The sequence below is a fragment of the Hippopotamus amphibius genome, chromosome 5, assembly GCF_030028045.1.
Source record: "Hippopotamus amphibius kiboko isolate mHipAmp2 chromosome 5, mHipAmp2.hap2, whole genome shotgun sequence".
NCBI classification, from domain to species: Eukaryota; Metazoa; Chordata; class Mammalia; order Artiodactyla; family Hippopotamidae; genus Hippopotamus; species Hippopotamus amphibius.
Genome location: NC_080190.1, coordinates 128,006,861 through 128,078,949, shown reverse-complemented (window position 1 = coordinate 128,078,949; position 72,089 = coordinate 128,006,861). Strand labels below are relative to the sequence as shown.

Below are 72,089 nucleotides of genomic sequence, written 5' to 3'. Positions count from 1 at the left end.
AAACGGATGATTGAACCTGGTGTACCCCCCCAAAAAATAAATAAATAAATAAATAAATAAATAAATAAATAAATAAATAAATAAAAAAGAAGATATGGTACACATATACAATGGAATATTACTCCGCTGTAAAAAGCAATGAAACTGGGACATTTTTAGAGACATGGATGGACCTAGAGACTGTTATACAGAGTGAAGTGAGTCAGAAAGAGAAAAACAAATATTGTACATTAACACATATATGTGGACTATAGAAAAATGGTAGAAATCAACCGGTTTGCAAGGCAGAAATAGAGACACAGATGTAGAGAACAAACACATGGACACCAAGAGGGGAAAGCGGGGAGGGTTGGGGGGGGAACGAATTAGGAGACTGGGATACCAAATTGTACACTCTAAATATATGCAGTTTATTGCAAAAAATAAAAAAATAAAAAGTTTAAAAAAATTTTACTTGAACATAAATATATTCTCTGGTTTACGCCAAAACCTGTTTCAGAGGCTTTCAGAGAATGGAGGAAGCAGCCTTTACCATCGTCAAGCAGCTTCTGACCTGACCTTCCCCTAATCCATCCTTCAGGGTTTTACTGACTTACTGATCACCATTATTTATAAGACCCTGAGATTCTCCCCAATCTTGCACTTTCCTGATTCAGAGAAAGAGTGAAAGGGTTCAGTAAGCATAACCCACCTCCATTTAAAAATAATAATGTGCATGTTATTTCCCACTGTTCTCCTCTCGCTCGCTGCCTCCCAGATACTAGGTCCAAAGAGTAGTCATTGTAGACACTGACACAGAAGTTCTCTTCCTCCAAGTGCCAAGTGCAAAACCGATGAACTATTAATATAATGAGGAACCTTAAATCAAAACTGAAACCAAGGCATATCTCCCAAGATGAGGACAGGACGTAGACCCTACAGACACCCACCACTTTCCAAAGCTATGAAGCTATTCTTGGGGCACACTCTTTATGCCCCCCTCGTCTCTTTAGGATAAAAGCCTTGTGTGGGTTCCTGCTGGCGTTTGTGGGAGGGCTGGGGGACACAGAGTCACCTTGTTTACCTTGGTTCCCTGTGAGTAGCCGGCCCGAGGCTGCTCTGCGGCCGTTGGTCTCAAAAGGACCCAAGGGAAATGTATGGACTGTGAGTCATTTTGAAGACAATTTTCCAGGCAAATGAATATGAGGTGCATATATTAACTGCATCGAAATATCAGACAGAAAAAGGCATTCAAGATCACAATTTTAAATATGTCTACATCTTACATCTTGGCTGAATATCTTTACTTGAATAATTGATAGGCATTTTTTAACTGAAAAAGCCCAATGCCCACTCTTGATCCACACACCCGCCCCCACGATTTGCTCCCCCAGTTTTCCCTGTTCCAGGAAATGCAATTCCATTATTCCCAACCTTCCCTGTCATCCTTGTTTTGTCTCCCTTAAACCTCAATCCAAGGCATCAGCAAACCCTGTCGGCTCAGCCTCCAAAGTCCATCCCGCCTCCTGCCTCCACCCCACCCACTGCTCCCCCAGAAGCAGCCACTGTCTCTCCCAACACTGGGAACGCAGTCGACAGGAGGACCTCCTGCCACCTCCCAAGTCTGGTGTCACAGCCCCACCAGTCTCCTGCAGGGACTTCATCTCCCCAGCCACCCCTGTTCCCTCCCTCCCCTCCTTAGCGGGAGAGAGCTGGGGGCCCCTGGGGTAAAGGGCTTGTTCCAGGCTCAGGGACCTCCTGAAATGGGAGTTTGCTGAGATGTTTGAGAAATTAAAAATAGAACTACCAGGTGATCAGCAAGTCCACTGCTGGGTATTTATCCAAAGGAAACAAAATCACTATGTTGAAGAGATGTCTGCGCCCCATGTTCATTGCAGCATTGGTTACAGTAGCCAAGACATGGAAACAACCTAAGTGTCCACAGATGGATGGATGAATAAAGGAAACATGGTGCCTATATACAATGGAATATTATTCAGCCATTTAAATAAAAGGAATTCCTGCTATTTGTAACAGCATGAATGGACCTTGAGGGAATCATGCTAAGTGAAATAAGTCAGACAGAAAAACACAGATACCGTATTATCTCATTCATATGTGGAATCTACCCGCAAACCAAGGGGTATGTTGCATTTTATAAGTAGATGCAGAGGCACTCATTTTAGGAAACGCTCTCCACTCCCTCCATGATTGTGAGCAGGTTAAGTTTCCTAGTATCTCCCTACATGGACCAGCAGAGCAGGCAGCACCTCTGAAATCACTGCTTCTCAATTCTGCTGAAAGCCACCACTTCCTTCCCTTCCAGGGGCTGGTTCACGTCGTCTGGTTCTAGTTCTACCAGTGGTCGCTGTTTGAATGTGCAACAAGCTATATTTAAGCTCCATTTCTGGACTTCCCCACTTTAGATTGACTGTGAAAAATCAATAATTTTGCGTATTACAATTCCTCCCCCTCCTCTCCCATCCCTCCCTAATTTTGACTTACTTAAAACCATTATTTATGTTCATATTTCTTTTAAATAGTTGTATGCTTAACTCTGTTGTTTGATTAATGAGCTTTAAAGATTGACGTTTGTCTCACCTTTTTTGTGGACCCTTATTGGTTCATATACATTTTAGACTTAGTTTTCCCAGCATCCTTAAATGTGTGCTGGGATTTTATTTGAAACTGAATTGAATGTATAACTTGGAAAAATTAACATTTTTATCATTACTAGTTATGCTATCCATGAGTATACTATAAATCTTTCTTGAGTCTTTCTAAAATGTTTTTAAATAGTTTTTAATTTTCCCCCTAAAGATATAATTCACTCTTTGCTAGTTAATTTTCTATAAAGTCTACAGTCTCATTGCTATTTTAATCAAAAACATCTCAGTTACTCTTCTAGGTGAGCAATAATGGTATCTATAATCATGATTGATTTTTGTATGTTCACTTTTGTCTAGAAATCTGGCTGAATTTTTTTCTTGATTTTTCTAAGTAGATCAAGTTAGCTGCAAATAAGGACCACTTTCTTACTTCCTTCCAATCTTCTTATAGCTTATTTCTTTTCTTGGCCCAAACTTCTGGAAACTTGTTAAACAGTAACAATAATTAAAAAAAGGATAAGAAAGAAAAAAAAAAGAAGAGCAAGCAGAGAAGGAGAAGAAGAAGAAGAGTTCAGGTTATTTTCCAGACACTAATCTCAGCACTGTATTTAAATTAAGGAGCTTGGTCTTCCAAACCTTGCACTGAAGTCACTACTGATTCCCATTTTGAAACTTGCGATGTAGGTATTACCGTTCTTCCCATTTTAAAGGAGAAGAACATGAGATACAGAGAATTAGGGAATTTGCCCCAGGTCTGGAGCTAGCAAGTGCCCTCTCTGGGACAGAAGACATTGCTATTTTGCCGGCAACATTGAGGAGCCCTTGGACTTTTTAAACTAAGAGTGAGCTCTTGTGTATTTCAACATTCTTTGTGCAGATTTTTTAAATATCTTTACTTCAGGAATAGCTTCAGAATTCTCTTTTGCTCCCCATCTTTCAATTTATGTCCAAATATTTTTTAATTGTTATTATTTTTCATGCCTTTGTGCTCATCTGTCCTCCATGACTGCAACTACATGGTCACAAGTATCAAATTCTCATGATTTACATCAGTGATGCTCATTTCTAACATTTTCTTTTTAAGTTCCAGTTCTTTTCTGAACTCTGCCAGCTCACTTCACATTTGCTTCACATCTGTTTTATCACTTCATCTTGTTAAATAAGGACAAACAATATAATTTTTCTATATCCTGGAGAAATACCAAGCATTTACACTTTAGCGGTTTTCTTTCATATGTATTCTTGAAATGGTTTTTGCTTTGTAAATTTCTACTTTTTTCTTTCTTTCAGTGTCTAGGTCCCAGGCTTGGTTTTTGTCCAATTTTTCTTCATAGTTTATGGGATCCATTACTCCTAGCCAAGGTGTTTGCTTTGAGAGGGAAAATAAGGGAGTGATCTCAGGGGACAGGAAGGTCTGTCCCGACCTCCCTGTCTTCCCGCCAATGGTGACAGCGGGCTGCTCACCCCAGCGAAGCCCTGGGTGCCCTGAGGGTGCTGACTTGAACTTGACGCGTGTAAGCGCATGATGTGTGCACTGTGAACAGCGGCCGCAGGACTGATTGGCACCTTGGAGCCTGTTTCTGATAAAGACACGTTTGCGGTTTCTGCCTCCCCCAGCGCCCTCCACTCTGGGCTGTGCAGGGGGGTCAGGGCCCCGTAGAAGGGATCAAGGATCATCCCCGTCCAATCTATGCCACCTCCTGCCAGAAGATGTAGCCTAACACAAACTTTCAGAAATATGTTTCCATTCTGTGTCTCCCTTCATTCGGTGCAAATGTTACTGCATTTGGCAGGTATTTTCATGACTTGGGACTTAAGGTTATGAAAAATGAGATTTTCTTCTTTGTTTACAATCGCTTTCTTGCTTTTATTTATTTGGGGGCCATAAACAGCTTTGCTCTGCTATTTCCAACCATAATGTCTAGAAATATCTACCTCTCTGTCCAGTTTTCTCTGTGTCTCCTGCTGTCACTGGAGTTCCAGCCACCAACCCAGCAAATGGGCCACCACATCCCCTCCAGCCCCACAACCCACTGTCCCCCCATAACAGAGTGGTCTTTTCTTAAAATGCTGGGTGGATCCCATTGCATCCCAGCTTAAAACCTCCCTCATGGTCTTGCTCCTATATAAATGCCACCTCCTCCCCCAGCCAAGGGCTCTGCGCCTCCTCCCCTCTGCGGCTCCTCCCCTCTGCGCCCTGTGCCACATCCACTTCCCATTGCATGGGACCACCCTTGCTTCCTCAAACCTCACACCCTTCTAGTGCCCTCTCTTCGGGCTGAGACAGCCTCCTTGCCCCCTTTCACCTGACTGACTCCTGCACACAAACTTCAGATTTCACCACAAATGGCACCTCCTCCAGAAAGCCTTCCCTGTCTGTTCCCTGGTAGGCAGGCGGCTGAGCGCTACTGTCCTGTGACCATCTTGGTAACCATCTACCCCAGGGCCTACAGGGGGGACTGGCAAGTTGTGGGTAATTAGCAAACATTTATGAGGATGGGATGAGCAGGCAATATACCAAGCCCTGAAGACACAGACATAGATGAAGATTATTTTCCTCAAGGGGCTCACATTCTGGTGACACAAAACATAGATTCTATAACATCTGCTACAGAAAACTGTGGCAGAGATCAAGAAGCATTTCCTTTTTATAGCAGTTGCATTTGACATATATTAATGTAATAAAAGAGAACATTTAAAAAAATACTTCTGTTGGGAAAGTGAAATAAATGCACTCAGTAAATCTACATAAGAACTTAATGTCTCAGACGGATGGAGACTCTCCAGAAGCCAGATATAAAAGGTCATATATCATATGATTCCATTTTCACAAAATGTTTAGGATAAGGAAATCTATAGGGGCAGAGACTAAATTACAAGTCGTCAGAGGCTGGTGGGAGGGGAATGCAGAGTGACTACAGATAGGTGTGGGATTTCTCTAGGGGCTGTTGGAAATGTTCTGGAGTTAAGTAGTATTAGATTAAAAAAAAGAAACTTGATATTCAGAAAAGTACTGTTATTGATCCAAAGTCACACAGCTGGTTGGTGGCAGAGCCAAAATTATGAAATAAATGTTTATTCCTACCATGGCTAAAAATGGCTAAAAACATTGCTTATTCTGTAAGTTTCATTATACATCATTTGATATTAAATCTAAATAGTACTTTTAATAAATAAATAAATAAACAAACACTATTAGATAATACTGATGGTTGCACAACTTTGTGAATACACTAAAAACCACTGATTTGCACACTTTAACAGAATAAATCTTGTGGTATGTGAATTATATCTCAATTTTTAAAAAAGAAAAGGCTTAGAAGTATATTCCTGATGTGTTCTTGAGAAAAAAATTGGAAATATATTCCAACCAATTAAGATACAAATAAAATACAAGAATTGAGATTTCCTAGTATTAGAAAATTATTAGAAATCTGGTTTCAAGGAAAGGAAATTATTCCCAAGTGCCTATTTACCTCTAGTGGGATGGGAAGGCAGGAACACTCAGCAGAGATGAAAAATACAAAGAGAATCAGATGGAAATTCTAGAGCTGTGTTTAGTTCTGAAATTAAAAAAAAAAAAATTGAATGAGCTTAACAGTAGAATGGAGGTGACAGAGTAAAATGTCAGTTAACTTGAAAAACATATCAATAGAAATTATCCAATCAAAAAAAGAGAGAAAATGATAACAGAGCCTCAGAGACCAGTGGAATAATATCCAAAAGTCTAATATACTATAATTGCATATTATACAATTTCAGAAAGACGACAGAGAATGGGGCAGAGCAATATTTGAAGAAATAACAGCCAGAAAGTTTCTCAACTTGGTGAAAGACATGAATGTACAGATTCAAGAAGCTCAGTGTACCAGAAACAGGATAAAGCAAGCCGTGCTTGTTGTCTATCGCCAATTTGCAAAAACCAAAGACAAAGAGAAAGTCTTGAGAGTAGCCAGAGAAAAACAACACATTTTATAATGATGGAAGAGTTGATTAGTCGGGAAGATAGAACAACCATAGATGTGTATGTGCCAAGTACAAAATTGTGAAATGCATGAATCAAAAATTGACAGAAGTAAAAGGATGGACAACTCTGTCTATAATTATACTTAAAGTTTTTAACACCCTTCTCTTGCATATTGATAAAAAACAATTAGACAAAATGTAAGTACAATCTTCACGTGATCTGAAGATTATCAACCATGTGTCATGACTGATATTTATAGCACAATTATGGGATACACATTCTTTTCAAGTGCACATAGTACAACATGGGAAAAAAAACAGGCCGTATGTAAGGCCATAAGATAAATCTAAACAGATTTAAAAGGTTTCAAGTCCCAAAGAGAATGCTGCCTGACCACAATAGAATATAATTGGAAATCAATAAGATAATTAGGAAATCCTTACATAATTAAAAATTAAACAGCACACTTCTAAATGATCCATTGATCAAAGAAGAAATCACAAGGGACATTAGAAAATATTTCTAACTAAATCAGAATAAAAAATATAATATAAAATTGCTGAGAGGCCACTAAAGTGTTTCAAGAGCAATTTGTAGCTTTACATGCCCATATTAAAAAGAAGAAAGTTCTAAAATCAGTGACTGTTTCCACTTTATGAAAAGTAAAAGTAAGCCCAGTGTAAATAGGAAAAAGGAAACAGTGAAGAGCAGAAATCAATAGTTTTGTTTTTTTTTTTTAGGAGAGAAAAATTAGAGAAATTAACAAAGTCAAAAAGTGGTTCTTTGGAAAGACTAACAAAATTGGAACATTAGATTGAACGAGGAAGAAAAAGAGAAAATACAATTAGCATCAGCAATGAAACAGAGGTTGTTGGTACAATTTCTACAAACATTAAAAGATAATGATAACATTATGCACGACTTAATGCCGCTAAATACAAAAACATAGATGAAACAGAAAATTTTTTTGAAAAATAAATTCTCCAAAAATTGACACAAAAATGAAACAGAAAATCTGAATAGCCCTAGAGTTAAGAAAATGAATTTCTCTTTTTAAGAAAATTGAGGCTCGGATGATCTCACTGGTAAATTACAACACAATCTGATATAAATTCTTTCAGAAAACAGAGAAGAGATATTTTGCAATTCATTGTATAACCCTAATCCTCAAATCTGCCAGAGATATTACAAAAGAAAAAGGAAAATTGCAGACCAATATCTTTTATGAAAATACACGCAAATATACTTCACAAAATTGGTAAACTGAACCCAGCACTTGTGGCCAAGTAGAGTTTACCCCAGTAATGCAAGATCGATTTAACATTTGAGAATCAATGTAATCATCACATTAACAGAATACAATTGAAAACCATCTAATCATTTTAATAGTCACACAAAAAGCATTAGACCAAAAAAATCCACTTTTGATCTTTAAAAAATACCCAGCAAGCCAGGATAAAAGGAAATTCCTCAATCTAATAAAGGGGTTCTTAAAGGAACCTACGGCTAATACCAAACATGATGGTGAAACACTGCATACTGTCTTCCTAAGATCAGGAACAAAGCAAGAAAACCCATTCTTTCTACTTTTATCCAGCATTGTACTAGAGATGCTAGCCATTGCAGAGGCAAAAAGGAATAAAAGGCATGAAAATCAAAAAGAAAGAAAAACAGTCTTTACTTGTACAAAACATGATTGTTATTCAGAAAATCCAACAATTACTGAATGAATAAGTGATATTTACAAGGTTGCAGGATACAAAGTCAATATGTAAAAGTCAAATGCATTTTATATACTAACAGAAAACAAAAACTAAGTTTTTAAAAATCCAATTACAATACCACCAAAAATATGAAATAATTGGGGATAATTTAACAGAAAGTGGACAAACCTCTACACTTAAAACTTTAGAACCAAGAAAAATTAAAGAAATGAAGAAATGCATCATGTTCAAGAATCACAAAACTCAATACTATACGATGTCAATTCCCCAAACTGATCTGTCTAGTCAAAAGAGTCACAACATAATCCTAGCAGGCTTTTTGTATGTGTGGGTATAAATTATGATAAACTAACTATAAAATTTTTATAGAAATGATAAAGGACTTAAAATGTCTAAAGCAATCTTGTAAAAGAATAACCAAGATGGAGGATTTACAACTATCTGACTCCAAGAATTACCTTAAAGTTGCAATAATCAGGACAGCATAACATTTAAATATGAATTCACAAATAGATCAAAGGAAAAGAATAGAAAGCCTAGCAATAGAAACACACACACACATACATACTTAAATAATAACCTGATTTTTGAAAAAGTCACCGGAGTAATCCATTGGAGAAAGAAACTATTCTTCTGAAAAGTGGTATTAGAATAACTGAAGGTCTTTATGGGAAAACAAGAAACTCAATCCATTCCTCACACCATCCACAAAAGTTAACTCAAGATGGACCATAGACCCAAATGCAAAAGCTAAGACCATAAAGCCTTTAGAGAGAGGAAAACAGAGAGTAGCTTCCATATTTGAGGGTAGGCCAAGGGTTCTTAGTTTATAGAAAGTAATAATCATGAAAGGAAAAATAATAAATTAGACTTCATCAAAATTAAAACTTCATGCTCACAAAAAGATACCATTAAGAAAATGAATAAGATTTTCACACTGGAGGAAAATATTCAAAAACATTTGTCTAACAAAAAAAAAAAAAAGGAAAGAAACGTAGCATCAAGGATACATAAAGAATTCCTACTACCTAAGACTATGACAACTCAATTTTTTAAATGGACAAGTTTTGAACAGATACTTCAGAAAAGATGTGGAGGTGACCTACGCATACGTGAAAAAGCACCCAACATCCTTAGCCATCAGGGAAATACAATTAAAATCACAATGTCTAAAATTTAAAAGATCAATAACACTAAATGCTGGTAAAGATAAGGATCGAGCAGGACTCCTACATCATGGGTGGGAGAGTTAAACGGTACAACTACTTTGCACCACAGACTGTCAGTTACTGATAAAACTGAACACACACCTGCCCTACGACCCAACAATTTCACACTCAGGTATTTATCCAGAATAAACTCAAACAAGTATGTGAAAAGCAGTTTTGCTCAGAATAGCCCAAATCTGGAAACAGCCTAGGTGACCTGCCCTCAGTAAGAGAATGAATAAACCAACGGTGATATGTTCATAGGATGGAATAATACTCAGCAGCTAAAAAAAGAAAAGATGATACACACAGCAATTTGGATGAACCTCAAGACATAATGCTAAGTGGAAAAAGTAAACACAAAAGAATACAATTTGTACGATTCCATTTATATGCATTTCTAGAACATGCAAACGTAACCTACGGTGGGAAAGCATCTCCACAGGGATTGCCTTTTCAGGTGTAGGGGTAGAGATTCATGGGGAAGGTGTATGAGGCACTCTCTGGGGTAAGGACAGTGTTCTTTTGGGGTACACAAATATATACAAACTTTAAAAGTCAACTAATACACACTAAAGATTTGTATATTTTATTACATGTAAATTTTACATAAAACAAAAAACATTATTATATGATAAATAATGCATATTATAATATATATTAGATATCCTACATTATCTAATATATATCTGATATAATATATAAAATGTCATACTTGTTCATAACAAAGATAAGAAGCAAATATTGAACTCTAATGATTTGAAGTATTTAGTGAAAAGTGTACAGACATCTGTGATTTACTTTGATGGATGGAGGGACAGATAGATGGACAGACATGATAAAACAAGCATAATGAAGAGTTAATCTCTGAATCTCAGTTCTGGGTAAACAGGTTTTTACTGTAAAGTTCTTTCAACTTTGTGATATGCTTGCAGTTTTTCCAAATAAAAGATATTTCTATGAAGTGTATGTTTGTGGAGGTTCATGTATCTACACATGTGTGTTTGTACACACACATCCACGCATGTACACGTGCTCAACACAATTCAAGCAGCTCAATCGCAGAAGCGAGATACACATCTGTGACCTCGTCTATGTGACAAAAGCCTCGGAGCCTTGTGTTGCCCAGAATTGTTTTCTAAAGAGACTCTGGACCCCACTCAGATGACCTCCGTGAAGCCTCCTACAGAGCAAGGACGTGGAATCAGATTTGAACCAGCAGTTGGCGCCTCACTGTGCAGAGAGGATTCTCGCCTCACAAACAAAAACTGGAGCTTTTTTCCCTGCTGCTACTAGGAAAAAAAAAATTCATTCCCTGAAAGATACATAGATCCTTGGATCAAACCGGAGTCTCACACACCTAAAAACATCCTTATCAAAATAGCAGACACAATATCCTAAGGTCTCTCCCTAGAATCGGCATTGTGCTCTGAATGACTGAAGGATGTTACAAGAAACGTGTAAGAGATTAGCACTGTTAATACTGTAAGGATGTCACTGATCCCACAGTCCAGTGTCATTCAGTGCTCAACTTATGAGAGCCCAAGGTAGCCGTCTCACTGACTTCATTTCAGGAAAAGCTTTACTGATCCTGAGAGCCTGGTTTATTTTTACATGGATAGTGTGAATACTGTAACTATTTGCCAACAGGAAGCTTAGAGCCAAATTTGCCATGCACCTCCAAAAGTGACCCCGGGACTTCCCTGGTGGTCCAGTGGTTAGGACTCGGCACTTTCACTGCCGAGCGCTTGGGTTCAATTCCTGGTCAGGAAAATGAGATCCCACAAGCCACTCAGTGCAGCCAAAAAGAAGAAAAAAGAAGTGACCCCATAATTAATACTCTTAGATAAGCACCCTGGATCATAAAACCTCTTTTCCCCTCCCCATATTTTCTACCTGCATTTTTAAACTGGAGTATGTTATGTGTCTCATTGTAATGGATCCTAACTTTTTTTTTATGAGACATTTGTTTCCTTATAACTCAAATTAGCTCCTATAATAGTTTCTGTCTTTAAGATAATCATTAGTGGTCACCATCTAATTTGTTTACCACTAGTATCTCTTTGTTCAACTAGTTCTGTAACTTTGATACTATATTTTATGTTTTGTAACCATAAAAATAATTCCAGGCACCTCTTTGAAGTAACTAAAATAAATCAAGCACAGGCTCATTTTAAGGAAGTCAGGAAATATTTCAGCTGGTGATACTCTAGAACCCCCGCCCAAGCAAGAAAGATGTGAAATGTTAACAGAATGTCACCCTCTGCTAACTCCCTGGAATCCAATCAAATATAAATGTATTTAATCACCTGCATTGAGCAACCCATGAATCTACTATCTCCACAACAAATGAAGAAAAGAGTGGATTTAAGGTTCACTAGTAATGAGTAATGTGGTGATCGTACACCACAAAGGTCTTTACCAACTAGTTTTGTGAATTATTGTTTTAGGGAAAAAGCAGTCACCTCACACCTTTTCTTCCATAAAAGAGAGAAGATATTTTTATCACAAACTTTACATAGATTATGGGACAGATATTTCACCATCAGAGTCAAAAAATTAATAAACAGAACTCATAAGAAAATGTTTATGATATCAAAAAATAACAATAATTGTCTACAAATAGACATTTAACTTCATCCCTTTAGCAATAATGCTGTGACAGTCTATTTTTCATGCAGTGTGGTATCACTTCAGGATAGCTAGTGATGGAAAAACACTTTCAAAGAAGGCAACACAGTATTTGTCCCCTGAGGTTCTTAAATTTAGGTGAGCAGCCAAAACACAAATCCATGAGACGCCCAAGGCCACATGTGAAGAGACGCACAACCAGGAGGTCGTGAGGGGCTCTGTGTTTCAGGTACAAGTTCTGGGGGATGTGGGGGGACGGGGACCAGCCCCTCCTGGGGGCTGTGCCTCAGGCAGTGTCCTTGTGGCCGATGTGCTGGTGAGTAACACGACGCAGTGCCACCACGAGAAGGGAGTGACTCACTGGGGTTTGGAAAAAATATATACTTCCTAACTTAGTAAGAGTAGTGAAGTTTTGGATATCCTCTCCCACCCCCGGTCTCCAGCATGGATCAGGTAACACAGCAAGAATACATGCTTTTATGGACACATCTAGCAATTTTCTTCGAGTTTTAGTTACCAAGTGTAAACAATACAAGGTAGTGACTATTAAGTTCCTTTTAAAGTCAGCACAAACTAGTAAAACTAACACAGAAAAAAAAAAAGCGTCCCAAACCAAACGTCAATAATCTTACCCTACAAAGAAAGACCATTTTTTATCCAGGCAGTAAAACTTTAAAATGTCCCAATAAACTTGTGTCAGAAAGAAAATGAAAGGCAGAAAAAGGAGAATTCTTAGCAAGGAAACCACAACTGCACTTCCATTTAAATTTTGAAGAAAAAAGCCAGAGTATCATTTCTTTAAAATTGTTTAAAAATCTTACTTGTGAAAACAGTTGGAAAATCAGCTCCAAGCCAGCTGAAGAGAAACGTAGTTGACAACTTCGAAGGACTCACCTCTGAATCTTGACACACACACAGGACATGAAAAAAGGAAAAAAAACTTTCCACAAACTTTGAAACCACGTGACTCCAACTTCAGTCCTGAAGTAACTTCTCCTTTTTCCCTGTTTGTTCATATTCAAAACTTCCATGCTAATGTACACAGATTTATTTATCGTGGGCAGGAGGTTTGCATTTAGTTCTTCACTGTAAGACAATCAGAAACTAAGTAACATGTTTTGGTGAAAAACTGGACATCTTTTCTCTGACTGTTAATTATTGTAAAAGCTCTGATCTACTGTCATTTTATAGAACAAAGACTATTTTTAATTTCTCTGTATCGCTTCACCATTAGAGTCACTTAGTTCATCAGAGGGTAGTATTGGTCACCGGTATAAACAGTAAATGAAAACCCAAGAGGGGGAATTGAGTCAGAACCCCTGGTCCCCCTCCCCAGCTTCAGAGTAGAGTCTTCTGGGGAGAGGGGCGTGGAGCAGAGCCCATCAGGAAAAAACCACAGGGAACACGGAAAGGTTTATTTATGAAGCACTATTTGGTGGAGTACTGGGCACAGCATTCGCTTTTACACTACCTTTAGTTATGTAACCTGTTATTAAAGAAGCAAAATTCACACATATATTACTGACTTTAAATATTTGGGACCCAAACTAGGATAACTTTTATCTTAGAAATTAGTATTCATGGCAAGGCAGAAATAGAGACACAGATGTAGAGAACAAACGTATGGACACCAAGAGGAGAAAGCACTGGGGGGGAGGGGGATGAATTGGGAAATTGGTATTGACATATATACACCAATATGTTAAAATACATAATTAATAAGAAAAAATAGATAATTAATAAGGACCTACGTATACCACAGGGAACTCTACTCAATACTCTGTAATGACCTATATGGGAAATGAATCTAAAAAAGAGTGGATAGATATATATGTATAACTGATTTACTTTGCTGTACACCTGAAACTAACACAACATTGTAAATCGACTGTACTTCAATTTTAAAAATTAAAATAAAAAAATAGAAATAAATTTTTAAAAGAAATTAGGGAAAGAAAAAAAAGGATCAATATAGTTGTAGTATAGTTAAATGAATAATCAAGTGAAAAATTAAAATCTTAAAAAATTCCTTTTACTGTGTAAGAGATTCAGGGTTGTGTCTGCTGATAAATTTGACTTTGTAAATAGCCACAATCCAAGTTCATCAAAATATGCAAGGAGTTTCTTGGAAGGAAAAACAAGTTAAAGATGAGTCTTCCCTTAGCTTTTTGTTTTTTAAAGCACATTATTTTTTAAACCCAGCCCCAGTTGTAAATACACAATGGAGTGACGTAGCAGATATCTACTGACGTCACTAATGAAATTTACTGAGCATTTTTTTTTTAAATCTAGGACCACTTTTGCAGAAAGATTATGAAAACCATGTTCAATTTACTTTTCAAAAATGATAGAGACTCTGACTTAAATACAACAACAATAACAAGCAAATGAACTGGAAGGTCCTTAAAAGCCAAACCAAAGAATTTGGTCTGGGGTCTTCTAATTGGATTCCATGGTATTAAAAATAGCTGTCAATGTTGAATAAACTTAAAATATGTAATCCCTAGGAAAATGGCAATAGAAAAATATCCACCACCCTTCTCAACCCAGGGATGATGCAGCTTCCATTCAAAAGCAAGATTTGTTTACAAAAATACAGCAACTCATTTTTCCCTCTATTCAATGGCAATTTCTTATTGTCCTGCTTATGCAGTGTGGAAACTAACAATGTAAAGTTATTACCGTTAAAGTTTAGGACAGGTGTTTCTGGTTAGTTTTAGGATTAAACAGTTTGTACCAGCTCTGGGGCGTATTAATACCTGTAACCAAATATATTTGAAAAGCAAATACCCTGGCACACTAGTTGCTATAGAAATAACGTAAACAAGAATAAAAGATAGGGATCTCTTTCAAAACGCCTTGGTTAAACTCTCTTGAAAATGCTTTACTTCTGCTTCAAGAAACAATCAGAAAAAGCAGAAAAGTAACTGAACATTTGTAAAATTTTAAAGGTCAACTTTTATAGAACTTTTTGCCAAAGATTCAGATCAGTTCACAGACAATAAATTCTGAAATGCGGCTTGAAATTCTGAAGGCTGCTTGAAATGCCTTTGAAACATCGATTAGAATAGAATTTTTAAGTGGATAATGTGTTATTTTAGAATCAAGGAAAACTACTTTGCGGTGTGTTAAACCTGAAATGTATTTGACTTTTGGAAATTGGAACACGAGGGCATCAATAAAACAGAACAGGAAAAGAAATCCAAAACAGCAGTCAAATCAGCCAGAGTAATACTCTAGCCATTTCCACAGCATTTGCATGACCGACTTTGCATTGTTTTACATGCACAGAGTTATCCTTTCAGCTACATGGTTAGGGACAAGAATTTCATCCACAGCAGGGAAATAAATACTAAAACCGATAGTCAAAATGAGCCTTCATCATTTTTTTTAAATTCGGCTCAGGAGAATTCTAGACAATGACTACTTTGATAGTGACATTCTGAAATGGTCCAATCTTCAAGGAAGTATGGAAATTAATATAATGACACCTGAATAAATTTAAACAAGTTAAACATGAAACAATGTACCTATCTTTTCACAAACTGAAGAAAATATTTTAGCATTTGGTAAAATTGCAGCTAATTTTCACAGATAACAAAATACAACCTATGTTTTGCTCTCCCCGAATCATGAAAATGCTATAGATATTCAATAAATATTGCGAACGTCCCCCCAGTGCAGAGAAGTCCTATAGGAGGTGCTTGAAATGAGCGATTGTGTCGGAGGACAGCACAGACGGTTTGGTTTCCAAAGCCTCCATCTACTAAACCCAGAAACAACGTTTAGAATCTTGGCATGACCCAAATGGCACAAATACTTAAAGGCAGGGATTCCAACCCAGTCTTCCCCATCACATGCGTTTTGTCAGTGAAACCCGCTCTTTAGGTTCATTACTCTTGCAGGACCTAAATCTCTATCCAGGAGGTAGATAGATTCTCGCGATTTTCAAATTGCTCATCAAGATAAAGAAGTGGAATGCAGTGGAGGAAGTGGTTCGGTGATGACTACACTTTGGGTAGGGCTATTCAACCCCATAGCCCGTGGCTCGTAGCAGTTAAAACTCCTCCACAACGTAGGATAGTCCTGGCACTTTGGGGGTAGTTTTCACACTAATATGTCATCCTTATCCCAGTTCCCCCATATCAGCCCACATCAACTCCCACTGGAGCTAATGATAGCATCGTGTACCCACGATAAGCTTCCCAAAGGTTTCGATCTCTCGTTCTCCTTTTTACTCAACATTGAATTTGCCATAAAATTCCACAAATTCATCAATGAAATAAATTTCTCTGTCAGTTCTCATTTCAGCTGCCTTGATTCGAGCCCTCGTAATCTCTTGCCAGGTTTTGCAAGAACCTGCTCATTGACCTGTGACCCCTTCACCTTTCACCCTCCCACTACCAGAGCTAACAACGATGTGGACACGTCGCCCACCTGGAGAGTAAGATCCACACCTTTATAAGCTGTGATAAATCCATTCCATTACCCAACCCAGTTTACCTTCCTAGACTCATTTTTGCTACACATCACCTGCCCAGATGAAGGCACGAGGTGCTCACAGCCCACTGACCCAGCAGTTTCCACCTGCTTGTGTGTCAAAACTACTCATAGCTGGAAAAGCCTCACAAGAGAGAGGAAATTACTTAATACCTGTACAAGACATTTGTTTCTGCTTTAAAATAATGCAGCAAATAAAGTGAAAGTTACTAAAGCATTAAGCTTAACGCAGACTATTTCTAAGTAGTTTATAGAATGTAGACTGGAGAGAAAGGGATAGACCGGACAGATGGTCTCTAAGAATCTTTCGGTTATTTTGGTCCATAAAGTCCACTCTTTCTCTCCTACGTGGATATTTTCAGAGCAAAGAACAAGGGAAAAAATGGGTTTAACTTGCACCCAAGTTTCAGTTGGTCAAACGGAAGAATGTTCAATAATCAACATTCAATAATGAGCCCTCCAATAGAGAAGAATCTTGTGGTTGCCAAGGGTGGTGGGGAGGGATGGACTGGGAGTTTGATTGGCAGATGCCAACTATTATATAAAGAATGGGTAAACAACAAGGTCCTACCGTATAGCACAGGGAACTATATTCAGTATCCTGTGATAAACCATAATGGAAATGAATACGGAAAAGAATGCATGTATACATGTATAACTGAATCACTTTGCTGTACGGCAGAAGTTAACCAACAACATTGTATATCAACTATACTCCAATCAAATAAATTTTTTAAAAAATAGTGAGTCCTCCAATTGGAGCCCTCCTACACTTCCGGTGGAAATGTAAAATGGTGTAGCCACTTTGTAAAACAGTCTGGCAGTTCCTCAAAAGTTTAAAAACAGAATTAAATACTATCCAGCAATTCCATTTCTAGATGTATATCCACGATAAATGAAAACATATATCCATACAAAAACTTGTACAAAAATGTTCTTAATGGCATTATTCATAATAGTCAAAAAGTGGAAATAACTCAAATGTCCATCAACAGATGAGTGGATAAGTAAACTGTGGTATATTCATACAATGAAATATTATGATTAATAAAAAAGTTCATCAATTAAAAAATAGTTTTGATACATGCTATGCTACAGCATAGATGGACTTGGAAAATGGAAAACATTATGCTAAGTGAAAGAATCCAGTCAAAAAAGACGGAATATATCATTTTTATAGAATGCCCAGAATAAGCAGATCTATAGAGACAGAAAGAAGGTTGTCTAGGGCTGAGGGAGCTGGGTTGTAATGAAATGGCGAGTAACTGCTAACGGATACAAGGTTTCTTTTGGGTGATAAAAATATTCCAAAATTGATTGTTGTGATGGTGCAACTTTGTGAATACACTAAAAACCATTGAATTGTGTATTTTAAGTGAACAGTATGGTATGTGAATTATACCTTAATAAAACTTTTATAAAACAAAAAAATAGTCCGCCAATACGCAATAGTGAAATCGACAACTTCACATGCTGAAAAGATCCACAGAGAGACTCAGCACACAGAGAGGAAAACTGAGGCAACTAAAGACTGAGTCTAAATCAGTGGTTCTCACCCACGAATCCAGACATGCTGATATTTCACAGTCCATTGTAACGTACAAATCCAAGTAGTACCAAATAATTTGCTACTAATAGAGTGTCCATATTGTAAATGATCTGCTTTAAAAAATCATGATGGATGGATTCCAGATCATCTTTCTCATGCTTCACTTTTCTATTTGGCTCTGTTGTGCCCTTTCTGAACAACACTCAAAGCTACAATGCTACAATGTCTCCTACTAGTTTTTCTTTGCCATTGGCTGAGCATATGCTGGCCAAGGTTATGTGGGTTTCCTCAGGCATGAAGCCAATTTATCCATCTCAGTATGACGTTTCCTTCTTCCAGCCTTCCCATTGCTTCTTAAAGCACTGGACTCAAGAAAGATGCAATGCATAATTTACAAAAGCTCACAAATGATATACATCAATAAAAGAGACAGCATTCTGTCTGAACAACTATGTATCAAATCCAGCATATAAAATTATCAACAATCTTTAGAATGAAGATGACTAGGTGGATTTAAAGACTCATCAAAAGGACTTCCTAGGTGGCGCAGTGGTAAAGAATCTGCCTGCCAATGCAGGGGACAAGGGTTCGAGCCCTGCCCTAGGAAGAGTCCACATGCCATGGAGCAACTAAGTCCGTGCGCCACAACAATTGAGCCTGTGCTTGAGAGCCCATGAGCCACAACTACTGAGCCCATGTGCTGCAACTATTGAAGCCCACGTGCCTAGGGCCTATGCTCCACAACAAGAGAAGCCACTACAATGAGCAGCCTGCGCACCACAATGAAGAGTAGCCCCCGTTCTCAGCAACTAGAGAAAGCCTGTGTGCAGCAACGAAGACCCAATGCAGCAAATAAATAAATAAAATAAATAAATAAATTTATAAAAAAAAGACTCATCAAAAATTACTTTCCTCACTAGGTTTTCTTTTTAATTGCATATTCTTTCTCTTTGGAAGCTGACAAAATTTAAATAATTTAGGTAAGTTGCCAATTGTCTGTTTGTCACTTTTATTTGATCAAGAAGTTAGATACCTAAAATCTTAATCCAGCTAACTGAATCTGGATCTGTTCAAAAGTGATTTGTTAATAATATTTTTTACCATTTTATTTCTAGTCTTATACTATCAGGATAAGCTAATTTCCAAAGAAATTAAGTTTTCATAACAACTTTGAAGCTTGAGTTTTCCTGAGTTTAAAAAAACAGTTCTTTTTGATTTTGAATCAAAATTTAGCATAAGCTAATTTCAATTTGAAAAGGAAAACTGTCTTGGTTTTCATTTGAGCAGCTTACCACAGCTTCCTGTATTTGATTTGTGGCCTCAATCTAGGATGACGTGTACCCTCAATGCAGATGACTAAGTAATTATAAAATTAAAAAGTGTGAGAACCACCTCTCAGCCACTTCACACAATGACTTAAAGAATTTTAAAAATGCATTAGTCCAGGAGAGAAATTTTTAATTTGCAATGCAGAGTATAGCAAATTAATGTTTAATGTTTAATTGCAGTTATATCAGTTTGTGAAGTTTATAGAGAGGTAAATTTTATGTAACGTGGTTTCTATAAATATGTGATTAAAAATAGTTTTCCTTCATTCCATGCTTGCACCACACTTTAAAAACTTGACAATTTTTTAAAAATCTTCAAACCACCCTAGCATTTTTCTTTAAAATAAAGGTACACTCTGATGACTTGAATCCTATAGATTTTTCTTTACTCTTCCATTTTAAAGGGGTTATTTTCCTTAAAGATAAAAAAGAAAAAAGGAAAAGCTAGCTGGTATTTCTTGTTTCTCCTGAAACAGCTGAATACTTAGCCATTTTCCTAAGAAGACACTTCAGTACAAAACAAAAGAAAACTTTGGACCAGACAGATGGCTTTATTGACTTAGGTAAAGCCCACATCTGAAGAGTGTGCCAGGCTTGTAAACTGCATTGTCCACTAAGACTGCCAGCCGTGCAGAGCCTGCCAGGTTTGCAGCGTCAATGGTCACCATGGGGTGAGTGCCCCCCCCCAAGGTGCCTGATCCACCCACTCCTGGGCCCCTCCCAGGAAGAACTCCCCAAGGGCATCTCACCCCGAGACAGAGGTCACCAAACCACAGTGCATCCCACCTTGATTCAAGAAAACCTACCTCACCAGGGTCCTTTATTTTCTCTCTTCCTCTCTTAGCATTTCTCCTCGAAGAGCTTGGCATTGTTTTTCAAGGAGGGGGTTTCTCCAGCAGGAGTGAGGCGTATTTAATTACTTCAGACTGAGGGCACCTGGCCACCCAGCTTCCACAGGACACGGGGAGAGGATTGTAAAGCGCTGACTCCTGCACTGCATTCAGCTGACCGAACAAAAGCTGAATTCTGCCCACCTGGGGCTGCTCAGAGCTCCAGCGAGTTCTCTGGATGTCCAGGCAGGCGCCTCCCCACCCCCACCCCCACCGTGTCCTCTCTGTTCCTTGGGGGTCCAGGTTCCCAAGTTCACATATCAAAATAAATGTCTATTAAAGATCAAACTTTCCCCCTTTCCCAATATTCACTTCTTTAATTATATGTATTTAATTGATAAACATGCCTTTGACCGTGGGCGATAATGTAAGGAGCCCCGTTTCCATGTCTAAACACGCCTGCTGGAGATGATGGAAACCATGGCCGTGGACCTGGGTCACAGGCCCTGGCCCTGCCCTGTGCCGTCTCCCCCCGGGCAGTGGCACTCCCAGGAGAAGCCACAAACACACAGCTGCCTAGTGGTAGAACCTGAGCCACCCGCAGCTATCCTGGGACTCCAGCGAGGACGTGCCATCTGTTTGCACATGGAGCCTTCTGCAGGCTTAATATCATGATCCCGACTGGATTCCATGCCTCACGCATCAGCCAACCTGAGAAGTAGCTACAGATCTCAGCGCCTCTTCACTGTGGCCGCTGCCACCAGCCTGGGCCCAGCCTGTGGCCTCTTGCCTGGATCAGGGCGGAAGCCTTGAACCCTGCCCTGCTTCGCCCCCACCTCTGCTGTCTCCCTGCACTGCCCGCCCCTACCCTCCACACATGTGCCATGGGACTCCTGCAAAGACGCCACTTGCCACCCTGCTCAGGACCCCCCAACCCGTGGATCCATGGCCCCTACAGTCCAGTCCCCGGCCTTCACCGTGGTCTCTCTGACCACTGCCCTCCTTCCTGCAGTGGGGTCACCGCCCTCCCCCATTCCTAGGGCAGGTGAGGCCAGAGCTGCCCTCACACCCTCACACACTCTCTACCCGGAAGCCTCTTCCCAGGCATCCCAGGGGGCTCCCTCCTCTTCTGCTCACCCATCACCTGTCCAGAGGTCTCCCTCCAGCCCCGGTTAGGAAGGGCACCCATCTTTCTCTGCCTGCAGTCAGACACCTGCTCCCTCACCTTCTGCTTCCTCAACTCAGCAGACACTTTGAGGGTGTTTGAGGGCCTGAAATAGTCCTTGGGTGGGATGGACCCTTAGTACAAACTGATGGATGGACAAATGAATGCAGAGTTCTGACAGCCAGACAACTCCAGCAAGTTGATAGAAGCTGCCTAGGCTGCAGGATGTCCAATAGATGAGGGACCCTGACCTCCCCTGTAGAGTTGTGATCCTCAGATCTGTGGGGCCTGATTAACTGGCCTGTGGTCAAACACGTCTGGGAAACACGGCTTAAGTAAAGTTAAGCAAGTGTATTTACTGCAGGACTTATCAGTGCTTTTAATGCTCTAATATGTATGATAGGAGAATAGTACCTGCAGCAAGCTCTGAGCTGGCAGCACCATTAGAAATTAGCATCCCACATCACTGACCTGATCTGAGAATGTGGCATAGGTTGCTGTGCTGCGAGGCTGCCCCAGGGCAGGCAGGGCACCGGACAACATTCCACCTGGGCTGCTCCCCCATCTTGGATAAATGGGTAAAGACATGGTGTGTATATTTGGTGGAGTATTACTGACCCATGAAAAAGATGGAAATCCCACCGTTTGCAACAACATGGATGAACCTAGAGGATACTATGCTGAGTGAAATGTCAGACAGAGAAAAACAGATACGATACAATTTCACTTATGTGAGGAATCTTAAAAAACTGAACTCATAGATACAAAGAACAGATTGATGGTTGCCAGAGGCGGGGATGGAAGGTGGTCAAAAGGTACAGCCTTCCAGTTATAAGATAAATAAATCCTAGGGATGGAAGTTAGAGGACGGGGACTATGGTTAACAATACTTTACTGCGTATCTGCAACTTGCTAAGATCTTAAAAGTTGCCACAAGAAAAAAATTTATAAGGCAATGGATGTTAACTAAATTCACTGTGGTAATCATTTCAAGATATATACATATATCAAATCATTATGTGGTACATCTCAGACTAATATAGTGTTTTATGTCAACTATGTCTCAATAAAACGGGTGAAAAACTAAATGGGAACATTTAATGAAGGCAATAGAAGCTCTTCATTAAATCACGACTGCTCACATAATTACCCTCCTGTCTTCTTACATACTTCTTATCTATTTTCCTCTTGCCTTGGGTGCGTAAGAATTTCTCTCACCATTCCTGTTTCCTGCTCTTTTGTATCCATGATATTTTCAGCTATCGGAATTTTTTTAAAGAGTGTCAAGTTCCAGCTTAGGAAATAAAACCCATTGAAAGGAATGCGTAGAGGAATGATCTACTCAGACGTCTGGTTTTTAATAATTGAAATAAATGGATGATCTAGGGATTCTGCTCTGAACTTTCATGGTCCAATTGCTACGCATGGGACACCCGAGCTAGAACTGCATTTGCCGAGAGGCCCTGGGCTCAAGCCTCGCATTCTGAGCCTTACGAGCCTTGTTACTGTGACAACTCAGAAAAGGGGGTGTAGGTGATGGCACAGAAGAGACAGGAGGACCACACCTCGGGGTGCGATGCAGTTCTCTGCCTGCCCTCTGCCTGCCCTCTGCCTGCTGGTGGTTTGCTGCTGGGTAGCATATCTTTTCTGGAAAATTTTTTTCTAAAATTCTGTTCAAAAATGAACAAGTTGATTCCACATATAAGGATATCATATGGTATTTGTCATTCTCTTTCTGACTTCACTTAGTATGATCATCTCTAGGTCCATCCATGTTGCTGCAAATGGTATTATTTCATTCTTTTTTATGGTTGAGTAATATTGCATTGTAATACGTGTACCACACCCTCTTTATCACTTATGTGTGGAATCTAAAATAGAACACAAATGAACATATCTACAAAACAGAAACAAACTCACAGACATAGAGAACAGACTTGTGGTTTCCAAGGGGGCAGAGGGTGGGGGAGAGAAATATTGGCAGTTTGGAGTTAGCAGATGCAAACTATGATATACAGGATGAATAAACCACAAGGTCCTACTGTACAGCACAGGGAAATGTATTCAATATCCTTTGATAAACCATAATGGAAAAGAATATAAAAAAGAATATATATGTGTATAACTGAGTCACTTTGCTGTACAGCAGAAATTAACAAAACACTGTAAATCAACTACACTTCAATAAAATTAAACCAAAAAAAAGTCAAACCACAAAAGAAAATTAAATTCCACTGTCAGGAACCACTTAGGAACCAATGTTGAGACACTGCCTGGCTACTGCTGCTCATCCTTTTGAAAATCACCTGCTCCCCTCTGTCCAGATACAAATCCCCTCTGGAGCCCAGACTGGATGGAACTCCTGCCTGTGGATGGGCTGTAAAGACCCGCCTGTTCCACCCAAACAGATGCCTGGGGATTTGGGGTGAGACTGAAACCGCACTCCTCCCCAGCATTATCAGACACCACCCATGTCCTTAAACTTCACCGTCTGTCTCAGCAAAGCAGCAGAGGGGTGTTTTCTAGACAATATACTGCAACATAAGCTTGTCTTGAGAGTTTCCACTGATGCTTCCAAAAAGACCCTCTTCATGGAGCCCAATTTTATATACAAAACAGTGTAAGAAAAGGTACAGGATCAAGATACTACATACCTAAAGGGCATGGAAAGTAAAGAAGCAACTCCTAGGGCAGAGTCAATGTCATCTACAGCTCACTGACAGGTCAAGTCAAAGGATAGGCAGCTCCATGTAGCCGATGGCCAAAGGCCAATGTCCAGTGTGGATCCACCAGCTCTAAGGGCCGGGCTGCCCCCTCCCCCAGCTCTGCTCCATGATCTCTGGTCATCCCTTGCCCTTCTAGGCCTGCCACTGCCCAGGGAGCTCTAGCCTTAGAAATAAATGAGCCCCCAATAAATAGTATTAAGCCCTCTCTGAATGTTTCTTGTCATCGAGTAAAGAATATTAGTATAAGACCCTAATTTGACTTTGTGTTAAAACCGGTTGTGGATCAGGATTTAAAATATATAAAACTATTTGAGGAATTCAAGCCCTTCACAAGCATTACCCAAACTTCCCTGCACGGGAAGGATGATGCTTACAGGAGGTGAAACTGGTCTGAACACACGCACTGCATCATTGCTGTAGCCAGAGAGGCTGAAAAACTGCCTGGCACATACAAAGTGTTCAATAAATTTTTGCCCAATGAATGTTCTCCTGAGCACAATATATGCAAAACATCTAAAACTGTTATGACAGGGGATTAGCAAGTCTGAGGGCCTCCCTTTTGTTCTAACATTGACAAGATTATAGCACATGGTAAGCTGCTCCACGCAGCCCATTAAAGGTATCTGCTGCCCTCTAGGACGGGACAAGTTATCTGAAGCAAGACTTTACACTGGCCTCAGCATCACCTCAGAGGATTTAGAGACGGAAGGTCTCTATTGCTTTGTTGTTTCCATGGTGTTTTCAGCTACGCGGAGATTTGTGTCGAACTACAGGAGGTGTGCTGACATCTTTCTTTACGTTTTCAACAGCATCCCTGAGGTTGCTGTACTCTCCTCTCTTTGTAAATTAGGAAATGCAGGCTCAGAGACACCCAGTTATTTGCCAAATGTGACAGTGCTGTAAGTGGACAGGCGGCCCCAGCCCAGCCCAGCCGGGGGTGGGGGAGGCTGGAGGAGGGTCTTCATTGGCTCCTGAAATGCGAATTCCAGAGACTGGGTGCGCTCTGGAACTCAACCCCGTGACTCAGTGCCCTGGTGAGGACACAGCTCTCCCTGACTCTCTGCTCAGCTGCCCCTGCACCGCCTCGCCTGCGACCCCAGCATCGTACGCAGGCCGCTCTGCACGGTCCCACGCTTCCCCGCTGCATCCGCAGCGTTTGTGAGAAGGGATGTGATCCTCCTGGGAAGGCCCATCTCAGGTCCAGTGGCCCTGACTGCACTGTAACCCCATAACCCGGTAGAAAAAGTAAGAAAACGAGATCCATGTGGACGACGTGGGTTTTGTCTGGCCCCGATGAAGGTGAGATTCAGACAGAGCACATGTTCCTCAGAAGGCCTCGACCCAGCACCACCTGCATCTCCTGGGAACCTGTTAGATATGTGCCTTACCAGGTGGGCGCAGCACCCTCTGCTTTGACAAAGCCTCCCAGCCCGAGGTGGAGAGCATCCGGGTCTGGGCGCACTCAGGACATCTACCCAGGGATCAGACCACATGAGATGCCTCTCGGGGACTGCGGGTCACATACAGAAAGTAAAATGTGTCATCAACCAACCGAAACCGCAGTCACCATGCCGCGCTGGTCCCTCACATCTGCAGGGCAGGTACCTGTAAAGCCCTATTCCTGTGTGACCACCGGCCCCCGATGTACCCACGGTCCTCCTGCCCCAGTGAAAACCTAGCCTGGATGGAACAGTTGTTTCTTCTTTAAAACAGAGCCATCTGAATAAATCACAACTGGGATCTAAAGACCACCCTAAGACGGTGTTATGTTTTACCGAGTTTGTTTAGTTTACGTTTAGCACTCCATCTGCACCAATTAAACCATAAATGTGTTCAGATACTGGGTAAAAGGGTGCGCTCTTTGAAACTGGTAATAAGCCAACAGGTTTCAGCGCAGTAATGCTTAATATGTGCCTCCAATATGTTCCACATACAGAATGTGTCTCATGATTGAAGAGGAGTTGTAGTTAGTAATAAAAAATATGAAAATGAGTTCATTGAATTGCAGGATTGAGGTGCATTAATCACAAAAAGCTTCATTTTAGAAAACCATTTGAACGACCAATAAGAAATCATTGAGTCAGAGGCGTGGCTTACAGCTTCTGGTACCAGAACATTTGGGGTCGTGTAAGAGACTGTAATTGATGTGTAAGAAAAAGGAAGTACCATGCCCCAGAGAAAGGTCTTTTTCATTTTAGTGAGCTGGAGGGACCCAGCTATTTTTAATATCTTGTTTTATTATTTATTAAGTAAACTCTTTGATAAGAGGTTATGGTTATTCACCTCGTAATAATGTTTAAGGCTAAGTGTCTCCCTACTCAGAATCATTTTGCAGATAGTAAAAGAAAGAACTTACAAGCCAAGGGGGAGGGGTTGGAGAGGGATGGAGTGGGAGGTTGGGGTTAGCAGATGTAAACTATTATATATGGAATGGATAAACAACAAGGTCCTACTGTAGAGCACAGGGAACTGTATTCAATATCCTGCAATAAACCATAATGGAAAAGAATATAAAAAAAGAATGTATATATGTGTATAACTGAATCACTTCGCTGTACAGCAGAAATTAACACAACATTGTAAATCAACTATACTTCAATTAAAAAGAAAGAGGGACTTCCTAGGTGGCACAGTGGTTAAGAATCGCCTGCCAATGCAGGGGACACAGGTTTGACCCCTGATCCGGGAAGATCTCACATGCTGTGGAGCAGCTAAGCCCAGGCGCCGCAACTATTGAGCCCGTGTGGAGCAACTACTGAAGCCCATGCGCCAAGAACCTGTGCTCCAAAACCAGAAGCCACCACAATGAGGAGCCCGAGCACCACAGTGAAGAGTAGCCCCCACTCACCACAACTGGAGAAAGCCCGTGTGCAGCAACAAAGACCCAATGCAGCCAATAAACAAATTAAATAAAGAAATAAATTTATTAGGAAGAAAGAAAGAAAGTTAATGCAGCAGTGTTGTAGTAAATACAGTAAAAGTAAATCGTAAAGACAAGGACCCACAATCCTGTTGGGATTTTACTTTGTGTGTATATTTAGTAAATAGGATTCTGGAGAAATATCCAGCAGAGTTCTGGGCAGAAGCTAAACAGGATCTCACCAGTAGAGTTAAAAAGTGTCTTGTGTCTACAGTTGTGTAACTACAATTACGTTATCTTCTGCTAAATTATTTTCTTGCTTTCAGAGTAAACATACTGGAAGTTATCCCATATTTAATATCTTTTTAATCATAAACTTTAGTTTATTGCTCGTGTATTAAGATGCTATAATTTGACACAAATTAATTTGGAAAAGTTTTTCCTTTCTGTTGCCTAGCAGTGAGGCGTGTTCAGAGTGTATATTTTTGATTAAGTAAAAATTAGCAGTCACCATGGACGTGCTCTTCTTTAAAAATCAGGCATTTAACATTTAGCTTGTTCTATAGTTATTAAAAACACCTTTGCAAGCAATTTCAAAAGTAATCAGAGTTCATCTAGTAAATGCAAACATACTCGTCTATGCATCTGAATAATTCTGTAATTAGAATTATGTTTGTTTCCCAAATAAATAGCATGGCGTAAGGTAGAAAATAGCCAGATATTGAATCCAGGTAGGTTTTTTTACCAATACTTTTTTTATGTACTTTGTAAGTTCGTTCAATTTATTCCATAAAGACAGAAAAATTTTTCTGCACTCCTGGTGAAAGATATCAGCTGTTATGATTTATTGACTTCATGCTGTCTCTTTTCTTCATGTCTTTTTCTGAAAATGCAGTAAATAATTCTGAGAAAGTCCACTAGGAGGAGTTCTTGCTACAACTACTCTTGCTAGCTGCTGATTGAGACCTTTGGTATTTGTGTTAAATTTTTCTACTTCAGTTGGCAAACACAGCTCACACTCCATTGGCATCCAATGCAAATATGAAAACATTCAAAAGAAAAGAATGTATTAATTGAAATAAGCAGGGATGGTAATCTAGGATAATTTTTATAAAACTCATATTACCATGTTATTGTTGAAGGCAAAAAAAATATGTATATTTTCAGGCAATTAAACATGCTGAATATCTTCAAAAGGATAATATTTTTTACCAACCGGATATAAAGCTGTGATTTTCTTAAGAAGTCAGGTAAATATTTCTATCCCAAAAACACTCCATTTCTCCTTGCTGATAGTTCTTAAACTCTAATGATCAAATGGACACCTGTCAATGCTTCTACAGAATTCCAAAGCTCCCCTGCACCCCCGTGTCCTTTTCACTCCCACCACCTTGATGCTTAGTGTTGTGAATGAACTGATTCTCCATCTTAAGCGAGAATGATTTTTATTATGAATTTTAGCTTGGCATTTCTTTTTAAAAATATGTACACAAATAAGCTCTCACATACAGAGTTTTAGCAAACTGTAGGTATGGAACATTTATTTTTGAACTGCAGTGTGCGTGTGGTGTAACACGTTTCTCTGTGTGTGTCTATTAGGACTGTCGTGCTGGCTCCCTGCTATTCATGGGAAGATGGTCCATATGTTTTCTTTTTCTTTATGTGGAATTAGCTAGCGGCGCGGCCTCACTTAGGAGAGGCTGCCTTCAGTCCTGCGAGGGAGGATGGGTGGGGAGGTGGTCTAGGGCTGCAGGAGAGAACACGCGGCTGCATCCGTGGCCTCTCCTGGCGCGCGCCTGCTCCCAGGCCCCGCGAAGGCGCCAGGCCTCCGAGAGTGAGGAGCAGATGGAACGGGCAGTCGTAGGACATCATCCACATTTTTGAAAATGACTCTACGAAGCCAAGTGGCCTGTGCGGAGTGAGGGGGGAGGCTGAGGAGACGACAGCTCCTGACTCTGAGATTGTTCAGCAGGTGGCAAACGCGACCGAACGATGCTGGGTTTCGAACCGCGGGGCCGCGGCGGCGGGGGGAGCGCGGCGAGAGGAACAGATGCTCGGGTCCCCGCCCCGGGGCTGCCCCCGCGTCCTGGCCGCCTCTCTACACACACCCGTTCATTTTCCGCTCGGATCCCAAGCCAAAACCTGCGGCGGGTCCAGCCCAGCCAAAGGCAGGAGCGTCCAGAACTCACAGGAGATGCCGTTCAGGCGGTGCAGAAACCTTCAGCACCTGCGGGCGGGCGTCCAGCTCGCTCGGTGCCCAGCAGGGCTCACTATCCAGGCGCGCCGCCCGGCCACGTGCCCGCGCCCCACCTCCTGAAGCCCCCTCCCCGATGCACCAGCACTCCTGCTCCTGCTCCGCCCCTCCCTACCCCGCTGCCGGGGCCTCCCTGGCGCCTCTGGAGGCGGCGTGCCGAGAAAGCTCCTCCAGGCCCCTCACCCGCCCAGATGACTTCCCTGTGTGCCCAGCTGACTATCGACTCGTCCTTCCTCACATCATTTCGGCAGGTGCTTAGGTGTAGGTGTCTGTCTCCCAGACCAGGGGACCTCAGCCGCCTGCTCGCTGGGGCAGCCCCGCTGCTGCTGACAGAGCCCTCATCTCCCGGGCTCTCGCTGTGCACACTCGCTGCTATGCGGGGCCTCTCTTTCACCTGCCTGGGTTGGAAACCCCTGTTCACCACTCCCACCTGTGCAGCCCTGGGTGAGCTGCCTAGACTACAACGCCTCAGGGACCCCATTTGTAAAACGGGCTCATAATGGTCCTTGCTCGTGGGGTAAGTGTGTGGCACATAACACAGATATATTATCTACAACATGTATGACATACTCTACAGTCGACCGGTGGTATCCTTGGGGAATTGATTCTAGGCCCTCTCCTCCCCAGCAAATACCAAAATCCTGGTTGCTCAAGTCTCTTATATAAAGCGGCCTAGTATTTACATACACCCTGTGCCCATCCTCCTGTGTATTTTAAACCATCTCTAGATCACTTACTTTACCTAATACAAAATGTAAGGACTATGGAAGTGGTTGTCAATGTGGCAAATTTATGTTTTGCTTTTTGGAACTTTCTGGAATTTCTTTTCTGAATATTTTGGATGCTGCGGTTGGTTAAATCCTCTGAATACAGAGGACCGACTGTGTGCATCTGTAACTTACAGCACATGGCCATTTCCTGGCCTCTAGCAAGGGCTCACAAACCCACTAACTGTTGTTTTTATTATTATTACTGCTGTTGTTTACTTGACACAGTGACACTATAACACGATCCCAACCTTTGGCCAGAGCCTTCCAGCAATAAGGGTGGAGTCAGGGTTCAAGGTCAGGTCTGACTCCAGAACCAGTGCAATGCCCTCTCCATATGTTTAATATTGTTTATTAAATAAAAGAAAAAAGAATTTTTAATAAGTTTATTGAATATGTAAGAAATGAATTAGAATAACTGGCTTTAAATGCTTTGTGTTAGGATATCAGAACCAGAAAAGACCTCCAAGGTCATTAAATCTAAACTCTATTCTTTATAAATGAGGATATTCAGGCATATTCATGTGTTTAGAAAATGTATTGAGCAGCTATTGTTTATTATTGTTGTTGTATTACTGTATAACATAGATAGTAACATTTTATATTATTATTGTCAGAAAGTGTATTGAGCAGTCATTAGTATGAAACACTGGTACAGTCATTTGGCAAGAGAGCAAAAAGTGTGATGCCTACCCTCGAAGAGGTGATAGACCAGCAGGAAATATTCGTCTCCCAACCCTGCAAGGGGCATGACCTGCAGAGCTTGTTAGTGACAGCCTAGACCCCAAACGTCCTGGCTTCTTGCTCCAAAAGCCTCCGTTCTATCCTTGCATTATAGTGTGACAATAAAAAAAGCTACTCAGATTAACATGGAAATTTTTCTAGGAAGAGGTTTTGCTTTTCACAAGTCTCACATCCCAGGGATTCACTTTTCCCGTAGCAATCCTGGTGGCCCTGGGTGTGCCTTGAACAAGGCAGGATTAAACACAATCTACCATCTTCTCTCCCAGAGCTTCAAGTGCAAGAAATTGCCTGTTCCACCCTCCTCTCCACACGGTTCCTCTTCCTCTGTGGAGTTTTGTCAGTGTGCTCATGTCCATTGCACAGGATCACATGAGGATTAAATAAATCAAACAGCTAACGAAGAAATGCCAGTTTCAGAAAATCAGTAATAAATGTTGATTTACCTAGGAATAAAAGACAGAAGTCTTGTAAATAGACACACATTAATACCTGAGCTGAACTGACAATGGAATACATCCAGGTATAGCCTCGGTCAGATCTTTGTCAGCGGGGTCCCCACGTAAAATGTAGAGTAGGGTGATATGCTTGCTTGTTAGGTACATACTAGAACTGATTGTAGGTCAGAAAATGGAAACTAAAAGTATGATTTAATATATCTTTAGAGTGATGGCAGCAAAAATAGCAGAGTAGGGACACCCAGAGGTCATCCCTCCCCAGAAACACTGGGAAAACTTGGCAAAAGCTGTCAGAATCACCCTTCTCAGAACCCTGGAGAACAGTCAGGGTTTACAGCAGCCAGGGGGACGTTCAGTAGTGTTGGCAGGGTGACAGGGTGGCAGACCCTAGCCCTCCTTTCCTCCCTGAATTTTGGTGACTGAGCTAGATTGCGGTTGGTTTCCAGTGTTAACAGAAGGTGTTTATTCATCTGCTTTTTGTCTTGAAACTTGAAAAAGATCCACTGGGTTAAGTAAATTGGAGTTCTGGGCTGAAATAAATAAATCAGTAAATTACAGGTTTCAAGTTTCTTCATCCTTTGTTGCTTAACTTAATGCTCCTGGTTTGTCAAAACTCTTTAGAAGCTGAATACAGTGTAAAAAAAAATACTCGGGGGGTTTCTTTGCTGGCACAGCGGTTAAAAATCTGCCAGCCAATGCAGGGGACATGGGTTCAAGCCCTGGTCCAGGAAGATCCTACATGCAAATAAGCCCATGAGCCACAACTACTGAGCCTGCACTCTGGAGCCCGTGAGCCACAATTGAGCCCACATACTACAGCTACTGAAGCCCAAGCGCCTAGAGCCCGTGATCCACAACAAGAAAAGCCACCGCAATAAGAAGCCTGTGCACTGCAATGAAGAGTAGCCCCCGCTCTCCACAACGACAGAAAACCTGCGTGCAGCAACAAAGACCCACTGCAGCCAATAAATTAAATACATAAATAAATTTTTAAAAATACTCAGACTAGACCAAAGTCCCTGCACTTTGTAATTCAATTCCTGACTTTGAATAGAAATGACTTCATCAAAAAAAAAAATTATACATATATATATTTAGTATACTATCAATACTAACATTACTTCCAAATAGTAATAAAAGTTAATGATTCCTTGCACTCTCAACTCATTTAAATTTACTGGCAATGAATGCTACGTGCTGAGATTGGGAGCCCAGCAAATAATAATGAGCAACGCTTGGCTTAGAATGGGCTGGGCAGAGGCTGCTGTGCCTAAGGCTCAGGAAGTTTTAGCCTCAAGACCCTCCTGTACCTGGGCGCCTGCCTGAGCCCTGAGGAGGGTCCTAGCCATGGACTCACATGGTCATGTTTTCCTACAATGTGCCAAGTAAGATATTTTAACTGTAACTTGTTATGACAACAGTTTGGAGATAGAGCTAAGTGGAAGTTGAGATTGGTTTACATTTATTTGGGGACTAGTGGGATGTATTAATGAAGCTGGCAGTCACTTCTGTGTGTAGTTTGGTATTCCTTCTCAGAACTATATAGCATTGGGCTCCTCAAAATCCAGATTCTCCCTGGAGCCCAGGCTCTCTGTTCCACTGCCTCTCGGACTGTCCCACCTTGTGCTAACCACCATCAGCACCTCATTTAAATGTAAGGAAGCAGAGACTCAGGATGGCCCCAGGTCACCTGCCCAGGGTACTCGGTCATCTGAGAGGCAGCACTTGGGTGGGAACTGTGGTCTAACTCCAAGGCCGGAGCACTTTTTCACAGGACAGGGCTTCGAGAAGTGTGGTCCCCAGGATGCGTCAGACCTGCCAATCAGAGCCCTCCAGGTGATTCTGAGGTACTGAGGTCTGAGAGGCAAGACCACAGAGGATGCTCAGACCTCTGTCTGGAGGCAGTGACCTGCCGGCCTGTGATACCACGGGCAGCGCTGGGCCATCCGTCTGCCGTGACTGCCCCGGTAGGACAGCAGGGACCTGGGGACACAGAAGTGTTACTCCCTCCTCACTGGAATCGTACCCCTGTTTGCAGGCTGAGAACAGACTCGCACCGAGGAGCGAGCTTCTGCGCGGTCAGCGCGGGCGCCGCGTCCAGACCTTCACCTGCGGCCGCGCAGGACGCCCCGCCTCCGGGAGCCGCGCCGGCGCTACGGCGACACCCTGTGGACAGAGGCGGGCACTGCGTGAAAGTGGCACTTGCGGAGCGCAAGGTCAAGGGCTAAAAATACTTTTGTAAAAGACAATGAAGTTTCAGAAAAATAAAATGGAGAAAATGTAGGTTAAAAAGCAAAATTCCACTGAGTACATTCTGCGATCTCACTGGCGTTATTCGAGGATCCAGAGGTTGGGTGGCATCCCATCTATCAGACAGAAAGGCGCCCCTAAGGGGCTGCACACCTTGAGGCCGCCCAGGCAGGGGGAGGGAGCAAGGGCGCTGCACCAGCGACAGGGGCCACCTGTGGCAAGGTCCCCTCCTTCAGGGGACAGGCATCAGGCAGATGACCTCGCTGGTGTGGCCAGGCGTTCCTGAATGACAGCTTTCAGACTCTATTTCTGATTGAAAAAAAAAAGGAAAGAAAAAAGAATGAAACTTTGCATTGCAGCAACATGGGTGGACTTGGAGGGCGTGAGGCTAAGTGAAGTCAGTCAGACAGAGAAAGACAAATACTGTATGAGCACGTGTATGTGGAATCTAAAACATACAACGCACCAGTGAATATAACAAAAAAGAAACAGACTCACAGACAGAGAGAGCGAACTAGTGGTTCCCAGTGGGGAGAGGGAAGGGGGAGGGGTAGTTTAGGGGGAGGGGACTAAGAGCTGCAAACTCTTAGGTTTAAAATAGGCTACAAGGATATACTGCACAACACGGGGATTATAGCCAATATTTTATAATGACTCTAAACGGAGTATAACCTTTAAAAGTTGTGAATCACTGTATCATACACCTGTAACATATAATATCAGTACATCCACTATACTTCAATTTTAAGAAAGAAGAAAAAAGATTCCATTTCTGGGAGAGCAGAGGTCTCAGTTTGATGACGTGGGCTCAGTATAACGACTTCACTTGGGGCCTCCTGTCTTGTTTTTTAACGTATACAAAATGTGCAAAGCATCCAAAGCAGGTTGTTTTTAGATTCCAGTTGCTGTAAATTTCCTACCCCTCCCTCTCACCTCTGTCCCCCTCTCCGGCAGTAACTGCTGCAGACCAACACGGAGCTACAGCGTGAGTAGCCCTGCATCACTTCGCATGCAGTTTTACTCCTAAGAGCCGTTATTTTTGCAGAAAGGGTCTCCTTGTCTAGACAACTGAAAGAACAAACGTGTGTGTCTGAATGCAAACGTCGATTCTGTGTTGGTTCTGAACTGACCTCCATGGGGCCTTTCACCAGTCATCGGGCACTGGTAAGACTTCTGGTCTTTATTTACTGTTTTTGTTTGCTGTTTGTATTTTGTTTTGTTTCATTTCCTCATATTAAGAGAAAGACCATATTCTTAGAACAAATTTCTGCTATGAGTTAACATGAGGATTTTTTTTAAACTCTCTACTCTGTTTTTTTCTTTCCAGTATTTACTTTGCATTTGACATTTCAGTGCCTTTTACCCAATACCACAATGAATAATTAGTGAAGAGTTAAAAATGCAATACAATGGCTACAAGAAAAATAGGTGTTGGGATCTTTTTTGTAAAAAACCTAATGACCAATCAGCTGGCTGGTTAGAGACAAGTAGCCCAGAAGGTAGGAATTCAGGCAGGTATAAGCCCTTCTAGCTTCTAGGGGCCACTGCACTCCTTGGCTCGCTGCCCCTTCTTCGGATCACTCCAGCCTCTCACTACCATGGTTACATGTCCTACTGTGGACCCTCCTGCCTTCCTGTTTAAGGACCTTTGCAATTACATGTAACCCAGGATAATCTCTGCATCTCAAGATCCTTAACATGGTTATGAAACAGCTTCACAGAAAACCTTAGATTAAAACTGGATTGAGTACTGGGGTCTATAGCCTAGACAAGCTTCCGTACGCCCGAGTTACTCAAATTCTCACTCTGAGGAGCATAGCATGGTGTGGAGATGGAGGGCTAGTTACTAGGACAGCGAGTGTCGTGGTGCCATGGACAGAGTAGTGGTGGGGCGGTGGGCTTCTCCCGATGGCCATGGAGCACACACAGCAGGAAAAAGGAAAGTGAAGAATAAATTATGAGTCAAATGTGAACATGTACATGAACTTGAGAACACAGTTGAGAATATTGATGGAGAACAGAAAACCCACCACGCAGCTCTGAATGGGTTGCTCGACCCCAGTCACAGACTAGATAGAACTGAGACAGAACCAAGCCAGGGTCCAAATGCAGAACAAGCAGAGTTATAGCTCCGAGCCAGTGTCTGACCACTGCAGTGTGTTATGCTAAGATCCGTGCAGCGGGCTCTGAAGCAGAGAATGGGAACATTGAGGCAGACATGGATCAAGTGAAAACTGAGCATCTAAGTTAACTGAACATCCCTTGTCTCTCTTCACCCTATTCTGAGAAAATCAGCCCTCCTCAGCATGCAAGTCTTTCAGTGATACAATCATAAAAGCTGTTTTCCAAACTAATGCCAGTTTGTCTCAAGACACACCCCGTACCTCCCATTGCCTCCAGGTCCTAATAAGTTAGATGCCCACATATCCCATACGGGGAGAATATGACCTGCTCTAGAAGGAGATCATGTGTACACCAAAGAGTTCAAGGACTTGGCCAAACTCGCTGACAGAACCTGTGGGCATAGGTGGGTGTGGATTCTAAAGATGTAAGACCAGTCGAGGGAGGAAGGGAATACGGGGATATTGTATAAATAAAAAATAAATAAATAAATAAAGATGTAAGACCAAGGAGGCTGAAGGAAGAGACTCAGCCTGTCTGAATTCATTGGCATGAATCACTCTCATCTGGGATGCAGGATTCACTGGGTTGGTTTGAGCCCCTGTGAATGGTATGAAAGTCTGTTCCATTGGCTAATTGAAGCTTGACCTTAGCCACGGCCTTCTGTTAATGAAGTCAGAATGCCAGGACAGCAATAGAACACTGAGGAGAACCCTGAAGGTTCTGATAGATGGGAATTTTATATAATTCCACTGGGGACAATCTGCTAGCCACCCCTTATGAGGGCCATGAAGAAATGCCATTCATCAGGGCAACAAGAAGAGATTTCCAGCTCTGTAGGCAGAGATAGTGGTGGGGGAGGTTATAGTGGAATTAATGTACCTGATCTAGTGGGAATAGTGGGATTCTGGAATGGTAGGGGCCAGGTGTCGACATTAACCATCAGAGAAAATCTGGGAAGAATCCCCTGGTCTGTGAATGGGTCTGCATGTTATGTGGGCTTAAGCCAGAAGTGGCAGGGTTCGTCCATGGGCAGCAGCTCTGGACCATCTGGAGCACCGACCATTGGGGACAGCCTACGTATCTGAAATTGCACACCCATAAGCCAACAGCTTATAACTCCCCACTCCACCCACAGTGAACCCGTTTCACCAGCTCTCGCTTTAGTCAACATACTTAGGACTGTGTTATTTCCTTGGTAGGTCCTTGGTCCCAGAACCCACTGCATTATTGGGAGATGCAACCAAAATCCTTGGAATAAGAGATCCTAGCTCCCAAGCACCAGGGGCAACAGTGCCCACTACCTGGTTCAGCAAGACAGCTGTGACTGGAGGCATATATCTGGGATCTCACTTCAGACAAGTTTTCAGACACAAAATGGATTCCTACCAAAAAGCCCCGGAGAAATCTTGGTTCGCTGTAGTTTGGCAAGTTACAGGGAAGAGGAAGAAAGGAGGCACCAGCTCCACGGAGCTGCTGTGAGCACTAGACCCACTCAGAGCCTCTCCTGTGCACCTGATACACCTGCACAAGTTCTGTTCACAGACCGTCTCTTCAATGTCTACACTAAAGCCCCCACACATCTCCACTTTCTGCACTTCCCGGACACCAAGCTTCTGTCTCTGCTATATCCTAGACTCATGTCTAAGGTTGCGTGCTTTGCCTTTTCTGGTGATGACTTTGGCTTTTGATGTAACTGATCCTCTCTGTCCAAGCTGATTCACCAGCTCCCCTTCCCATCAGGTCTGCCCTGCAGACACCAGGGCCCAAGCTCCCCTTCCGTGGGTGGTGACATGCCCAGTGGGCTCGTGTGACCCAACGGGAAGTACTCAGACAATTTGAGCCACGCAGTACTGTTCAAAGAGTATCAGACTTAGAGTCAGAGAAGCTGGGACCAATTCTTCACTCCGCTACGAGTTCTCTGCACACACTTGAGGAAGTTATTAAAAACCTCAACGCTTCAGTCCCCTGCCTCTAAAGTAAGGCTGAAGGCTGATGATCTCTACCTCGTAATTTAACTTCATAAGGATTAAATAAGCGTGAGAAACGGCTCATTCTAATCTTTTGCACAAAGTATGCGTTCAGAAATAAATAGTTACTGTGTTTCAGCCTCATACACATGAAATAGTTTCCATTAGAACTCAGTTCAGAACGTCTTTAATTTATGGATATTTTCATATTTAAAATCATTCCACAAGTGCTTTAAAGCTGATGAACTAAAATTCTAATTTTGGAGGCTGCTATTTTAATAATAATGACATACCTCCAAACAATGATGGAGGTAGATTCCAATTCTTTACAGCAAAGCCAGTACTTTCCATGAATCACTGAAGGCCCTTCTGGGCACTGGTGATAAATCAGCAGGGCAGCGGAATTAGCAGAATAAACAGAACTCAACTTCTTCCTCCTTGCCCCTATCATAGCTTCTCTTCTTGGCTTTTAAGTCAAGCAGATGGATTAAAGGGATGTTCAATATTTCACAGAAGTGAGAAGCTTTGACAGACTGCTGGAAATATGGAACCACTAGGAGGCAACATAGCCAGTGAAGAGCAGTTTTATTTCCCCAAAAACCTCGCTCTTTGATGTCAGCACAGGATCCACTCTGGGCTAGTCAGTTCCTCCCCCATCAAAAACTTTAACTTTTAAATGGAAAAACATGGAAATTGAGCATTTGAAGGAGCTGGCAGTCTTCTCCAGGGCAGGTCCATAAAGTCTTACTGTTAACGTCCCAGGACCCTCGGATGCCTGTCCCTCTCAAGGTCAAAGTTTGAACCCATGAGTTACCCTCGTATCCTGCCATAAATTTTTTTTTGCTTAATCTAAAACTGGTTATGTCTACAAGGACCTACTGTACAGCACAGGGAACTCTACTCAATACTCTGTAATAACCTACATGGGAAAAGAATCTGGAAAAGAATGAATACATGTATATGTATAATTGAATCACTTTGCTGTGCACCTGAAACTAACACAACATTGTAAATCATCCATACTCCAATATAAAATAAAGTTTTAAAAAAATAAAAAATAAAATTGGTTGTTTCTGTTATTAGGAAACTAGGTAATTTTGAACACATACACAAATATATTTGATAAAAGAAAAGAAGCTAAAGACTTATTGTTTGAAATATTTTGCTGCAAAAATTAGAAATTGTTTTTTGCTGTTTTGGCATAAAAATCCACTAGTGGGCAGAAAAGGTTTCAGCTGAATTTTCTCCAGCCCATGAAATACAAATCACACAACTAAGTTTATGCTTGGTTTTCAACAGACAGCTAGTTCCATTCCAATTAAACAGAATAGTCATCATTACATTTTTTTGAAGAGAAATAAACAGAGTTTTAAAAAATAGAGTCTGAAGCTGTATAATCAGAGCCCCCATCTGTGCGCCCAACGGCGGGCCACGGGGTTTATAGACGTTGTGAGTTAAGGGTTATTATTCCACTTGCAGACTGGAAACCCAGGGTCTAAAGAGGATAAATAGCTATTCCGGATTACCTGCTGCCGTGGCAGAAATGAGACACAGCCCGTGAACCACACTCTTGCACCACTGCTCCGCTCTACTTCCTCATGCTCGCTGCAGACGTTTATGTGGCAGTCTTTTCCCAAAAAATAGCTGTTACGTTGGCCTATAACCTCCGTAATGACAACTGATGAAAGATGAAATACAACTAAGAACAAGTGGGGGGACTCCCCTGGTGGTCCAGTGGTTAAGAATCCGCCTCCCAATGCAGGGGACATGGGTTCCATCCCTGGTCGGGGAACTAAGATCCCACATGCCCTGGGGCAACTAAGCCTGCTCACCGAAACTGCAGAGCCCACGTGCCACAGCTAGAGAGCTGGCGTGCTGCAAGGAAAGATCTCGCATGCTGCCACGAAGATCCCGCGAGCCGCAACCAAGACCCAATGCAGCCAAATTAATTAATTAATTAATTAATTTTAAAAAAGAAGCCAGTGGGGAAATGCCCCACCTGAGACAGCCAACTTCGCATCACTCTATAAGCAATAATGACAAAGGTGTTCAGGGCTGGGACAAAACTCATCACCACCCAGGTGAGCAAAGGAAGGTCAAGCCCAACAGGACGCTCTGTGAGAGTCTGCACAGAGAAAGCTCAACAGACACAGCTAATCTGCAGTGGCAGAAGTTGGGAGAGAGGCTGGTTTTAGGTTGGTCTGGCGCAGATAATTAAGGAACTCAAAAGTTCCTTTAACAAGACTTCACTACACTTATGTCAAGGGCTGCTCTTTCCTCTCTCAGACCTTAATGTGGGGGGACCGGGGGGGGGGTGCACCGGCCCTCCCAGGGGCTCAGTCTTCCTCTAACAACATGCGTGCTCCGTGGGCTGAAGGCAGCTCTCTGGGCCTTGACTATCAGCCACCCTGTTCCTCTCCACCCCACACACACAAGAGGATGGAGGCCCAGGGCCTGGGGACTCCCCAGGGTCACGCAGGGACAATTCACCTACGTTATCCCCAAACACGCATACGGCAAATGTGTTAACTTTCTGGTTTATTCAAATGCCCACTCTGAGCCTCAATTTCTCCTCCTTGTTCTAGAATCCATGCCCTCCCACCTCCTTGAAAGCCGGTGCTCCTGATCTGTGCTACTCTCATCGACATTTAAACAGCACCAAGAGATCTCGTTTCTTACAAAGATCTCCCAGACCTGCCTTCCCCTCCCAGCCTCCACCCTCACCTCCCACCTCCCTCGCCTCCGCCAGGAGCTGAGCTTCTCCCGCAGGCATCACACTCCTGGCCTGACCGCCCCGCCCTGTCCACCCCACAGTCACCACCCTGGACCTTTTCCCCAAACTCACCACAACCACAGCATCACCGTCCTCCAAAGGCTGCTCCTCAGGCCTGTCTGAGGTCTTTTCCATATCTCACTCTATCCACAGATCTCGGGGTTCAAGTCAGATAAATCAGCAGTTCTTAGCCTGCTGGGGGTCATGGTCACTTCCACAAGTTTAAGGAAAGCCCTGGGTCCTTTCCTGAGAACAATGAGGCATGGCTAATATAAAACATGATGCACACCAGTTACACGTCTATGCACCTTCGGGGGGTCGTGGGCCTGCAGGGAGCACACAGGCCGAGAGCATCTTGTCTGCACCCTGGGAACCTCCAGTCCTCAGGCAAACTCCCTCCCTCCTCACCTTTCTCTCTCTGCCTGTATTTCTGTGCTTCTAATGACACAAAAATATCAAAGAGATTTTCCTCGAGGTTGGAGCCTGAGCTGAAGCCCCCATGGGGGTCATCACAGCCACTGCTCCTCAACACACAACCCACCAAACGGAGAAAAAAGGTTCGAGGATGGTATCACCGGTGCCAGCCAACTGACCACTCACTCAAGTCTAACTGTAATATCAAGCTCTGACAATGCAGTGAACTGGTGCAGACAGGCCGTGGAGGACTTTCTACTCCTCAAACTGTTCTCTCTCTCTCCCCCACTCTTTTCCTTCTTCCCTTTTTGCCTCCCTTCCTCCTTCCCCTCTTCTTCCTTCATCCACCTCCCTACCCATCATTGGCACAGGCTGAAGAGGCTGTAGACTGTCGCCTTTGTCCGGGATCTAGAGGCATCTGGGTTCCGTGAGAGGCCTGGACACATGGTTTACCTTGCTTGGGGCCACACGGTATGCAGCCCAGGAGAACTTTCCAGAAGCAGGTCTTAGGGGGCTGCCAGGTCAAAGCCAAGGTAAAACTCTGAAACTCATCACTAAATCTCCATGGCAACCAGAAAGAACAGGGAACCAAGATTCTTCAAAGAGGATAAAAGGAAATCAAACTGAAGAAACCCGCAAGTTAAAATGTCCATCAGACATCAAACAATAGCAGTTTATGAGTCAAATAGGGCTCAAATTTTTTTTATTTGGCTGGCACTGTGTGTTAAATTTTTTAAATTAAATGTCAACATTTAGCAGTTGAGATAATTCACATGAAAATCCAGATTCCAGCTTTCCCAGAAAAATTCAAAGGAAGCCTGCAGTCTAACACAGCAGCCCCAGCTAGGGCTGAAACCTGCCCGTCGGCTTGGGGGGCAGTGAGCGTCCACTGTCCCTGTGGCCCTTTGTGTCCCTGGGCTGGGCGTCTGGCCCCACAGGCATTGGAGTTTCCACATTCCAGTTAAACGACTCTCTCAGTTCTAATACCACGCTCGTCCCTGTGAGGTAGACACGTGGAGGCACTTATAGGAGGCCAACAAAGCAGACAAGCTGGTCCCTGTGGGTCCACCACGGTGATTTCACATCAAATGCTAAACAAGAGTTTTACTGCATAACTCGAAAGCCACGCAAGCGTATCATGCATCGTCAACTGCTTCTTATTATGAGTTAAAATACGCTCTTGAGTCTCATTCAGTGGATTGTGAAATAACTGTTTATGCCTTTATTACATAAAGCACCTACTCTGCACCACTGTCCTCGGCTCTGTAAATCCTCCAGAAGACAGTCTCTCCTCTCCTAGATCTTATTTATTGTGGAGAGAGAGTTAAGAAACAGATGCTGTTATCACAGAGAAATGATATCAAGCAAAAAGTGTGGGGAAAACCCACTTCAGAGGTGCTAGATTTTTCAATCAATTAACCTTTTTATTGAATAGGTAGGAAGGGATAAGACACATACATTCCCCCCGCCCCGAAAAAAAAACCCTCACACCCGCTTCCTGTCTCCCAGGTGTTCTCAAGGGCTGGCTGTAGTAACTGCATCTTGCCTTTCAAAGCAAAGGATGCTCAAGAGAAAGTGAAGTGGAAGTTCAGGTAATTATCCAGATGGTTCAGAGATTAACTGGGCTATCTGCTAAATCCCTCAGGTGACTAGCCGAGAACAGCCAACTGAATTGATCTGTGTTCTGTGTTCTGGAGGAAACGTGGTCAACCTCCCGTCTTGCTGTTTAGACAGTGAGATTACTTCTGGGGTGTGCAGATGCTGCTTTACTGAATAAGCATGAAGAGTTGACCCCATTCATCTTTCAATCTCTCATCTCGCCCTGTGAGAAAATCCCCTCCATGGAGACAAGTTGAAAAGTCTCTTTACTCACTACCCTCCCAAACTGTCTCTGTCGCAGTTAATACAAAGAGAGAGTAAGTATCGAGCACAGCGGATCCTTAAACAACATGGGGGTTCGGGGTGCTGAGCCCCCCAGTGAAAGATCTCAGTGTAACTTCATAGGCTGCCCTGTCTCTGAGCTTCCCCACATCCACCGGTTCAACCAACCCGGGACCAACCGTGTATACCTGCAGTATTTAACTATTTAACGACTGGGGAAAAGCCGCTCTAAGTGGACCTACACAGTTCAGACCCATGTGGTTCAAGGGTCAACTGTAGTCAAATAAACATCATTGCCACTGGAGATCGCTTCAGTCAATCTTTGTAGGTTTTAAGTATACATACACATAGCATAGCACACATTCTGTGAGAATGTTTAAAACCTAATTTCTCAGGATTCCATCTGAAATAACTTACCTGGTTGAAACCACACTAATCATACAACTCCTCTAGGCTATTTTCTGTTTCAGCCAAATGCATCTCACTAGTAAGTTCTCATTTGCCACCATTCAATTGCCTCTTCACTCTTATAATAAAGAGCACTCCGGCTCTCTAGTTATGAGTAAAGATTACTTCCTTTTTCCAAACATTGTCAATATTATAATTACTATGTAAAGGCAAGGAACCAAGACTCTGTTATTCTTTTCATTCTTTCCGACATGGCATTATAGCAGAATTTCACACACATCCACCCAAGTTTTTTTAAGTGTAATTATTTGTACATCTTTGCCCAGAGGCCAAAACCAATAAAACTAAAAATTGAAAATGTAGCTTCACAATATCCCTGAAGCCAGAGGGAGCTTGTTTTTCTGATGGACAGAGATGTATGTTTACAGACAGAAACAGACATACGCTCAGTTATGGGAGGGATGCAGGAGCTAAAAATGGAAGTGATGGCCAGTCCAGACCCGCATCTCCGTGACACCCGCTCAAACAGTGGAAAGAGATGAAAAGGCCATGACTGTACTGAGATGCATGGCTAAGCAAAGCATGCTTTGCCTCCTCTAAAAGGGTGGGGCTTTCCATCATCTTATTGTAGATTTTCATTTTTACATTATTGTTTTTAAATGGAACTGATTAAACGCATCAGGGTGTGTTGTTATTTTCTCAACAGAGCCCCAGGCATGCACACATTCTTCTCTCCACCAAGTTCGTTTGGACTTCTTTTTTTTAAGGTAGCAATATCATATGCTCCAAATTCAAAAAGACATAAACTGTCTCAGGATCTTAACTATCAGTTCAGAAAAATGAATGTTTACACATGTATACATATATAGTAATCATATTTCAGCAGTATAAGCTCTGCTACAAATTTCTTTAATTCAAAGAAAAACAACACAGATTTTTCATATTTCAGTTTTAATAAAATTCACATTTCCAATGAATGCAAATAAAAGCAGCACATTCTGAATAAATGTATTAAATACCATTAAATTAGAATTATAAAAGGGGACTTCATACATTATTATTCAACAAACTTTATGAAAAATCATATCCAAAATATCATTTCTCTTTGGTGCCCTCAGACATAATTTACTTAATTAAATATAAATTCATACATATATGGAATGTTAACCCTATAAGAAAATAATATATATAGCAAAAATAATGTAAGATAGCATAAATTTTAATATTCTATTTGCAATATGTGAATTAAACTTTATTAAAAATTTTCAAATTACTATATACAGCAAGATAAACCAAGGAAGATCCCATCCTCTGCTAGGACACAGCTCACCAGTTACTTCTGAGACGTCTCTTAGTTTACCCATCTTAATACACCATAAAATTAGAAGCTTCATCTCTTTTTACACTTAGTATGATTTTGGGTACTTTTTTTCCTTCAAATTAGATTTACATTCTCATGAAATGCCTGTGGGAGGGAAGAAGAAAAATGTCATTTATGACCTAATTTTTAACATATTTAAACATATGCATAGTTTTAATATAGTTATATTTTATTTTGTTTAAAGAAGGTGTGGACTCAATTTACAGTCAAATCCTGAGAATATAGATTAATGTGTGTATGGAGAGGGGTTTATCCGTACTTTTAGAAAGCATAAATGATGACTTCCACCATTAAAGTTTTAAGACATCTGCATAAGCCAAATACTGAACCTGGCATCATCTAAATAACTCAAAAATATTCCTAAAATTTATCCATCTGTAATACTCTAATACCTTGTTAAATGCTTGGAAACATATACTATCAGAGATGACTCCTCCAGAAAGCCTCACTAAATCGCCAGACTCTGCAGTTTTAAAGGGGTCTGTTCATCAGCTCTGTCCTCTATGAATCCTGTCCCAGGAGGATGTAAGTTTGCATAAGATATTTTAAATTATATTACAGTACTTGTTTTTTTGAGAACTTTTCCAGTTATTATGTTGTTTTTTGGACCTTATGTAAATTTACTTATTCAAATAAAATATATCAAAACAAAGAACAAGATAGACATGGCTTGATTTAGGTCACTTCAAGAGCCTAATGAGTTTTCTTGATTTGCTCATGTTTTGATTTGCATTATTCAAAAGGTTTGAGCTGGACAGCGTGAGAGTAACTGATTCACATACTTTGCAACTAAAAACTGAAATGATCTTGCTCAATTTCTTAATCTAAAAAAATGGAAATTTCTCAGTTCAGCAACTGTAAATATGCAGAATTGAGTGCCAGTTCTTATTATTAATTTTTAATTGCATTTTCAATAAGAATAAGAATAGCAACATCAACAACAATAAGTCAGAATTGTCTCAGTAATTGTCACACGTCTATCAGAGGGGGTAAGTATATCCCCATGCAGTTACTTGGAGTAGATTAAGTTACACTGGCCAGATGGAGATATTCTCAGATACTTCTAGACTACAGGCTCTCCAAGACCTTGATTTCCCCCTCAAAATCTGAGGAACCATTTTCTTTAAAGGGGCTTGTCCGTGGTACTGAAACGCTGATACCCCCTCCCCCAAATGTTGACTCTACTACACTGGAAAGAGCTACTGATTAGAAAGATACTTGCAAAGAAATTAATACCTTTCAGTCTTTTCTATAGATTCTCCTTTTGTAAATAAATGTTAGAATTTGTGTTGATTTATCTAGGTCATACAAATACTTTACTGCCCTAGGGCTCCAAGGGTAATTTAGCCAGAACGAAAATTCTGACTCACCATTTCACTCTGGCAAAATATCCCCCAGAGCAGACAATGCTTATATGTTCAGTACATGTTCAATTGTTTGCTTTTTCTTCTATTCTTCTAACACCTTCTCTCTTATCTTAACCTATATTGCATAAATTAAAATTTTAGAACCCTATTTTTATTACACCTACTTTTATTATACCTTTAACCAGTTTTAAAAAAAAAAGGTAGACCTTTAAATAGTTTTGTTCATCTAATGTGTATCTGCATAGGGTTTTTGCACAATAATTACATAACATCAAATGCTGAAATATTTTTTAAAATCACTCAGGACTGTTTCTATTAATTCAATCACTGTTGAGGACATTTTTTTTATTAATTCAATAAACTGGGACTTCCCTGGTGGCACAGTGCTAAAGAATCTGCCTGCCAATGCAGGGGATGCAGATTTGATCCCTGGTCCGGGAAGATCCCACATGCTGTGGAGCAACTAAGCCCGTGTGCCACAACTACTGAGTCCACGTGTTGCACCTACTGAAGCCCATGCACCTAGAGCCCGTGCTCCACCACAAGAGATACCACTGCAATGAGAAGCCTGTGCACTGCAACAAAGAGCAGCTCCTGCTTGCTACAACTAGAGAAAGCCTGCACACAGCAACGAAGACCCGATGCAGCCAAAACTATAAAAAATAAAATAAATAAAATAAAACAAAACATTTAGACCAAGCTTTAACACTAAGTGGAAAATCCACAGATTAAGTTCATTAGGTGTTGCTAAAATCAGCTTCCTGGATTTTTTAAATTGTTCAAAATTTCTTAAGAAAGGCTGTTAAACAAAATAAGAAAAATTAATAAGTACATACTCACATGTAGATCTTCTATGTCTGTGAACACAGAGGACTCACTGCTAATCGTTTTAGCAATCTAGCACATCTTTTGTAATCTAGGAAAAACATTTAAAAGTAAATTATGTATATGGTTCCTACAAACGTGGGGAAAATCATGTTAAATTACTATCACTCATTCTTAATAATGATAGCTATAATTTAATAAGCATCTAATATAGCAAGTACTTAACCTGGATTTTCTCATTAATTCTCCTGCTGATGTAAGCAGTGAGATGCTATTGTTATCTTCACTTTAGAGATGATAAAACAGCCTCAAAATGTTAAGAATCTTGTAGCTAGTAATCCATTTCATTCCAAAGCCCAAAGTTGCTCCGTGCTGTGCTACCACTTACTCATCCTGCCTAGATGCCAACAGGATTCATTTTCTCTAGTCACCAAACACAAGTAGTTTTTGAAAAATCATAACAACTCTGACTCAACAGCCCAAGTAGAATTAAATATCCCTCAAGATGACCAATTTAGTTAAAAAAACACAAAATGTTTAAAGTTCATTTTCTTTAAAAAGAAAGTGTACATTTAGAAAGGAATTTAAAAACAGCCAACTGAGTTACCACACTTAATCATGATTTGGGCTGTTTAAAGGGGAGCATTTAAATATTATGTTTGTAATTGCTACTTAGTCCTGTAACTTAAGTATCCAAAAGAATTCAGTAGACAACCTTCAAAATGCATGCTACTATTATTCAGAAAAGTCTATTGCTCAGCTTATAAATGACGTGACATGAAACTATTTTTAAAAACTTAGGGGGACATTTTGACTTATACTTCATGGTCATCTTTTTTTTTTTCATTTATATAAGAGAGTGCCTTATTTATGCCAAGGAATTTGAAAAATGATAAAAGGTTTAAATCCTGACAAACATGTGGTCCTTAAGAAAATCTGGCTCTTTTCAGATTTGTGTGAAATAGTCCCAATTAGAATGTGGTTTCATCCCTTACAGTGTCAACAGCACAAACACACCTTAAATTTAAGTACCATCAATATTATAAATAGCACGTCATGCAATGTTTAGTCTATTATTTCCTACTTGCAGACAGTTGAAGTTTAAAATTGCATGCATTTACTGTTGGATAAAGATTTTTTTAAAAAGAACCAAATAACCCAAGCTACTTACAAGCTGGCGTTGAGCAGTCCCTGGTGTTGTGGTAGAGCCTGTGGAAATGTTTGCTACACTCAGCTGAAAACGTGACCGGCCCTATCGGACAGGAAAAGAATGCTTAGGATATCCACAGGTGTGTTTTCCAAACAAATCTGCTAATAATTTATGAGTAGATAATATAACATCTTTCCACGTCCTTAAAAGACCTTGTTGAGGGCTGGTCTCCCTCCCCAGACTCTGGGGGGAGACAGCGAGGTGTAATCTGTGAAAAATAATCGAAATTCACTCCACATTCTCAATATCTCACATAATGGAACCTCCAATTTCAGAACTCTTCAGAATAATTAAGAGGGAAAAGCTCTAGACAGAAAAAAAAAAATCTGCAGAGAACAAATCAACTGGATGTGAAGAATAAAAAAAAAATATCCACTTTCCGTTCTTCAGTTTTTCATTTAATAGGAACGAATGTTTATATGCAGAGACATTTATTTCATTTTCCACTTCGAGTGATTTGTGTCTTATTAGTGTCACAGACTACTGTAAAGTGAATAGGGCCTTGAGACTTCTTTCTTACTTTCCCCATAAACCTAAGACAGTCCCCAGCAACATCCATCCCTACATCTGGAGTCTGCTTTTTATGGAAGTGGTAGAAGTAGCAGAGACCACAGTGCCACTCACAGGGTTCTAGGAACATCGGGAAATTCCTTACACTTCGCAGGGCCTCAGGTGGGTCTTCACCCCCTCCTTCCAAAGTTAATTAACAAGGTCGCCCTGAGCTTTGGTGAAGTGGGAACCCACATATTTTCCAGTTTATAGGCCTGAGGTGAACAACAGGGAAATGTTGCGGGGGTGCAATTAGGAACAGAGTAAAGGTTGGGGTGCACACTTCAAAACGATTAAGTGCTTTGCTGGAACGTGGGACACAGGGTGATTGCAGTGATTCACCAAGTTGATACAAAGAACCAAGTGTCATGGCAGAGGAAGCCACCTGTGCTTACGATGTGACGTAGGCACGTCTGCTCTGCCCTGTGCAGAACACTTCCGTTGCGTCACTGGGAGCACAGCTAAATCCCTAGCACATCACGGAGGACTCATCACAGTACAACAACTCTACCCACTTTCCAGCCACACCCTGCCCAGTGGCCACACACACCCTTGCCTAAACTGGTCACCCAGCCCTGCCCCAAACCACACCACATGTTCAAAGCATTCCTTCTGACGAGGATGCCTCTCTCCTCCGGGAAAACCCTACTCATCCTTAAAGCCCAACTTATACCTTGTGTCCATGACAGCCTTTCCTGGTAGCTCTTGGCAAAACTGTCCACTTCCTGTATATCCCTAAAACTCTATCTACACTTCTATAACTCACCCAGATCTGGTTTACATCATGGCTGATACAAGATAAGAACATTTGTCCACCTCCCTGATGGGACTGAGAGCCTCTTGCAGACATTTATCTTCACATCCTCAGTGCCTCATGGAGTTAACTTGCGTACAATCTTTTTATTTAATTGAATCACGGATAAAGTTCATGCCTACCTGTGAAATGCTTTATGAATTTGTCTTTTAAGTTCAAATCCCTTGGGAATATTTCTGAAAAGACAAAAAAACTTTAGAATTGCTTGAATGTATTTCCATCATTAAAAACATCCTTACAAACACTAATTCAAAAGGATATCTCCACCCCTGTGTTCACTGCAGCATTATTTACAATAGCCAAGATTTGGAAATAACCCAAGTGTGTGTTCACTGGTCATCGATGGATGAATGGATGTGGTATATATATAAAAGAATATAACTCAGCCATAAAAAAGAATGAAATCTTGCCATATGTGACAATGTGGATGGCCCTTGAGGGAATTATGTTAAGTGAAATAAATCAGACAGGAAAGATAAATACTATATGATTTCACTTATATGTGGAATCTAAAAAACAAAACAAATGAACAAACAAAACTAATCCCATAGATACAGAGAACAGAAAGGCAGTGGCCAGAGGGAAGGGGTATTGGGGAGGAAGCAAAATGGGTAATGAAGGCGGTCAAGAGGTACCAACTTCCAGTTACAAAATAAATCATGGGGGTGCGATGGACAGCATGGGGATATAGTCCGTAATATCATAGAGCACATTTGAAAGTTGCCAGGAGAGTAAATCCTAAAAGTTAACTATGTACGGTGACGGATGGTAACCAGACTTACTGTGGTGATTATTTTGCAATGTGTACAAATATTGAATCATTATTGTACACCTGCAACCATTGTAATGTTGTATGTCAATTTTACCTCAATAAAAAAGTTTTAATAGCCTTACAAATAGAATATAATGACAAGCACTAAATGCATGAACTCGAGGCTGTTGATGCAGCTGATTCCAAGTCCATATCTCAAGCCATCACCAGGGTGATGGGGAGAAGCGGAGGGGAGGATGCTCACCACCCTTTATAAACTTTGTCCTTGATTCTAAGGGTGAGAAGGCAAGGATTTTTAGGTAAGGGAGTGACACCGGCAAGCATTATTTTTAAAGACCATCATCCCTGGTATGGTGTGGAGAGAACAGATGCAGGGACAAGATAAAAGGTTTCAGAGAAGTTACTGTGTGTCTATTGGACAGCGCTGGCCTGTGGAGGGGTTAGCACACTGCCCTCAGGAGTCATCTAGCCCCATGCCTGTTTTTGTAAATAAAGTTTTATTGGAACAGAGCCACGCTCATTTACGTGTGGTCCATGCCTGCTTTTGTGCTGCAATGCAGAGGCAAGTCATTGCAGAGACTGTATGGCCCACCAAGCCTCCAATAGTTTGAAAATGTTTGAAATAGAGAAAGGTCACCAGTGCCTGCTCTGTAGCATCCTATTTGTATGAAAGTAAACTAAAATGGTGATTGTCTGCAGAGAGGCACCAGGGACTAGGATTCTGGGGGTGGGAGGGAAGAGAGATTTTTCAGTGCATACTCTTTTTATTAACTTTAACTTTTTTGAAAGTAAATCTGTATTCATTTTTCAATGAGCAACTAGTTAACTGAAAATGAATCTGTATTTAGGGATTAGATGCCCTGGTGATAACTTTTGATCAACAAAATATTAAAGGAAGAACTGAATATGAGAGAACTACGCCTGCCCAACAACAAAATCAGATGATTGATCTCTAATGGAAAACAGTCTTAAGCGATCTCCATTATAGAAATGGGAGCCACATATGTAATTTGAATTGTTTTCGTAGCCACATTTTAAAAAGTAAAAGGAAATAGATGAGATTAACTTAATAACTTATTTAACCCAATATAGCCACAATAGTATCATTTCAACATGTAATCAATAAAGCTACTAGTAAGATATTTTACATTTTTATACTGTTGTCAAAATCTAAGGTGTATTTTACACTCACACACATCTCAGTTTGGACCAGCCACCCTGCAAGTGTTCAGCAGTCATGGGTACCCAGTGGCCACCATGCTGGATGGAGCAAGAATAGAATATAGGCTTCATCCCTCTGGTACCTAACGACAGTGGTACAGGAGATTACATGCACAGATGGGTTAAAAATAAAAGGATCTCTGGGTAATGCTTGAAAATTATCCTGGAACAACCTGAATAACCCACCATCTCATTCATCCAATTTATGAAAATTTCTAGTTTTTATTTAACCAAAACAGTTGCCATCTGCCATTCTCATCAATTTTAAGTTTACAATAATATATTTTTAAAGGAATAGATTTGCATATTACATACATAAATGTTGGCAAGCTGATCTCTTGTTCCCACTTCTTGTTAAAAATGAGCAGAGATCACGTGAAATAATAAAAAAATCATAACACAGAACAACCAGAAAATAACAGGAATGTTTAGTGTTTGCTTTTACCTGCATATAACTTAATATCTTACCATAAAGATAATTTGCTCTGCTATGATCGACTCTTTACAAAGCCATGTTAGTGGATCCTTCATACTTTTGGAGGTACTGAAGGACATTACTTTATGTTTTAACCTCGCATTTTTCATGTACTCGAATTGAAATTTTGTTCTGTAGTTCCTTGAGTTACCATTTCCTTTAATTAAAGAGATGACATGATTATTTTCTTTCTCATTATATGTCGGGTTGGCCAAAAAGTTTGTTCGGCTAATAAATATGTTGTTCAATAAAGTTCTTGGTGAAAATGAAAAATGTGTGTTTTTCTTTTACTTAAAACCGAATGGTCCATCTCCTGGAGCCAACATGGCTCTTCCACTGCTGAGGCCGCCTTCCAGATGCCCCTCTGATGCTCCAAGTATGGGGCCTGAATGATTTTACTTCCATCCCGCTTCCACCCTCTCCTTGGTCCTAGGCTGACCACCTTCACTGGGGTTCCCATCTTCTGCCTGCATCTGCCCACTGCTGGGACTGGCAGCCTGCAAAGTCACGGGTAGTGGTGCCACGGCAACCCTGGACCACAGACCCCACCTCTCCTGGCCCAAGGCAAAATGTGATAAACTGTGAGAACAATGTAACGTGTGTGTCAAATCAGACCCTATCCTCAACCATCTTAATCTGTTTTCTCTGGAACGACTCAGTTTATTACTTGTGATATTTACCTGTGTACCCTTCAGATATATTCACCTACCCTGATGCAAAACAAAACAAAACAAAAAACCAAACAAACTTTTTGGCCAACCCAATAAAATCAATTTTACTTTCAAAAATAAGAACTAGATTTATTACACCAGTGCTGAGGGAATCACTAAGGAAAATATAAGTATTTGAAAAAAATTCATGTTTATTAATAATTCGGTTCTATGGATCTTCTGGGAGCTTGTAAGAAATATAGAATTCCATGCCTGGAACTATAGAGTCACTTTAACAAGAACTCCTTGGAGATTCATTTGCACATTCAAGTTTGAAAGCAGTAATCTAAACCTTCCAAACAATATATAAAATGTCTTAAATAGTACTGAACTACTTCATAATCAATGTTATAATATTATTACTAACTAATGTATTTGTAGTTTGTGATTATTAGAAGACAAGATACCCAATTCTTTCCAGTAGAATATGTCAGCCTGGGGGATTTTGTGGGTTGTGGTTTAATTTTCATCACTTCTTTACCTGCGGGCACTACCAGATGCTCCAGGCTCATCCTGAATCAATTCCTCTCTGAATGTTAGCATCAGTCATTTCTTCAAGGAGCCCCAGGTCCTCTTACAGAGAATGGTATTAGGAACCAAAGTCTGGGACTTCCTTGGTAGTCCAGTGGTTAGGACTCTGTGCTTTCACTCCTGAGGGCCAGGGTTCGGTCCCTGATCGGGAAACTAAGATGCCACAAAGCCACAGCACGAGCAAAAACAAGAAAAAAAAGGAAACCAAAGTCTGGGCACCAGGTGTGCTCGTTGCTATCGGGGTGTGGCTATTTCCAGGCCCATGCAGCTGACAGAGCCAAGAAACATACGTGTGGTATGTACAGGTGCTCTGATTTTTAATATACCTAGTGTTTAAATTACTTAAAATTATACCACAATACTTGATAGAATATACTTTTGCAAAGTACAGTACCTGTAATATTTAATGGATGATATTACAAAGAATTTAGGATTTAGATCTTTTTTCTTTTTTTTTTTAGCATGGAAATAGCTGCAAAGACATCACGAAGGAAGAGGGCCTGGGAGGAGGGTGAATCTTGAGATGAGAGAAGCACATTCCCGGAGCCAGCAGGACAGCAGAGGCGGCAGCTGTGATATCTGCAAGGAGCAGGCCCAGTCCATGTGGCCCGCACCCTGTGAGAACCACAGAAAGGAGGACGGGGCACAGGGGACTTGAGTGTCCCGCCTTCAAGAGAAGTTAGGACTTCCCTGGGAAATCCAGAGACGCCACTGCAGATCTGTGACCGGGGAAGGAACAGCCTGGCACTGCTAAGGATATTAATTTGTAATTGTTTATAATAATCTTCCCAAAATGGCCTCCACATTCCTGCCTTAAGCTTCATGCCAGCGAGGTTTTATATTAAAAAAAAAAAATGGCAACACAAATCTGATTCCGTGAAGCCTGCAGAGGAATGTAAACGTTTACTCACATCTCTTGAAGAGGCAAAGCCTTTCCATCAAAACTTTCTAAAAGTCCCCCTTATATTTCCATCTCCTGCATTTTACACCAATTCCTTCTCTGTCCCAAATTCCTCCAGACCCCCTCTCTAGTCCCACCACTGCCATTTCTCAGACACCTGACCCTGTCTTTATTTCAGTGGGTGAGACTCCGGTGCTCCTTTTCTTTCCCAGAGCTCTGGGAACGATCCTTTGCTCCATTCTGCTGGTGCGACAGACAGACAGTGGAGGAGAGAGGAATCCAGGTTAGGAAAACACACTTTCTATTCTTAGCCCAATGACACAGCCCAGCAGGGGACGCTACTGGAGCAAGGGAGACTGTGACAGTGTCCTGAGGCTTGAACCAGGGCCAAGGGCAGGACAATAAAAAGGAAGGATCAGGTTGCAGAGACATTCGGGTGGGGTTTCGTCACTAACCTGAGCTCCTCCAGCACCAGAGTCAATAATGTTGGTTACCTTCATATTGCCACGCCTATCAGAGCCCCTCAGGCGTGTGCTGAGTGGCTAGATGAACGGATGGGTGAGGCAGGAACAATGGGGGGGGGGGGCAGGAAGGGAGGCCGGGATGGTGAACCCTGAGGGTAATGGGTACCTATCTCTCACATCGCCTCCTTCCCGTCCCCGCCCTCCAGTCCTAATGGCATCCGCTCTGGTCACGCGCTTACGTGAGGCTTCCCCACTTAGTACTTCCTCTACGTGGACCAATCCCTGCACCTCAAGCCTCTCGGAAGTGTTTAGGGAGGCCGCTGAGCTACAGAAAAGGGAGGCCCCACAGCTGCAAGTGCAGCAACGGTTTCAGAGCCCAGAGCACATGTGAAGGCCCGGGTGATGGTGTTTACTATGTCGCAGAATCACGGGGTCAGAATTCCAGGCGTACCTGGCGGGAATGACAGTCCTTGGCCCCCAGACCTGGGAGACGTTTCCTCCTGAATGAGCTGTGATCCCCGCTACCCCCGAGCATGCCCGTAAGAACAGCTGGGTAGGGCCGCCCTCACGTCCTGGTTGGTCCCTGACCCTCGACCGAGTCTTCCCTTCACTTTCACAGACGGCAGATACAGGTGTAAGAAGCCACCCTTTCTCCTCCTGTCATCCAAAGACAACATCACAAACAGCTGGAGAAAGCAACAACAGACGTGGAGCACAGATCACTCTCTGTGAAGCTATGTTGTCTTTAAAACTTTGGATTCTTGCCACATATTTTAACTTTCAATATTCTTTCTCCCTAGAAACTCACTTTGATACGTCTTCAACCTTTTACAGAGAAAAGATCTGTTAAACTTCAACATCACAGGTCTGAATCAGTTACCACAAATGTTCCTGTAGTTTGAGATTTTCTCCCACTCTCTGACATTCCAAAATGACATTTTATTCTCTGAGATAAAAATCTGGGCTAAGAACAATTGCAAGTCCAAGGATGTGAAGGGTGTGGCCCTAAGACTGCATCACTGCTGTGGTCACTGTCCCTGCCCAGCTCCCCTCCGGGAAAGCCCTGTGTGTCCTGTCATCCTGGAAAGCTCTGCCCAGCCCTGAACGAGGTCCTGGAGCTCAGCGACCCACCTCAGCTTCCCAGACCTTCTCCATCACTTGGCCCCTCACTGGCCTCCTCTATAGATTTACCTGTGGCCAGCCTCCCCGCCTCCTCAGAATGTGCACTTAGAGCGCAGACACCTGGCTGTCTGCTCTCCTGGGTGGCCTCAGCCTCTGCACGATGACTGGCGTGTAGTAAGTACTGCGCGAAAATCTGTTCAGCGAATATGTGTATATTTATATCGTAATTATTACGAAAGAAAATGATACTAAGAAACCCCTCTTTGTATTACGAAAAATGATACTAAGAAACCCCTCTTTGCTTTCTGAAAAGTGAAGTAAGAGGCAGAAGAGCGATGGGATGACAGCAAGGCTGCCCTGGGCTGCGACCTCTCAGCCCACAGGGCGCAGGCGGGGTGGCCCCGGGGAGGGGCGCCTCTGCCCCGGCCTAGGCTGCCAGATCTTCCTCTCTGTGCACGCGCACTGGCTCCCAACTGAGACATGTCTGAGCAGTTCCCTCCTCCTGCCCCCTCCCTGCCTTCCTGCCCGGCGCCTCCGCACCCCGCCTGACCTCCTTGCCCCCGGCTTCGCATGTTTCCTCCCGGTCCATCCTCCGTCCTCCCCACCTGGAGGTGTCTCAGGACCCCTCATGTTGGCTACTTTTTCTCCTTCTCATCCACCCCTTCTCCTCCAACACTCGCTGTGCAAGCTGAGCAGTCAGGAACCTGAGCGCCCAGCACTGGCCTGGGAGCTGCGGGCAGCGTGCGGGGCCTGCTCAGCTCACCCGCGCGGCAGCAGCTCCCCAACCACCCCCCGCGCCAGCGCCAGCAGGGCGCAAAGGAGCGTCCCGGCACGGATGCCAGGGATCTGACTTAACCCCAAACCCCTGGAGACCCGCAACCAGGCGCCGCCAGGTGCTGACCTGGCCGCTGCGCCTCGGCCTCTGGGACGAAAACGCCGGTCCTCCGGCTCCGGGCCACCACTTACCGGGCCTCCCACACCGGGAAGCGGCTCATTGAGCGCGTTCCTCCGCGAGATGGGTTTCTGGTTACTTAAGTAGCAGCCGCGGTACGTCTAATGAACTCATTCCCTCTTTCCCTGAGCGCCCGCCGTCTGCAGCAAGAGCGGCCGGCCTGCCCTCCGCGGTGCACAAGCCAGGCTGCCCCAAGCCAGCGCCTCTCCCCACCGCCCGATCCTCCCGACCCGGGCTGGGCGAGCGGGGCCGCGGGCGCGGAGAGGCTTACCTGCGCTCCGGGAGGCCACAGGGAGGGACAGCCAGGGCTTCGGCTCCTCGCCAGCGACGCGCGCGCCCCTGCGGCCCCCGGGCCTCCCCTGGGTCGCGCACGGGGACAGCAGCAGCGCCAGCAAGAGCAGCGCGGGCAGCCGGGCGCCTGGCCTCGCCGGTCGCATGGGCGCGCGGGAGCAGCCGGAGATCAGGCGGGTCCCGCGAGGAGGCGGAGGGTCCGCGCCCCGAGGACTGACGGCGGGCGACCCCTGCGCGCCTCGGGGAGGGATGCGGGACGCGGACGCAGCAGGACGGACACGAGCCGGGACGCAGGGCTGCCCGGGGCACCTGGGCGAGTTTCAGCGCGCGTATGCTCCCAGGTCTGCGCGGTCTCCCCGACGGCCCCGTCTCGGCTCTGCGGGTGTCCGCGCCCCCCACTCAAGGCCGTCTCTGTCTGCTGCTCCCCGCAGCCCACGGGGGTGGAGAGCACCGGCAACTCCCCGGTCTGGACCGAGGAGAGAAGTGCGGGAGCGGCGTGCGGCGGCTGAGACTCTGCTGAGCCGGAGGGAAGGTGCGGGTCCCCCGAGCTCGAGCCCCGCCCCCAGCCCCGCCTGCTCCCGGGATTGGGGGTGGGCAGTGGCTCCGCCCCGCCCGCCGCAGACCTCTGGCCCATACCCCCGGCCCCCAGCCACAGCCTTCCCCCGCCCCCGCCTAACTGTGCGCCCTGGACAGCTGCCCGACGAGGTGTTTTTCTTAAGAACTTCCTCTTCAGCTTCTGTCGATGCTCAAGATAGAATATGAGAGTAAGTCCACTTGTTCCTATTAAAATAAAGTGGGCATCTCTCATCAAAGCATGCTCTAAAGTATTGAGATTTCAGTCAGTTCATTAGCCTTTTTATTGCTTTGTATGAAGTATATTGAGGTGTTGAAATTGCTGACTAATCAGCTGGTTGCTAATCATCTTCTCAGATGCCAAGTGCCCAACAGGTGAAAGGAAGACGGAAGGAGTAACCACAACAGGCGTGGTCTGACGCTAAACTGTCCCACAAAGAGATCTGGTCACTCACAAAGCCCGAAAAGCAGCCCGTAAGACACTCCACGAGCATCTGTGACGGCACCAAGCATCCTTGCTCTCCAACACCAACAGAGGCGCCCCGATACATCTTTAGGATCCGAGAGAGACCTGGAATCAGCTACTTTCCAGGAGGCTTTGGAGGAGATGAATCGTGTTGCTCCACGTGACAAAACGTGGCCGGTGGGGTGGCACATCAGCTGGGTATCAAAGACCTAAGTTTCAAAGGTCACAAGTTCATGTTGTTGTTTCCACTCCTTTAACTTTAACAAAGCCCTTCCTTAAACTTATTCTTCAAATGTGTGTTTAATTTTGGCTTTTTTATCTACCAGCTCTTCAGAGTTTTTGCTGTGTGTATATATGTGATTTATACAATTATATAGTAGGACAAGGGAAAGAAAGATAGGGAGAAAATCAGTAAGGTCATTTATAACAAATGAGTAAGTAACAGGCATATTTATGACTAACATTTCCTATAACAAACTGGTTTTGTGATAACATGCAATTTCCACAAACATGTTTCAGAAATGTTTACAATTGAGCAAGCTTTGCAGTTGATGAGTTACATTATGGACAAAGACTCTATAGCAAAGCAATGGACAACACAAAATCCTTATCTCTATACTAAGTGTCAGGAAAATAAAACAAAGACAAAGACTCCATAGTCTATGGTAAATGTGACAGCTGATCTCATTTACAGAGTTAGATTGAGCAGAGGTAACACCAGGCTTTTTATCCAGTGTGCTGAGTGACAAGTATTCCATATTTCTTATTATCTTAGGGAAAAGAAAACAATTTACAGTATAGCACAGCAACTAAATAAAGAACAGATGTTTAGGTCTGGGGAGATTGGAAAACTGCTTTCTGTCTCTGCAAGACTCCTTGCCCATACGTCCCTTTCAATCAAAGCGAGGCCAGGAGAGAATTATACAGTGTATTTGTACAGGTTTCTCCTTGGTGACGTGTACTACCTGATTCCACACTGATGGTCTCTGCCAAAGGAGGTAACCAAGTGGACCTCACAGGAAAGCTGCTCTGGGTACACACAAACACATGTGAGAGTGCTGTCACAGTGGCCACTCTGGACACATGGGGGTCTTTAAAGATATTACTAAATTATGTCAGAATTATAAAAAGCTTAATTTGTGTACTTCCTCTCACACGTTTAGTCTGAGCTTCCTTTACGTCACTTTTATGACTCTGAATCAGCTAAGTGGGAGGAAAAGTATAGTATTTATAACTCTCTAGCAAGGGCATCGCTGTGTGTTCTATTCATATTTTTGAGCTGAGATACTTAGATACAAAGAAAAAGAAACAAATTGAGATGTTCTTAGGCAAATATTTGTATCGTTACAAACTTTTAAAACATTTATGTTATGGCTAAGTGCACATAAACTGTCCAAGTGATTGCAAATAATTTTTAAAAGTAAAGGATTGGAATTCAAAAGTAATAAACTTTTATATGTAAAATATTATACAGAGAAAAATGAATCATAACACATTACTCTGATCTTGAAGGAAAAACAAGATAGTGTATGTTAGACTGTGCTTGAAATTCAGTCATAGTTCATGGTACTAGCAATTTACTAACTCTGTATCCAGTAGCTGCTGTTGCTCTAGTAAAAGTAGAGTGTAGGAAACAGTCTAACGTGGCATTTCCAGAAAGTAGGGTCCCGAATCAATCTACCTGGATGCAAGCCCCAGATCTAGCTTCATAGCTTTGTGACCTCAGGGGTACCTAACTCTCTCCAGCCTGTCTCCTCCCTGTAACATGGGAATAATAACCCACTCACCTACTCCATTTAGGTGCCAACCAGATCTAAGCTAGACCTAATTGTAGTCTCCTTTAAAGTAAATAGGAGGAGGCCACAGTGGGCTCTTGCCTGCAAGTGGTGTCTGCTCTAAAGAAGGGAGATGTTTTCTCTGGCTCGTAGCATCTCACACGTCTTGAAAAAAGGACAGCTGACTTAAAGCTTAGGATGATTAACTGTCAAACCTGTTTGTTAGACATGCCCCTGCAGTCTGAGGCTGACTGACCTCTTGGGTACATTGCAGCTGGGAACTCCCCTTTCAGACCACATGGAAAGCATCCTCTGTGTGTGTCCTTTTTGGATGGACCACCTACCGCCACCCTTTCAGCTGCTACAAACTAAATTAGTCCCATCAAATTCTCCCCCGGGACCTCACATTGCACTTAAACAGCTGAGCAGGTAACTATTTTGCAATTTTATCTCATACCGTATCTTAAACTTTTCCAGCCTGAACACAGGGCATTTGTATTTCACTCCCCTCAGTACTTTGAACAGAGCTCACTAAATATTTTGGGGTGGGTTGACTGGAGAGAGTGAGAGACACAAGCAAGATTCCTGCCGGTTTATTTCTGTGCAGGACAACGTTAGAGTGGCAGCTTATTCACCAATAGGTGGCAGTGGTGACTTAATTTCTGGACAGATGATTATACTAGAAAGGCAGTAAATTGCCCAAAGTGCCTGATTTCATTTCCCATCCCTGCACTGTTCTCTACCAGCTTCCAAAGCCCTCAACGTCTCTCTCAGCTCCATCTGCCGCTTCCCTAAGCTACGACTGTCAGAACAGTCGTAGTTGAAGGGCTTCCTCAACTAGAATTCTCTGTCTCAACTCTTCAAGCTGCCTCTGGGATTTCTCCTAAATCCCACCCATAAAAGCCAGTCTGATCGTGTCAGCCTCTGCCCAGACGTGGAGGGGCTCCCCATGGCTGACAGTGCCAAGTTCAAACAATCCTCCTGGTTCTCAGACGGTCACTGTCTGGGGCCTTTGTAACTTTTACTCTTATTTTATTACCTGACTAAACTAGTCTTCTCAATCGTCCTTCAAGCAAAGCTACCCCATGTGTATCCTTAGATTCCCACTCACTCCCTGCTGCCCACTCAGTTGGAATTGATCTCCCAGTTCCTTGTTCCTACAGCATTTGGTTCCTTTAAGGCTTTCCTATCCTGCTGGGTGGTTTTTCAAGATCACATGAGAGATATGTGCTCTCTTTCAACATACTGTGAGCTTCCAGACAGAGGGAGGGAAATGTTAGTGCTCATGGGAGAGAAAAAATAAAAAAGATCAGCTGAAAAGTTTAAGTGATCATTGTGTCTTGATGATGAAATTCTTGCCAGTAGCTTCACAAAGGAGCAAAAGCCATTCAATGAAGAAAGGTAGTCTTTGCAAAAACTAGAAAATGAAGAAACCGGACATCCAAATGCAAAAAAAAAAAAAAAAGAAAGAAAGAAAGCAGACACAGATCTTACAGTTTCCCAAATATTAACTCTAAGTGTATCATAGACCTAAAATGTAAAATGCAAAACTATAGCCTCATAGAAGAAAGCACAGGAGAAAACCCAGATGAACTTGGGTTTGGTGATGAGTTTTTAGATACAAGACTAATGTATGATCCGTGAAAGAAAAGATGGATAAGTTGGACTTCATTAAAATTTAAAACTTCTGCTCTGCAGACACCGTAAGAGAATGAAAAGAGAGGACACACACCAAGAGAGAGCTTTTTAAAAATGTGTATCTGATAGAAAACTGGTTTCAAAAATATGAAAAGAATTCAAACTCAACAATAAGAAAACAATGTAATTTTAAAACGGACAAAAGATCTGAACAGATGCCTCACCAAAGAAAATAATCCGATGGCAAATAAGTATATGAAAAGGTGCTCAACATTGTTTATAATTAGGGAATTGAAAACTGAAACAATAATGAGATACCAACACACATCTATTAGAATGTCAAAAACAAATAAACCCCGACAGTATCAATTCCTGGAGCAACAGGAACTTTCCTCCATTGTTGGTGGAAGTACTAAATGGTGCAGCCACTTTGGAAGACAGTTTGATAGTTTCTACAAAGCCAAACATTGTCTTAACATGCAATCTAGCAATCACACCCCTGAGTATTTACCCAACTGATTTGGAAATTATGTCCACACATTTGCATGGAAATGTTTATAGCGGCTTTATTTATACTTACTGAAAACTGACCAAGCCACCTCAGCCAGGTGAGTGAGGTCAACATCAAAAGATGTAAGTCAGGTGTGGAGTGAGTATCCCACCGCTGATGGAATGAGGTCAAATGGTTCCTTACCTCTGTGGTCCCCGTGCTATAAACCCATCACCCAATCGTGAGAGAAACCTCAGACAAACACCAATGGAGGGACATCCTACAAAATTCCTGAACAAAACCATCAAGGTCATCAAAAACAAGGTAAGTCTGAGAAACTATCACAACTAAGAGGAAGCTGAGGAGACAGAACAACTAGATGTAAGGTGGTTTCCTGGGTGGGGTCCTGAACAGGAAGGAGACAGGAGATTTCCTTGCTAAAAACTAAGGAAATCTGAATGAAGGATGGACTTTAATGAGTAACAATTTTTAATATTGGTTCTTTAATTGTCACAAGTGTACCATATTAATGCAAGGTGTTAATAATATGGGAAACAGTGTGGGGTGTTCGGGAACTCTCTGTACTGTCTTCACACTTTTTCTGTAAATTGTTCTAAATTAAGCAGTTTATTTAAACAGTAGCCTAGATTGTGTATAATTTTTTCCAGCATTATTGAGAAACAGTTGGCATATAACATCATGTAAGTTTAAATGTGATGACGTGATACACCTATTGCAAAATGATAACCACCATAGGGTTAGTTAACACCTCCATCACCTAATTACTTTTTTGTGTATGTGCAGTGAGAACATTTAGTACTACCCTCTTAGCAAATTGCAAGTATAACAAGGAGAATGAAAGCAGGTGACTTCATAATGAATGAATTATATTTTGGGGACCATGTCTCACTGCTGCTGTCATCTCTGATCAGTTGTCTGCCAGACACGCCCACAGTAAATTGACTAGTTTTCCCTTTGTGATGAGGAGGTATCTGTGGAGAGGTACTTCTTGATCAAATACCTTGTTGCTCATCACACCTTAACCCTCTAATTTTAGCATCCATTGATGACTCTTGATTGCAGCAATTATTCCTGTGTATTTGCCTAATGGTAATTTTCCACTTTTATCAATAGTCTACATTTATTAGTTGGCAGTCTAAGGCAGAACAAGCCTTTCTCTCCCATTTATTCATTTGTTTATTTTTGGTTTTGGTTTTCTTTTTTGTTTATGTTTTTAAACTTTTATTGGAGTATAGTGGATTTACAATATTGTGTTAGTTTCAGGTGTACAGAGAAGTGAATCAGTGATACATCGACATATATCCACTCTTTTTTAGAATCTTTTTCTCTCCCATTTATTTCCATACTTATATTTATTCAGTTCCTTGTCTATGTTTGAGAAACTCTGTTCTACCACGTGTTCAGTCAGCACTTGCTGAGCTTCTGTGATCCCTTCGGCTGTCTCTAAGCTCTGGGACACAGAAGTGAGTCAGATACAGTCCTTGCTCTTGAGAACATTCTAGTTTCTCAATCAGACCAGCGAGGTGGGTGAGCACCCACATATTTTCCCCGGCCTGCTTTATCAGGCGGAGCTGATCCCTGAATTTCTGGTGTCCTCCGGGTGCTCTTGTAGAACCACTTAGGAAACAGGGGGACATACGGACAAGATTCCAGAGACCCTGGCCCAGGACACAGGCGGCAGCCTGGCACCTGCACTTGTCACTGGGGCTCCTCCACGGCTGAGATGCAGGTGAGCAAAGACCACACCTGGGAACAGCTGCTCGGATGCGAGGGCTTCTGTCATGGACATCCTTCTAGTCACAACAGATGGTCTCAGTGCTTCAGAGGAGCCTCGCCCCAAGAGCGTCAGGGGAATTATCTCTCCCGGGGCCCGCGGCAGGAAAGCGTTCGTGCAGGACGAAGAAGTACTGGTTTTCATTCAAGATTGTATCACCATACTTGTTAGCAGTGTTGGAAAAGGGGTTTTTTTTGGGGGGGAGGTTCTGTTTGGGGGTGGTGGTTTTGTTTTTGTTTTGCTTAATCCTGGTCTTCTGAGGGCTCTGGGCGTCCTGAGGCTTGCTGTATATGGAACCATCGTAGAAAAACCGATGAAACACATTATTGTAGTTGAAAATGCTGTAAAAAGTTAACGTGTTTAAGTAGACCCAACAGCAGTTGTATGTATGTTTGTGTAACTTTGCATCCCATAGAAGGACCCGAGGCAGGAAGGCAGGAAAGAGAGTCGATGTGAAGTGTTGGTTAAAAAACAACCACCACCAAAAAACCCCACTAGGGTTTAGAAGCAGCTTCTGCACTTCCTAGCATGTGGATTTGGGCAAATCGCTAACGAGCTCTGAGTCTTGTCTCCTCATCCGCAGAGCAGGGCGGCCTTGCTGTCTGTTGTGCCAGTTTCACAGAGACTGGGAGAGCTTCCATGAGATCTGGGCGCAGGGAAGAATCTTTTCTTTCAGCGACAATAACTCACACGAATGCTCTTCGTTATGTCAAGCCATAAACGAAGGAGCGCCTTGCCATCCTCAGCAGGGAAGGAAATCCACCCTTGTTACTTGAGTCCTCTGAAGAAAGCACTACCTTCCACTTGGATTAAAATTCTTAAACATAACGAGACTTAATGGGGGAAATGGCTTTTACTGCCTCAAAGGACGATCAATTTACTTGCTGTTTCTAGTTTTATTTTACCTATTTAGCAGCAGAAAGAATGCCCATTTATAAAAAAAAAATTGAAAAATATAATTTGAGGTATATAGATAGAAATATTATTTATGACTTTAAATAAACCATTCACAGGATGGTTTATTTCTTATGAATGGACTCCGTGCCACAAGTTAAATTAATGAATGTTTTCTGAGTGAGGTCAATGGTTGGACTGAGAACACGGTGAGAGGGAAAATCTCCAGGCCTCCAGGGGTGCCGTGCTCATTAAACTTACTGTAAAGTTTGTTTAAATTTCCCTCTTCTGTCTTCTTAAACAGCCTGAACTATAAAACCAATGCAAACCCTTTAAGGCAGCAGTCCCCAATTTTTTGGCACCAGGGACGATTTTTGTGGAAGACAATTTTTCCAAGAACCGGGGAGATGGGGGTGGGGGGATGGTTTTGGGATGATTCAAGCACATTACATTTACTGTGCACTTTATTTCTATTATTATTACATCGGCTGAACCTCAGATCATCAGGCATTACATCCCAGGGGCTGGGGACCTCTGCTTTAAGGAAAAATGTCATCTTGTTTATCTGCTAATCTCCTTGTAAATCTCATGAGGGTGATTAATGTGAGGGTTATTAATATTAATATCTTAAACCCAACTGTCCAAAGGGGGTTTTTGACAGTTTTATGAGGGAATTAGTTACTTTCTATTGTACAGCCGGTCTTTCTCCTCCCAGTTGCTCAGCGTCGTTCTGGGGCGTCTGTGGGCTGGTCCTGCACTCCCCACCCGGGGCCAGGACCTGGGCTGCGTGTCTCTCACAGATGACACCTTCGCCTCCTTCACAATTAGATCCCAAGGTCACAGCACGGACATCTCACCTGAGAAGACCTTCCTTGTATGCTCCGCCTCTCCCCTGCCATTCCCTTTGGGGAGGTTACAGTTTCATGGAGTGGTGACAAATGATTCTGTGCCACGAGCTGTGTTACTGCTGAGTAGCCTTGCCTTTTTCTATCACACTGAACAGGTGTTTCCGCACCTCCTACACTGCCCAGAACCTCAGGGCTGGAGCCCCATGCTTTAGTTTGAGACGTTCGTTCTTCTGATCAGACATCACTTTTACAGGAAAGATGTACACTTTTTCAACTCTGTCCTGGGTGGTAGCAACTTTTTCCATCTCTGGGGCAAGTCAAACTCCAGTTGGATACTCCTAGGAAATTCATATATACTACAGGCAAGAAGCATCTTTTCAGTTTTTGGTGATGATGGCCTTGGTGGTCTCTGATATTTTCTGATTTTATACAACTCTATTGATGATTTATAATAAGTTTGAATTTTAAAATACTGGCACCAGGGCAACTGTTTGGAGTCATGCCTTGTGTCCAAATCACAATGGAAAAGTTCATATGCTGTTCAAAGAAATCATCTACTAAATTCCGATTTTCCTAAGAAGTTGCCTACTCATGAAGAGAATAGATTTTAAGTCATTAATTGCAGGAAGACTCCACAAATATCTATTGTGTAATTAAATCTAGATAGCTGAAAAAGTCCATGTTTATATTATTATTCCTCATCCATTATTTCATCCATTATTCCTCAGGTCAAAGAGATCCAAGCTTAGCTGTATGTTAAAGAGGCTTGCTGCACACTACATGTAAACACTGGCCAATTTCAAAGAAACAAGATTAATTTCACACGCTCTTTTGGTGCCTTAATTATTGAAGCAATTGCCAACTTTATAACCAGTACTCATCAGCGTCAAGTAAAAGAGAGCGAGTGGAGCAACATACACTGATTACCAGCCATCAAAAGACCACCCTCACTTTAGCAAGATGATTATGTTGTTTTCAGTGGGACCATCCTGCACAATTGTGAGATGTGCCTGGTCGCACCTTCTGCCACTAGGAAACACGTCCAGGCATATTTTAGAGGAGCAGATGGTCAGTAATAATATGCATTTCCTAAGTGTGTCACGCAAAATCTAAATGCCCTTTCACTTGTCTATACCCTTATTGTACTATTAGAGGAGTTTAGGCTGCTTGGTTAGGGTTAGGGCTGGGTTCAGGTTAGGATTTGAAATCACCGTCCCTGACGGCATCTCTCAGCTACAGGATATCGTGCCAGCTGCTAATATGCGAGTGTTTTTTCTGACTCTGTCACAATTGGTGTCGAGACCTTTATTGGGCCTCCAGGTTAACATGCTTTGGAATGTACATTTTTTTTTTTTTTTTTTTTTTGTAAATTGATCCTCAGGCTTTTAGAAGAAATTCGAATTAAAGAAGGGAAAAAACAGTCTTAGAACTGTAACCTTCTTGTAAGAAAATATCTTTCGTTCGACTGTGAGGTGTCCCTGTAAACTAGATGTTTAGTCATGATTACTGCTAAATAAATTTCATTTTAAGTGTCACCTCTAAATTAAAAGAATTCTTTAATGGAACCATGAGAGTATGTCTGAGAACACTAGCTTGAGAAATTCTGCCTTATAACATGTTTTTGAACATCTTTAGGATCATAAAGGGTATCATTTTAAAGAATAAACGGCTATTGAGATCATGTTTAACACAAACTGTTGTCAGTATTCAGTTTGATGAAACAAATCTGAGTCGCTAAGGCTCTTTGGCACTGGTTCTGAGTCACGATTTCTAATCGATCATGCTCTCGAGATAATCGATACTCACCAGTAAAAGTTACTAACAACTCCCTATGAGGATTAAGTACTTTTAATGAAATATATCGTAATTTATTCCCTCTTTTGTTAGTACATTTGAATTTGGGGGGTAACGTGCTCATTACAGGAAAGATAAAGACATGCTAACAAGAAGGGAGGAGACCACCCAGTGACAACAGCTCACGTCACCGTGTAGACCATGCCACCTTCATTCCAGGACTTCACATCTGATGACGATGGTGATTCTCACAACCGCCCTTGAGCTGTTAATACTACGACCAGCCTATTCACCTCGTGTAGATGGAGCGCCTGATCCTGGAGAAGGTCACTGGTCCAGGGTCAGAGCTCACGAACGGCAGAGTCATGGTCTCCGCACCCAGCTGGCACTATCTTCTTCCTGTTTCTTCCTTCTCCATGAATTCATTCACAGAACAGAATCATCTGAACCAAATCCGATGTCACCAGGTTTGCTGGCCAGGAGGCTCTGGTTCTGGCCTGTTTTGGGAGGCGCTGGAGAGCTTGCTCTCAGCCATGGCCTCCCTGGTCTGCAGACAGTACATATGCGTTTCGGCAAACCTAGCAATTAGTTCCTTGGCTTGACTGCAAGCGTTTTTACATGACTACTAAGGTAACAAACTCCTACTTCTCCGTGAGCAGAGATGTCTGAGAGGATGGACAACGTTGCAAATGGACAGGGGTCGTCTGGGAGGCAGTGTCGGCCGGCAGCAGCACTCCTCCACTGCACCCGGGCACCGCCGGTCCCGCCAGGGCACACAGAGCCCTTCCCCTGGCGACAGCAATCACCCTGGACACTAAAGCCTTTCCATAAGTAACTTCCATCATGCTTGTTCCTGCCTTGAAGATGCTTGTGAGGTAGCATTTATTTATGGCGAGATTTCTTAATTTAAGACGATGTTTAAGAATTTTAGTCATAAATATATGATCATTTAAAAATTGTTCCTAAGCAGCTCAGGATGTGTAGAAAACAGACACTCTCAGAGGTTCTCAGTGTTGGCCTTGCAGATGCAGCCCACTTCAGCCAGGCAGGAGCAAGCACAGGCATCTCTGGCGTTTAAAGTGAGGATGACGTGGGCTCTCCCAGACCCCTTTCTGGGGACACTGCCGATGGCCATCGTGAGCTGGGCTGCAAACCACCTCTGCTTTCCAGGCCTCTTGTTCCTCAGCGAGGTGCCAGCCAGTGAATTCAGTGAGACAAGCTGAGTCTGGAAGCAGAGGCCTAGGACTAAATTTCCAAAGACAGAAAGCAAACAAGGCAGCCTGGGCATTGTCACCCTGTGCATTTAATGCAGCACCTGACACCCAGGAATGCCAGTTACTGGAGTTCAGTAGAGAGGCCTGTAATTGCTGGTACTTTAAGTTTGGGGAATTTGATGCTTGAAAAAAGGCAGCCTCCCAAACCTCTTCAAGGGCTATGACCTAACAACTAGTACTGGACAGATTAGTCCAAGTTGGATGAGATTGCCACAATACTGCTGAATCTATTAAGACACCTAATTATACATATTGCTCTTCAAATTCAGGCCTGGAGCTCTGAGATTTCCCAGAAGCATCCGTACCTGATGTGACTAGAGCGTTCACTAGCCAGGTAGCTCAAAACACGCTAAGAACAAAGCAGAAACACGTAGATTAGAAGGAGGAAAAAAGAAGGAAAGAAAATGGTAGGTGAAGGGCAGGCTTGAATCCATATATAACACATCATCATTATCAGAGGTTTTTAAGTCACAAACAGAAATAAAACTAAACATTTTGATAGAACAATTTTGATGCACCTGAAAAGCTGAATTTCTCCCGGAAGAGAAATTAAAACCCACCAAGAAGTAGGTGGGATTAAACTATTAAGGCTACCAGTAGAGAACAGCCTGTGAGTTGCCACAGAGAACCAACATTTTTAGTTTCAACTTTCTCTTTTGATATACTATTTTTAAAAGTTAAAAAGTAAAACAGGTTCCAATTTGTTTAGAAAATTTCTTGGCATGGACTTCCCAGGTGGCACAGTGATTAAGAATCCACCTGCCAATGCAGAGGACATGGGTTCACTCCCTGGCCCAGGAAGATTCCACATGCCGCGGAGTAACTGAGCCTGAAAGCCACAACTACTGAGCCTGTGTGCCACAATTACTGAAGCCCGCATGCCTAGAGCCTGTGCTCCATGACAAGAGAAGCCACCACCCTGAGAAGCCCACGCACCACAATGAAGAGTAGCCCCCGTTCTCAACAACTAAAGAAAGCCCGCACACAGCAATGAAGACCCAACACAGCCAAAAATAAAAATAAATTTATTAAAAACAAAAAAAGAAGAAAAGAAAATTTCTTGGCATCTTTTGTAGCAATTGGACCCAGTCATGTATTGATCTTAGTAACTTTCTTACTACTTTGTATTTATTTTTAGTTGTATAAAATAGTAAGCCTTTATCATAATTGTAGAAATAATATTTCGTTGTGAAATGTTGGCCACTTTATTTTGGTTATTCCATTTACCAAAGATAGTTTTTCATGAGCACAGACAAGTTTACCTTTTTTTCTTTCCTTTCTAATTTGTTCTCTTCGTGAGATGAGAAGTCTTCTCCCTTGCAGGCTGGTGACGATTTTTATTCAAGTCCGTCACTGGGCTGGCTGGTAAGTGGCATCCATATTTTCCATCTGCAATTCACCTGGATGTTACTTTGGGCGAGAAACTAGGTAGATTTTTTTTTAAAGAGAGCCAGCTGCCTACATTTTTTTTTAATTAATTTATTTATTTTATTGGCTGTGTTGGGTCTTCGTTGCTGCACATGGGCTTTCTCTAGTTGCAGCAAGTGGGGACTACTCTTTATTGTGGTGTGCGGGCTTCTCATTGCAGTGGCCTCTCATTGCAGAGCACAGGCTCTAGGCGCATGGGCTTCAGTAGTTGTGGCACATGGGCTCAATAGTTGTGGCTCAAGGGCTCTAGAGCGCAGGCTCAATAGTTGTGGTGCACGGACTTAGTTGTTCCGCAGCATGTGGTATCTTCCTGGGGCAGGGATTGAACCCGTATCCCCTGCATTAGCAGGAGGATTCTTACCCACTGCACCACGTAGGAAGTCCCTGCCTAAATTTATAAAGTGTGTTGGTTTGGCTAAACTGGCCTCTTTCCTCCACGGCTTAATAAAGGGGTTTGGGATTCAGCTCTTCTTCTGTGGTGTGCTTTGGGCTTGGCTGATGGGTTAGCTGAGGGCAAAGAGAGCTGCTGGAGGTCTTGTCTGGGGACTGAGGTGTAAGATGCTGGTGAGGTTCAATTTGTGGGGTTCCACCTGGCACCACCAGGCACCCAGTGGTGACCAAGGAGGCCCCTCGATGTGCAGAGGGGGCTGCTTTAAAAACGCAAACTAATTCATCCCTCGCTTGTTTGGTCTTTCCCCATCATCAGATATGGGGCTGCCCTTCCCTTTTCATGCACACTCCTGGGCTACACGCTACACCATTTAATTTGCATTTCAAAATTGGGCAGATCATCTGTCCTGAGTCCCAGTCTCCTGGGCCTGTTAACCACAGAGCACTGCACACCCTTTAAAGTACTGGCGATAAGAAAAGCACAGCCTTCCCCCATTTTCTTTCTTTGAATTCCCCTCTTTGACCATGTTCATCCTGTGAGTAGACATGGACCAAGTGTTCTGTTGTCTAAAACTGCACCAGGCTGCATATACTTGGCCAACAGGCACATGAAAAGATGCTCAATGTCCCTAATGAGTAGAGAAATGCAAATCAAAACTACAAGGAGGTATCACCTCGCACCAGCCAGAATGGCCATCATCCAAAAGTCTACAAATAATAAATGCTGGAAAGAGTGTGGAAAAAAGGGAACCCTTCTACACTGTTGGTGGGAATGTAAATTGGTGCAGCCACTATGGAGAACAGTATGGAGTTTCCTTAAAAAACTAAAAGTAGAACTACCATATGATCCTGCAATCCCACTCCTGGGTATATATCTGGAGAAAACCTTAATTCAAAAAGATACATCCACCCCAATGTTCATTGCAGCACTATTTACAATAGCCAGGACATGAAAGCAACCTAAAGGTCCATTGGCAGATGAATGGATAAAAAAGATGTGGTACATATATACAATGTAAATTTAAAAAATGAAATAATGCCATTTGCAGCAACATGGGCAGACCTAGAGATTGTCATACTGAGTGAAGTCAGACAAAGACATATATCATATGATATCACTTATATGTGGAATCTAAAATGTGACACAAACTTATTTACAAGACAGAAATAGACTCACAGACATAGAAAACAGACTTATGGTCACCAAAAGGGGGGTAGGGTAGGGATATATTAGGAGCTTGGGATTAGCAGATACAAACTATTATATATAAAATAGATAAGCAACAAGGATTTACTGTATAGCACAGGGAACTATATTCAATGTCTTATAATAACCTATAGCGGAAAAGGATCTGAAGAAAATATATACGAGAGTGAGTCAAAAATTATCCACACTCTGGCTGTAGAATTTATTTTAATTAACTTTTAGAAAAGATAAATACATCATTTTTCGACATAATCTCCTTACTTTTCAATACACTTTGTCCATCTGTCAACAAGCTTTCGTATTCCCTCATTAAAAAATGTTTTAGACTGAGCTGCGAGCCACAAATGCACCGCTGTCTTCACTTCTTCATCAGAAGTGAATCTTCATCCTGGTAGGGCTGCTTTCAGGGGACCAAATAGGTGAAAGTCAGATGGAGCAAGATCAGGACTATTGTGAAGGATGCTTTAACACCTCAAGACGAAGTTTTTGCAGAGTGTCGACAGCGTGGGCAGACGCTTGTGGACGTGCACACCCTCAGACCACAAAAAATGAATCACTGTATGCTGCTCTTCTTTCGTGCAAATCACAAGCAGGGCATCCATTTTTGCTTGCACCCCAGTTACAAATGAACTGATGTAACACATTCACACCTGCACAGCAGTGAATGGGGAAACAGTAACCTTGAACGGAAAGCGCTGATAAGACAGTGCAGCCAATAGAAGATTTAATATAACCAGAGAGCAGATAATTTTTGACTCACCCTCGTATATGTATGACTGAATCACTTTGCTGTACACCAGAAACTAACACAACATTGTA

The 72,089-nt window shown here is 42.4% G+C and overlaps 1 protein-coding gene across 1 annotated transcript; it reads right to left on the bottom strand.

The window, feature by feature from the left end:
• Positions 1-46,712: 46,712 nt before the first annotated feature.
• On the bottom strand, positions 46,713-56,844 carry ALKAL1 (ALK and LTK ligand 1). Its single transcript, XM_057734293.1, has 4 exons — positions 56,679-56,844; positions 49,382-49,435; positions 47,858-47,938; positions 46,713-46,777 (listed from the first exon to the last, which is right to left on the bottom strand). Exons 1-4 carry the CDS (start codon positions 56,842-56,844, stop codon positions 46,713-46,715), a joined length of 366 nt encoding a protein of 121 aa, XP_057590276.1.
• Between the last annotated feature and the right edge of the window lie 15,245 nt (positions 56,845-72,089).

Excerpts from the sequence above, each read along its gene's own strand:
- ALKAL1 (XM_057734293.1), bottom strand. The coding sequence starts at position 56,844 with ATGCGACCGGCGAGGCCAGGCGCCCGGCTGCCCGCGCTGCTCTTGCTG. Across the intron at positions 49,436-56,678 it reads TGTGGCCTCCCGGAGCGCAG|AAATATTCCCAAGGGATTTG; the intron begins GTAAGCCTCTCC and ends TTGTCTTTTCAG. Across the intron at positions 46,778-47,857 it reads GGACTGCTCAACGCCAGCTT|ATTACAAAAGATGTGCTAGA; the intron begins GTAAGTAGCTTG and ends TGTTTTTCCTAG.